General features: G+C 45.1%; 4 protein-coding genes across 5 annotated transcripts; 1 reads left to right on the plus strand and 3 right to left on the minus strand.

The window, feature by feature from the left end:
- Positions 1-596: 596 nt before the first annotated feature.
- Positions 597-5258, minus strand: RPS18 (ribosomal protein S18). The gene is made up of 6 exons (XM_063433290.1): positions 5177-5258; positions 4333-4431; positions 3753-3839; positions 3327-3428; positions 3135-3226; positions 597-718 (listed from the first exon to the last, which is right to left on the minus strand). The coding sequence occupies exons 1-6, from the start codon at positions 5177-5179 to the stop codon at positions 643-645; spliced, it is 459 nt and encodes a 152-aa protein (XP_063289360.1). The 5' UTR covers positions 5180-5258; the 3' UTR covers positions 597-642.
- Positions 5259-5296: 38 nt separating this feature from the next.
- VPS52 (VPS52 subunit of GARP complex) lies at positions 5297-14625 on the plus strand. Its single transcript, XM_063431572.1, has 20 exons — positions 5297-5376; positions 6875-6947; positions 7135-7187; positions 7477-7552; positions 7674-7741; positions 8034-8209; positions 8832-8982; positions 9220-9320; positions 9662-9794; positions 9992-10049; positions 10677-10810; positions 11078-11233; positions 11418-11536; positions 11862-11985; positions 12516-12611; positions 13117-13224; positions 13526-13591; positions 13677-13788; positions 13879-13997; positions 14197-14625. Exons 1-20 carry the CDS (start codon positions 5368-5370, stop codon positions 14341-14343), a joined length of 2079 nt encoding a protein of 692 aa, XP_063287642.1. The 5' UTR covers positions 5297-5367; the 3' UTR covers positions 14344-14625.
- A 2931-nt stretch (positions 14626-17556) lies between these two features.
- Positions 17557-36659, minus strand: RING1 (ring finger protein 1). Of its 2 annotated transcripts, none has more exons than XM_063431575.1 (7): positions 36550-36659; positions 31370-31459; positions 31118-31278; positions 30392-30607; positions 29987-30286; positions 27129-27306; positions 17557-18275 (listed from the first exon to the last, which is right to left on the minus strand). In XM_063431575.1, the coding sequence occupies exons 2-7, from the start codon at positions 31445-31447 to the stop codon at positions 18174-18176; spliced, it is 1035 nt and encodes a 344-aa protein (XP_063287645.1). In that variant the 5' UTR covers positions 31448-31459; positions 36550-36659; the 3' UTR covers positions 17557-18173. The 2 variants fall into 2 exon arrangements, with proteins under 2 accessions (XP_063287645.1, XP_063287643.1); XM_063431573.1 differs by having other exon boundaries at positions 29987-30294; positions 30391-30607.
- A 3550-nt stretch (positions 36660-40209) lies between these two features.
- On the minus strand, positions 40210-46341 carry HSD17B8 (hydroxysteroid 17-beta dehydrogenase 8). The gene is made up of 9 exons (XM_063433291.1): positions 46277-46341; positions 45277-45479; positions 45076-45192; positions 44286-44381; positions 44046-44131; positions 42643-42727; positions 41323-41365; positions 41047-41121; positions 40210-40597 (listed from the first exon to the last, which is right to left on the minus strand). Exons 1-9 carry the CDS (start codon positions 46320-46322, stop codon positions 40581-40583), a joined length of 768 nt encoding a protein of 255 aa, XP_063289361.1. The 5' UTR covers positions 46323-46341; the 3' UTR covers positions 40210-40580.
- Positions 46342-71101: the final 24760 nt, after the last annotated feature.

Raw genomic sequence — 71101 nt, forward strand, 5'->3', positions numbered from 1 at the left:
GCAAAGATTTTCTTTGCTAGAGCATCGCTGGACATCCTCAAGCTGTGTGAGGACCTCCAGTGTCACTCAATTCCCCATAGGAAAGCATTGAAAATCTTTCAATGCTTTCCTATGGGGATCGCTAATGCGCATTCGTGGCATTGCTGCGCATGCATATTAGGTCTCCTCGGCCGGTGGGTGGGATCAGTCTCGCAAACCGGCTGACTGAGTCAGAAGGAGGAGCGGCGCAGGAGGAAGCAGCGACGAGGGACATAGTCGCTGCCTCAGATAAATAACTGAAGGGTTTTAACCCCTCCAGCAACTGGTGATTGGGGTGGGAGGGAGAGGGGACCTGCAGTGGCAGGAAAACGGATTGTTTTCCTGGCACTGGAGTTTTCCTTTAACCCCTTAAGGACCAAACTTCTGGAATAAAAGGGAATCATGACATGTCACACATGTCATGTGTCCTTAAGGGGTTAAGTGACCTGGGACACTGCTCCCAGACCACTTCAATGAGTGGAAGCGGTCTGGGTGCCTATAGTGTACCTTTAAGTTACAAATTACATTTGTGTTTAATAGCCATGCCCCCCAGATTGCACAAGACATTTGAGACAAGCTTTCCTTTATACAGAATTTTATTGACAAATAACTGAGCCAAACAGGTTACTTCTTCTTGGACACACCCACTGTGCGTCCACGACGGCCGGTGGTCTTTGTGTGCTGACCTCTGACACGCAGCCTAAAACAGAAAGACATAAGGTTATTCAAGAGAGATGTCAAAAAGCATGAAAAGGATAAATGTACAAAGTAAATATGGAAATGCAGTGATTGCTTTCAAAACGCCCCAAATAACCTGGCGGTATGGTAAACATTGTTTAGCTTTAAACATTATTCTAAAACTTTTAAAACTGATATTTTCAACCAAATTGATCTACAAGCAACAATTAACCTCCCTGGCAGTCTGATTATGTCAGTAATTTTTAACGCTAAAGCGGTACATTGTTTTTACAGTGTACTGTATGTATTTTTTTTTTCCCCCCACACACCAGGGGCTTGTAGGGACAAGGTAAGTGATACTACAATTAACCCTTAGGATTACCGCCAGGGAGGTTAATAAATCTTCAAGCACCTTGAGTCACAAGCAGTTTCAGGGTTATTCCCTAAACTACTGATTGCAAAGAATTTAAAATCAGATTTACACATCTGATTGAGGCCAAACAACTAGCTATGCTTTGAGAATTTACAGACCAGCATCTGTCTAGGTGCTCCCAAATTTAAATACACTGCAGTTAGTCTAGTTTATCCACAGATGTGATAGACCAACATTTCAAGCGGGGATATTTGAATATACAGGAGTTAATAGTGGCTCAGGGTACTATTACGTTGAGCAGTAACTAGACCCTGGGCAGTATCAAGATCTGAAAAGAATTGGATTACACACAATGTTTGGCATCTTTACAGGTGCAGTTTTCAAATGCAAGGCTATTACCACAAATCATTTCATTTAGATGAAGTGATGTTGGTGCTTAGATTGGCTCTCATCTACACTTAAACACTAATGCCAGGGTTCGCTCCCATACAAGACAGGACAATGGTGCAATTACAAAAGTTACTCCATTAATAGCCATCCAAATAGATCACCAAATCACAATAGTTGTCACTGCAGAACTTTGAGCTACAGTGACCACGAAGCTCCCCCAACCTTTGTAATTGGGGATGTTTATACCATCTATATCTGACAGCATATTAGTATACAGTCTTCCATATGGTGCCCCCGTTCTAGCTGCTCTTGCCATGAAAGTTATATATTAAATGTTCTGGACTTTCTTGGCCTCAGACTCTTGTTTGCAATAAACACAGCAGCATTTCTAGAAACTGATCCTCAAAGTTAAAGGGTTACTCCAACAGCCCGCAGTGGAGTACCATGGCCCATCAATATTTTTACATTGCATCATATTCCCACTGATGAGAATACCATGGAGGCAGCTTAATTATACCCAGTCAAATGCCAATTCTGCCACCCAGTTAATAAGTGACTATTCAAGACTGGCTAATTACTTATGGGCACTGCTAGAGGTGGAGTTACATCTCTATGTGCAGCCATTCAACTGAAACACTGAACATACAGACTTAAATCATAATGACCACTGAAGTGATTATGGTGCCTGGAGACCAAAAGCAATCATGGGCACAAAATTTCTAAAACCAATGTCATTTTAAAGCCTCATCCAATCCAAGATATGCCGAGTAGCAGAAGTTTTCCATTTTTGCCAAGGAGTAACCAAGCTTAACACAACTGGCAGGTACACTGAGAAAGGACCAGCCTGGCCAATATGAAACTCAATGTACAACATTTTACGGATTGTCTGGATCACTCCAGTTTGTATAAAATAGTTTGCGGGGGTAGCCATATTCCATATTTGTCAAGCAAATAAAGTTTACACTGCTTTCAAATGAAGATGTATTTATACAATTCAGAGTTTCTGTATGGTTTTAATTTATTGCTGGATATATAATATTGCCCTCACCAATTCTCCAACCATACCAAGTTCCCACGCTACCTGTTGACAGACTGATTAGAGTTTTATTTGTAAAAATAACCTCGGCAGCAATGTAGAGGATATCCTGCCTAGAGTGTGTGCTGTTCTAGTTTTATGTCAAACACTTTAGGTGCAGTTTGACAAACTATACTCTTCACATCATAGAGGAACCCCATTTACTAATACAGGTAATGCATAACTTAGTCTTCCACCACCAGTGTTCTCAGCTAATCCCTGCTGATTGTATTGGACAAAACACGGATACTGCTAATAAAGTGTTAATTCCACATTATATTAATCTACTGGAGGATAAGGCAGTGTCATGGAAAATACCAGTTTTACCATTCTATTCCTCAAAGTGCTTTTACCGTTCCCTTATTACCCTAGTTTTCACATCGAGACATTTAGACAACCACAATTAAGCAACACTAGAAACGCTTACTGCAGAAACTCAAGCAATTTGTATGTCTGCTGGTGCTTGAAGACTTTTTTTTAAATACCCCAAGTCTGGAATCATGGGGCAGTATTCACAAGGCAATGCATACTCCATTAACACCAGCCTGGTAATTTCAGTTCTAAGCTGCATGTAGGATGCTACCACAAGAGAACACTTACCCCCAGAAGTGACGCAACCCTCTGTGAGCCTTTATCTTTTTGAGCCTCTCAAGATCTTCACGGAGTTTGTTATCGAGACCGTTAGCCAGGACCTATGTCACAAAAATGAAGCAACTGAGTAATCTATTCACAATATTGCCTTCTCCTGGACATTAGCAGCATCCCACACAGCTTCCCTTATCACTTTCATACCTGGCTGTATTTTCCATCCTTAATGTCTTTTTGTCTGTTCAAGAACCAGTCTGGGATTTTGTACTGACGAGGGTTTTGCATAATGGTGACAACACGTTCAACCTGAAGGGGAGAAACAATGTGGGAGAAAAATGAATACACAAAAACACATTAACAGCGTTTATAATAAACATTGCAAAAATCCAGGATGAGAGCTTATACAATGAGCACATAGCATGAGAAAATTAACTTTAAAGTTACCATAATATAAATACTACACTGTATACCTAGTATTTGTAAATTTCATCCCTAAAATGTTTGCAGTACTAGAAAATTCATATTGTAATAACTTTACAATGGCAAACTATTAAGCCACTAATTGTATGATTACCAGATATGAGCAATGTTCAGTGTATTCAATACAAAGTCACTATTTTATGAGCTCACCTCATCCTCTGTCAGTTCTCCTGCACGCTTGGTCAAATCGATATCAGCCTTACGAAGAACCACATGAGCATAACGACGCCCAACACCCTGAAAGATGAAGAAAACCGTTTATTTAAAAGTGGACGAGATTTCACGATATAGAAACTCCTAACTCAGTGTCTGAGTGTTCTTACACTCCCTCTAGAGAAAATGTAGATCTAAGTAAAGAAAAACTTTAATTGAGGTCTTCATATGACATAAGCAACACACTGATGTAGGTTTTTCTGACTACACAACACAAGTTTTAATGATAAAACAAACCCAGAATTATAAACAAATGGTGAAGGTCCTATTCATTTGGTCAGAACCACACTGAGTGAGCCATACATATTCTGGCACATAAGGTCGGTCATGTCTGATGAGAACTGCACTTTAGGACTCAGCCCTCAAATTAATACAAAATAGGTCTATAGAATGGAAACCGTGTGCCCTACCAAGTACTCATGCCGTTAGCTTAAAACATGAATGGAAATTCCCACTCTTAATATGAAGTCACTAAAGAATGGACAGCGGTCAGAAAACGAGTACTATACAAGATTACCTTAATAGCAGTTATTGCAAACGCAATCTTCCTGCGTCCATCGATGTTGGTGTTCAGGACACGCAAAATGTGCTGGAACTTCTCGGGGATTACGAGAGACTAGAAAGAGTAAAATACAAGCGTTATATAAAGGCAATGAATAGATGAAACAAAGCAATAGAGCTGCACACAAGCACCCGAACAGAACACCCCAGACAGTAACTAAAACAGGCTCTACAGTAAAGTAAATATTGCACCCAGCAAGCCCAGGCCAGCCAACCCCTCACATCCCCCAGCAAGCCCAGGCCAGCCAACCCCTCACATCCCCCAGCAAGCCCAGGCCAGCCAACCCCTCACATCCCCCAGCAAGCCCAGGCCAGCCAACCCCTCACATCCCCCAGCAAGCCCAGGCCAGCCAACCCCTCACATCCCCCAGCAAGCCCAGGCCAGCCAACGACCATTAGCCAAAGATGGGTATAGCTATGGTATGCTGCCGGCTGCTGAGAGCCAATGCTGCCATGGATAGAGCCATTTTACCAGCAGTTTCAGAGCCCCTTACTGGGCAGTCCCCATTATAGCGGCCATAGAGAGGAATGGAGCGGTGAGACAGGCCGGTAACACCCCATTAACCCGGTATAATGGGATACATGTTACTAATGGGACCTGAGTCCATGGAGAACCCGAGCCGTCAGAGCACCTGACCCGGCATTACTTTATTCCCAGCCCCATCACAAATATCGCCCTCTATGGCTTCCACAGACCATCCGTGACCCGGGGCAGGCCCTAGCTGGGGTCCGGGGACATTCCCGGGCTCGGATGGAATCGGATTCTAACAAACCCCATCGAACACAACGTAAACCCTCACCATGGCGGCTGCGGCCCTTAGGAGAGAGAGGAAAAAGGAAGTGACGTTCGCAATATTTATAGAATGCCCGCCTATGAGACAACGTCACTTCCTCTGACCCCGTCCGCAGTGGTTGCTGGGAGATGTAGTTCTCCGCTGAACCCGGAAGTGGAGTCGAAGCACAGTCACAGATTGCTCTATCAGCTGGAGAGATGGCTGAGGTGAGACGGCACGGGGGAGGGGGGCACTGCTCCCCCTGTTACCCCATTGACAACCTTCCCCAAACACGCTCTGCATCAGATTAACAGCCGCAGAATGGGCACAGCCTGTATCTAGCAACCATTGTAATGGTCACCTGTTATCACAACATAATACTATGAGCAACCCCACTGCCCACACTGAGTCCCCCCATTGCCCTCACTGAGCCCCTCACTGAGCTCCCCACTGCCCACACTGAACCCCTCACTACCCCCACTGAGCCCCCCCACTGAGCCCCCCCACTGCCCTCACTGCCCCCACTGAGCCCCTCACTGCCCTCACTGAGTCCCCCACTGCCCTAACTGAGCCCCTCACTGCCCACACTGAGCCCCCCACTGCCCTAACTGAGCCCCCCCACTGCTCACACTGAGCCCCCCACTGCCCACACTGAGCCCCCCTCTGCCCTCACGGAGTCCCCCACCGAGCCCCCCCACTGCCCTCACCGAGCCCCCCACTGCCCTCACCGAGCCCCCCCTCTGCCCTCACCGAGCCCTCACTGAGCCCCCCTCTGCCCTCACTGAGCCCCCCTCTGCCCTCACTGAGCCCCCCTCTGCCCTCACTGAGTCCCTCACTGAGCCCCCCTCTGCCCTCACTGAGCCCCTGACAGTCAAACCCCTTGCCCCCACTTTATATACAGTGACAGCCTACCCCCTTGCCCCCACTTTATAAACAGTAACACTCTAATCCCCATGCACCCCTTTATATAGAGCACCAATCTTATTTCCTGTAAGCCCTTAATATAAAGTGACAGGCTAATTCACTACAATTTCTTTTTTTGTTTAGTGTATCACTAATCCCTGCACCAACTTTATATACAGTTATTTTCTAATCTGCTGAAGCCATCTATGTAGATTGAGATTATAAGGCTCTGCACTCTCTTTATAGATTAACATTCTAATCTCACACATTCCCTATATTTAGCTGGCATTTGCATTCACTACACTCTGTTTATACAAGGCCATTCTCATTCTCACTGCTTGCATGCAGGTGATATTTGCAATTTGCATGGCACCAGAGATGCTGAATTCTGTGTAAACCAGCGTGATACATACCGTGCAAACCAAATGATAAAAGGTCTCCTCATTACATCAGGAATCATTAAATGTGATATGAGGCCATACTGCGGTTATTTATAAAATATACGTGTGTATGTATTTTACATAGAACTCACTGTGTCTACTGTGTATTCTATAAATCCATGGGTAAACAGAACTAATGCTATACTGTTCTGGCTCTTGACAAAGCGGAAAGCCTATTGCAACCTATGGAGAAAACAACTTTGATTAGATATTACACCCTGAAATGTGCCTGTGTCCCATATCCAGTGGTTAAGGTAACATCCCCAGTATGTACTTGAAAACCAGAGTAATCTGAATGTACCTTTCCTGGTTAACTACTTTGTTATTATTTGTTCCTGAACTGAATAATGAAGTTGTATAACACATACTGTATTTACTGCAGATGGAGGATATCAACTTGAAACTCGGAGAGCTCGATCTGACCTCTGATGATATCACCATGGACAATGTCAGCAGTTAGTATCTCTCCTTGTCCGTCATATTCCTCCTCCTATTACTTTCTTTTTGGCCTTGATTAAGCTGGATATTTTTAGTTCACTATTTATGGGCAAAAGTATGTAGATTTGTTTGTTTGTTTCTTCTCTTATAGCTCATTTTTTCTTATCTATTTGTTTAATGCATTCTCCCTCTCTCTATATTCAGTTCACATTCAGGAAAATCTAGAAGACGCTCTTGTCCAAGAAGCCCTTAAAGCTGTGAGTAACAGATATTACATTGTGAACATGTGATGTGCACAAATACCAAAATCAATCAAGAAGAACACGGTAGCCAAGACCATGTGAAATGTCAAGCCTAGAACACGCTTGTTGTGATACAGTGTCCGTTCAATGATGGGATAGAGTTTAAAGGCAATAAAGAGAGCTTCATAAATTGTTGGGTTGGACATGGGTGGCTTAGCTCGGTCTTGACTCATCCATTCTTCAAGCTCCTTCTCGAGATCTGTCACTTCTAGTCTAGTACTACTTGTTTTTGTTCCTTTCTTAGGGTGTAGATCTCAGACAGTACTCGAAACAGGTGGAGATGGAGCTAGAGCAGATTGAACACGTCTCGATCAAAGACTGTATCCTTCACAAACCCACTGGTTTGTTTGTTTTCTCCTTTATGTTGGGTATGTTTTAGCTAAGCTGACCACCAAGTCAGATTATCTACCAGAGATCTTTGTTTTCCTCAACCTGTGATAGATATAGAGCAGAGTCAGAACATTGCATCTCTCCATAACCAGATCATAGCATGTGATGCTATTCTTGAGGTGAGATATGTTACATGTGTCTACAATGCTTTACTTTATTGATCTGGGCATCTTAAAATTGCCGGTTCTGTTTCCATCTATTCCTAGAAATGCCCCTTTCCTAGTTTCTTATGGTACTTAGTTTTCTGTGTTATGTTTTATCAGTGTCTTCTCCTGACGTTGCATGCCCTGTGCTGTATATTTTGCCACCTTTCTCGATTTTTCACTAAGGCTGGTCTTCCTATCCACTTGCCCTAAGTAGTATCTTCCTTTCTTTCCTGTTTTGGACACACTATCTCTATTTATTTTACAGAGAATGGGTCTCATGCTTGGTGGGTTTCAGTCGGATCTCAGCTCAATCAGCTCAGAGATTCACACGTTACAGGAAATGTCACTGGCTATGAACATTAAACTGAAGAACAGGCAGACCGTGAGAAGTGAGCTAAGTGAGCTAGTGGATGAGCTCATCATACCGAATACAATGATCAGGTGAAGTGATTTCTAGGATCTTATTAAGATAAGCTTGTTGTTCAGAGTTAAGAATGTCCATATGTTGAGCGAGCCGGCGCTAATGTAACCGAACCTCGCAATGCTGCAGCCCCTGTTAACGGCCAACGGGAACATAGCATAGCAAGGAGACCAGGAGGGGGAACCCAATAGCACAACAAACAGAGGAGACCCGACAGGGGCCCACACCCACTGCGTAAAAGGGGCTAACCCTCAGCAGACCCCAGCAGATACCCAAAACCCCAGAACAGAAACACTCAAACTTCCCGTGAGCATAACACCCAACCACTGAGACAAACGGTTATCTCTAAGTTATACTTGAATGTATTTTTCTGTGTGTATTTACATTTTATTTACGTTTCGCTGTTTATTATGGATTCACTTATGTGCAACCAGACAATACGTAACCAATGCAGCTGTAAAGATGGAACCGGCTAGGCCACATGGCCAATCACAGAACATTGTCAAACATGTTCTATCATACGATAAATGTGTATACCACGGTTGCAAAATATTTCCGTAAAATGAAAAATAAAGAATGTTTAAAAAAAAAAAAAGAATGTCCATATGTCTTGTAACACGCCTCTCACTCTTGGCTTTCTAGTGTAGTTTTGGATGTCCCAGTTACGGATCAGCAGTTTGTGGAGCAACTGCAGGAACTAAACAACAAGATTAATTATGTGAAAGAACAATCATTCAGAGACACAAAGGCATGCGCTGATGTGCAAGAGACACTGCAGAAGCTGAAGATTAAGGTGTGTTAAGCCTCAATGAAGACTACTATTTATTTTCGTGTTTCCTCTAAAAGTTGCATAAACTGAGTTAATGGGCTAACGGTCTTTTATAAACAAGAATTTATAAACTGCTGTTTGAGTCCTTGCTTCTCTCAATTCTCCTCTGCCAAAACTCAAGAGCTGACTTTTTATTAGTTTGTGTATGGATTTATTAAATTTTGTTTGGTTTCACCACCCTCTTCCAAATCTTTATTTTAGGCAGTTTCTAAAGTTCGTGAGTTCATCCTGCAGAAAATCTACTCCTTCCGTAAACCCATGACCAATTATCAGATACCTCAAAATGCACTGCTCAAATACAGGTTAGTTTATTGTATTACCTAGAACCCCCTACTTACAGATACCCCGGGTACGTTCATCAGATCTCTCAGAATTCATTTCACACATAAGGTTTGGGGTTGTTCATTGCGTCTCCCATAAGTCACCTGTCACATACAGGTCATGTATTTTCATCATATCTCCCAGCATGCACCCTCTCTATCACTTACCCATGATGTACTGGTGTGCAGCTGTATATTGCATCCCCATAATGCAGTGCTCACTTACCATTCTGTCTTATCACTTTCACATCTGTTGCATATCATCTCATCCCATAACCCCCTCCACCCACTAACACATTGCTCTTTGATTACTGGGTTTTTAGGTTCTTCTATCAGTTTCTTCTGGCAAATGAGCGGTCGGTAGCACAAGAAATCCAGGATGAATATGTGGAGACCATGAGCAAAGTATACTTGTCTTATTTCAAATCTTACACCAGCCGACTGATGAAAGTACAGGTGAGGAGGCTGTGAGCCGGACACAAGGGATTTCTATATGATGGAGGATGACGTGCATCACACTCTATTAATTACCTGGTATCCCTATCCTCTAGTCTAACCAGATCTCATTTCTGTCTCTGATCTCTCATGTTTTCCTCCTTATCCTTCCCCCTTTTTGTTACCTATTGACTCTCGCTTGTTCTATTTTCATTTAGTATGAGGAAGTTGCAGAGAAAGATGATCTGATGGGCATTGAAGACACAGCCAAAAAGAATATCCTTTACATATAAATATATATTGCTAAACAAATATCTGCTTTGAGAACAAAGGCATTTTAGTTACTGTGGACTGCAGTTTGTGTGATGCACCGTGGTAGATGGAGTTCACCCAGTATCCCACGATCATTCACTAGTGGCTGCTGCTGCATTGAATGCTCACTTTAACCATATCATACGTATGGCAATGTTCGAGTGTACACTTGAATATTAAGGCAAATTTAGGTATATTTTCGCTGTCAGTAGGGTGGTCTTTGCTTTTATTTATTTTCTCAAAAACCTACTAAGGTGACATGTCTGCTTGCATGGTGATATACTTGCCCCCCTCCCCCTTCTTGGCACCATCACCTTCCATTTTGGCGCTTGATAGAAACTGTGCCACTAGTGTACATTAATGCCACAAGAATGGAAGAGACCATGGGATCCTGATAAGATCTTCTCACACATGCACGATAAGATGCTGGCAGCCATTAATGAGGGCTGATTGGAAATGGCAAGATGTGCCATTTGAAAGGTGTTTGAAGCTGTGCCTTTTGCCAAAAGTTACTGAGTCCATAATGTAATATATTCTCCCTTTTTTTTATTATGTTGGAATTTCAGTGACGTTTCTCCTTAACATCCACACGCTTCTTCTCAAAGCCAGCTTTGCGTAGCAAGAACACAGTGTTTACAGTTGGTAACAGAGCTGCTATTATCAGTCCCACTGAACTTGAGGGGCCTATCATTGTGCCTCACACCGCCCAGAGGAGCGACATCAGGGTGAGAATTTCCTGGGACAAGGGAGGGCAACAATAGTTTGAGTTCTATAGCAATGCATAGTTCACAAACTGTGTTCTCAATACAAATGTGATCTGTTTAATAATATGAGTGTGAGCTAGCAGGATGAGGGGCATTATAACTGCAGAAGGTGAATGTGAGGTGCTGTTAAATAGCATTCTTTAAATGGATGACTGCGAACTCCACCCATGCTCACACAATTTCCTGTTTAAACTCTGCATTTGTATTCTTGTCTTTGTATCCCTCTAGTATCCCTTTGAGTCTCTGTTCCGCAGCCAGCACTATGCGCTGCTTGATAACAGCTGCCGCGAGTTCCTCTTCCTGTCAGATTTCTTTCTGGTGAGCGGGTCAGCAGCTCAAGAACTCTTTAACTCCGTCATGGGAAGGAGTCTGACCATGTTCCTGGTGAGTGATCACTGATCAATACAAATATATGAACATTGTCCCAATACACAGCGGTGATCTATATTACACTACTTTAGGGATAGACCCTGATAAATAATGCTGATCATCCAATACACAGACATGGACGGTTGGCTATTTTGTGGAAGAACGTGCCAGTGATTTAGTGTTCCTCTTTCTCCTACAGAAACACATGGACTCCTATGTTTCGGATTGCTATGACAGCATTGCAATATTCTTGTGCATTCACATTGTGCTGCGGTTCAAAGGCATCGCCCAGAGACGGGACATCCCGGCTGTCGACAAGTGAGAGACTGACGTAGATATAATATAGTACACACAATGACACTGTGATACTCTGATTTCTGTTAGATGCTTTTATGGCTGTGTAATATTTCTCCTATTCTGAGACACTGCACGTTGGATACTATTGGCAATCTGCTTCCTTAAAATAATTGACTTTATTTGCCTTTATTTGGTCTTGGGAGCCCCCCATTACTCTATATCTGTCACATGGTCCTGGAAGCCCCCCATTACTCTGTCTGCCATATGGTCCTGGTAGCCCCCCATTACTCTATACCTGTCACATGGTCCTGGGAGTCTCTTATTCCTGCTATTGTCTGTCACACAGGTACTGGGATGCCGTCTTAGACATGCTGTGGCCCAGATTCCAACATATTCTTGAGTTGAATATTCAGAGCATCCGGAACACTGACCCTCAGAAGCTGGGAAATCTTGACACCAGGCCACACTATGTAAAATATATTTCCTCACCTACAAAGTTTTCTTGTGTAAAAAATAAATAAATTATAGATTAAGAAAACATTCTCCTATACAGAAAAAGTACAGTCGTAAAATACAGGCATGAATCTTTTCTGTTTTAATAAGCCACGTTAAAAAAAATAAAATGTAAATTGGCACCATCAAGGTTTTTCTTTAAGTAGGGAATTGTGGAAAACTTACAAGTCAATTGCAAGTGTCAGACAAAAGTAGTCAGATTGGAAAATAACGGATATCTAGCTCTGCTATTTTGGGCTGAAATTTGCCCTTGTCAATTCTAAACAATTCCTGGCTTAGTGAATAACCCTGTAAATGTTATTTAGCTACACTTTTAGATTTGCCTTAATGCATGTATTTGTATATTGCCTCAGAAACACAGTTCGTATTGCAGTAGTATTTACTTAAGTAATTCCAAGGCAGATAGGCTGACTCTGTAATTGCAAAATTTATGTACACCGAGTTCTGGCTTTTACATGCATATGTAACCAATTTCCCTTCCCATTAGATAACCCGGCGTTATGCAGAGTTTTCTTCAGCCATTGTTAGCATAAACCAGACCTTTGCAAACGAAAAGACCAACGTCCTCCTCGGCCAGCTTCAGGTAAGTGGCTTTATGCAGAATATTCATTCAGTTTTGCTTGTGGTTTTATTAATGATCAAGGAATGGGTCATGGAGTCTCCGTATTATATGGAAACCATGGCAGAAACAGACCGTACCTGAGTGTTCAGTGTATTCCCAGGCTGTCTAATAAACCTTTATTTCTGAAGGATTGAAATTGGCAGTAAAATTGTGAGTGGTTCATTTATACACAGTTAAACATTATGTTGTGTTCTCTAGAATCACACCTATATGCTTTATATTTACAATAATCCGAAAAGAAGACATTTTGATTATTACCTTCATTTTCTGTCCAAGCTAGTTCAAAATCCAGCCCTGGAAACAGTGTTATTTCTTCCTTATTCCAATCATTCTAATAAAGGGCAATGTGATGCATACAATGACAGGTGCCCTATGATAATGGTTATTTGCACAAGGAATCTGTACATTTATGCCGTGGTGCCTTTCCCTCACCCCCCTCCCCCCCCCCCCATGTCTTCCCTCACAGGTGGAAGTGGAGAATTTCGTCCTTAGGATGGCTGCAGAGTTTTCGGCTCGTAAGGAGCAGCTCATATTCTTGATTAACAACTATGACATGATGCTTGGTGTCCTAATGGTACGCGCCCTCTGGATAGAAAAAAAAATGATCTATTCATTAAACAGTGCTTAGGCAACAGGGCTGAAATTAACAGCAATATAGCATATTTTTTCCCATTGTAGCATTTTGTAAATCACATTTTAGTGACTAAATCTCTAGCGTTATACTTTAACTTAGATTTATGAAGAATATTAATCCAGAATTATAAAAAGGAATTATATCTTTCTATTTTGACCTACAATTTTCAATTATAGTGAATGAACCTATTAAATTCTCTATACCTGCAATCCACTCATTTACTTGACAATGTTCATTTTAGGAACGAGCGACATCAGACAGTAAGGAAGTGGAGAGTTTTCAGCAGCTGCTAAATGCACGCACCCAGGTCAGTGACTAGTCTAGGCTCCTACACATTTAATCTTTTTTTTTTTTTTTTTTTTAATTAATTGGCCCACTCTTTTTCTTTCAAGGAATTTATTGAAGAACTCCTTTCCCCATCCTTTGGAGGAATGATTGCCTTTGTGAAAGAGTCAGAATCTATTATAGAGAAGGGACAGCAAGAGCGGCTGCGGAGTGAAGAGGGTGAGTTACGCATGCTCCAGGGTAAAGTTTACATCTGTTAATGGCTAGATGTAGCATGAAACTAAGAAATAAATCTTAATTACTTGGCAGGCCGTGTTGCTCAGCTGGTCCGTGGATTCTCAGCCACATGGAAGCAAGCTGTAGAGGCACTAAGCCAGGATGTTATGAGGTCATTTACAAACTTCAAAAACGGGACAAGTATAATACAGGTAAGGAAACCATTCCAGCCCAAGCAGTGCTGATAACCTTGGGAGACTGTGACTCCCATAATGTTTAGTGGCAATCTTTGTTATAAGAGTGGTAGAAATCCACCAGATTCTTTGGGACTGTTAATAAAGCATATCCTTTGTAACAGTGTTGGCCATATGTAGTTGCTTTGCTAACATGGTGATCTTATCTATTTTGCAGGGGGCACTCACACAGCTGATCCAATACTATCACAGATTTCATAAGATTCTCTCACAGCCGCCACTGCGCAATCTACCGGTTTGTTCAGAGCTGATTAACCTCCACCACCTTATGGTTGAGCTCAAGAAACATAAACCAAACTTCTGAGCAGGATGACATATTGCCTGCCTCACTAATACATACTGTGCGTGGGTTATTTTGTGGGTACCACTTCTTCCAGATTTTTGCCAGTAACTATAACACTATGATGTCCTCACCCTGTCCAGCTGTTCTTACTTTTTGCATCTGATTGTCCTTAAACAGCCACAAATTATAACTTATTTATGAGAAAATATATTGACCTGTGTTGTAGCGGTTACTCCAGAGTGAGGCTTTGCTGTATTTTACATGTCTCTTTAATGAAGAAATAAAAGCTGCTTTGTATATAAATATACGATATCAAAGGAAAATTGGATCTTTCATTCACAAACCATCAGGTTAAAAAATAAATTTAAAAAAAAAGGTTGTGAGCTTCAACGTTTGCTATATGACTAGTTGTGAACATTTCAGCTTAGAAATGCATCTCTATTTTCAAACGATCCATTACTACTAATAGTGCACAGGGAATAATGTGCTGAGTGGAACCTCTTATCATGGGAAACGTAGTTCAAACATGCATAACGGGGCTGCCAAGGAAAGTGCTCACACCATAAGTAATATTCTTCTCTTAGTAGTCTAGAGGAAGGGCTATGATGATGCAGAATACACTATAAAACTAATGCTGTAATGCTAGAGAACTAAATATTTTCAGACAGGATAAGGTAATGCAATGAACAGTGTACACAAACAGTCCAGTAAAGCCATGGGATCAAGTTTGAAAGTTAGAGCCAAGATGGCTTATGAGACAATAGTAAAAACTAGAAAAGACCCTGCTATCCCCAAACCCCTCCCTTTATATTCATAGAAATATACATTGTTATAGCATATTGCAAAGAAATCGGTTTATTTTATGTCAGTGCACTAAAAACACAAAGTGAAAATTGCGGTACCTAGTAGTATAAAGTATTGCAGGCCTGCCTGACATGTTCCAAAAGTGTATGTCAAACTTAAGTTAATACAATTAGTGTGGGGGAGGGAAAAAAAAAAAACTGCACAGAAAGACAAAATAAACCAAAACTGTACAAAGATTCTGCTATTGTTTAGGCTGTCAAGAAACAATCACAGGTCTATTCTGTATTAATGATCCTATTCCAACACGGAATGCTCTATTCATTTAATAACAGGGCTGCAGGGCTGCTGATAGTAAATAAGAACATTTAGTGCTGGTACTAGGTCTTTGAGATGAGACTGTGATGACCACAAAGAATACCAATGGTTCTTAAGGTGTTAATCACAACCTCTTAATATTAAGTGCAAATATGGGGCATTATACCATTGGGCCAGAAGCCCCCCATCATCTCACCATTATGCAATCGCTAATAATTAATACTCATCTAGATTGTACCAAGGAGAAGAATAAAAAGCCACTGCTCTATAACTCATTGCAAGATCTGTGGCACAGGCAGAGCAAATGTCAACTTTTAAACCAAAAATGTAAACTCTATTCAGAGTAGGGTAAACATTTTTAAATTAAAGCAAATTTGGCGAGTTAGCAGAAATATTTTTTTGTCTGCTGTTATCACACTGCACTGGGGGTTTAAGGTGTACGCACAGTGCTTCAACTGAAAATGGTGGTATATTGTTTTAAATGCAGACTACAGAAGGTGGTAAATCAACTCCAGAATTGAGTGTCTCTTTAAAAGAGAATTTAACTCTCTTAGGTGACATGGACCGGGTTTATTACTGATCTGCTAATGGTTACAAGAGAGGATGTGTTCACTCTGCTCCCACTATCCCAAAGTATTATAAAACATCAAATGTGGAGACTAGCCTTTTATACCAATCCGAGTCCCCTTACCTCGCAAAAAAAAACAGTACAAATAAAAGGGTGTATATTTTCTTGTGGTTGGAGTCTATGCTGAATCACAGATTTGCAATTGGCAAAAGGATAAAAATCAAAACTCCAATCTGAATTTTAATAAGATCAAATTTGCTTAGGAATTCAAAAAGGCTGCAATATACATAAATGTATATTTTGATTAAGTATTTTTGTGATAATTCCTCGGATATACTTAGCTTGGCTATTAAACTCCTAGCTCAACACTTTGCTGAATATTTATATAAAATCTACAAGCTGGTAGCATGTCATGATAGCTTGTCATGGTAGAGTGTCATGATAGCTTCACACAGTTCCTACAGATTGAATGTAACTTATCAAACTATATGTTATATATATAGTTGAGCTGTTAAAGAGATTTGTGCCACCTACCCCATCACACATTTGAGTGACGAGCTATCAAAGCCACTACGGTGCATACACTGTAGTTGCTGTGATTAACAATAGGAAGGCTGACTGCAGAACAGTTCTCATCCTTTTCCCTGTCACTCAACGGTCAAAACAGATACATATGCAAAAATTTACACTTAAAGAACCACTATAGGCACCCAGACTACTTCAGCTCAATTAAGTGGTCTGGTTCCAGGTCCCCCCCTAGTTTTAACCCTGCAGCTGAAAACATAGTTTTAGAGAAACTGCTATGTTTACACTGCAGGGTTAATCCAGCCTCTAGTGGCTGTCTCTCCTGACAGCCATTAGAGGCCGCTTCAGATTTTCAGTGAGTAAATCGCACTGAAATGACGCTGGATGTCCTCACGGAGTCCAGCGTCAAATAAGATCCCCATAGGAAAGCACTTTAGAGTAACGCTTTCCTATGGGCGGGTTTAAATGCCTGCGTGTGCTTCTGACGGCACATGCGCATTTGGCTCCACTCGGGAACTGACGTTGGCAGGGGGAGGAAAGGTCACCAGCGCTGAGGGAGCCCGGCGCTGGATTAGCGTAAGTGGCTAAAGGGGTTTTAACCCCTTCAACAGGGGGGGGGGGGGACCTATTAACCCTCTAGTGCCAGAAAGAAAAAAAAAACGTTTTCCTGGCACTATAGGATCCCTTTAAAGACTAAAAGGCTTTATGGCAGCATGAAATGTCCAATTTAGTTTTGGGAGCTCAATTGAGCCTTGCATTTGTGAAATAACTGGGTTATCCCATTTTAAAATAGGATATTTAAAGAACAGTTTGTTATGACATTACTGACCGTAATCGGATCTTGAAGGAACCTTATAGGGTCAGGAACACAAACGTATTCCTGACTCTATAGTATTCAGAAACACGGTTTAGCCTCACGCCACCCTTTTATGATGATTTAATGCTAAATTGTATGTTTACCCTCACACATACATTTTAATGATTTCTTTAAAATAAAGAACCTATAATATGACCAAGAAGGGAATATCAGGTTTGCCTTTTTATCTTCAAGATACAAATAAATGAAAACAAACTGGATAAATATTAAGACACTAGAAATAAGAGGATAGTGTGCATTTGAAAGCAGTATTTTTTTTTTTTTTACTCTGTCAATCCACAGTTTGGGGCCACTTTTTGTGCTCCTTGCATTTGGGAAGTTCATATCCCTATTCCTCACCTTGAAAGTGAGATCGATTGGTATGGAATGAGATGGGGTCCTTAGGCCACTTTCCCTGCAATTCCTGCTGCTGTGTAATACACAGCAATAGAAGTTCATTTAATGATGGGATGAATCAATGTTTTAGGAAAATCCTCTTTGGGGTGTTTCTCCTCATTGCTGGTCCTTGTTATATTTACAAAAATCCAAGAATCAAAAACAAAAAAAAACGCGCTTAGAAGGAAAAGCTGAAGATCTCACATCTGGCATTCCGTTCCCCAATTCCAGTGTTGCACTGGTATATATTGCAGGTCATACAGTTCCGGTAACCTCCATGTTCTTTGCTCCCTGGACGGAGCACAGCACTGTTCATGAAATCCAGCCAGTAGGTGCTATGATGGTGGTACATTCCTTCCTTTGTCCTTCTCCCAGCCCCCTTCCGCCCTATTTCTGCTCCTTAGTGGGAGCATAGTACAGCTCCAGGGGTTTGCTCACTTTCCAGTATTTCTCATTAACTAGTTCAAGTGTTAACGAACCATTCAGGGTCTGAGAGAAAGAGACAAGCATGCACCAAGTCAGACAATGAATAATTATGCACAGAAACAAACACAGCATTCTTTCAGTCTTATATTTGGAAATTAACCTTTACAGTCTTCATGGGGGACTGGAGAGAAGTAGACATTCTGCTTTGGCATTAGGTTTTAGTCATAGTGTCAGCTTATTATTGACTGCAGGTCTCTGTTCTGCAATTGGTAATGTTATCGGTCGGCCAATGAACTGTGTAGTTACACTGGCTGTGATGTAGGGCTGTGAATAACAGCCATAGAGTAGCAGGAAGGGGTAGTATAGGCCACTCCGATCATAGCTCCGTATAAGAAAGTCAATGGCCGGTCACCGAAAAGCAGACAGTAATAGGAGGACATGTAAAGAGTTTAAAGTGCCCCTGACACCTCAAGCTTACCTTTCTTCAAATCTGTTTTCTGATCTATTTCTCTTTAAAACACAAAGTAGGGACTATTTTTCCTACACCTAGCAAATCTTGACAACTTGTATTTAAGGCTTGCCTTAAAGGGACACTCCATTACCCAAATGCAAATTTATTTATTTTTTAATCACAGTTTAGTAGATATACCCCAAATTAATTTTTTTTAGTGCGACATATCTAAAAACAACTTGCAAAACCTGCAGTTCTTATCTGCTGCCTTTCCAAGCCCTCACCTTTTAACCCCACCTAGACTTTCTGTTGCTATCAGGCAGGTGCTCTGGGCAATTGCTGGTTCTTATATTCATTGCAAATAAGCTAACCAAACCAGGAAGTGACAGAATCTGTTGTCTGCTTGAAAGCCAAGGGGGTGTACCCAGGTTAATTTATAGATAGAAAAAGAGCACAAACTAAAGCTAAAAGCTAAAGTGCTTTACGGGTCTGGAGTTTCCCCTTTATCAAATTTGGTCAGGTGTAGAGAAAAAATAAAATAAGGACAAAGTAGTCTCTACTTTGTGTTATGTTTTAAAGAGAACTAGATCAGAATTGCGGAAAAGATAAACGATTCTGAAAGATGAAAAGGAGTGGAAACAATAGGAGAGAGGCAAGTTTGAGCTGACAGAGCCATCTATTGGAATAGGAATAGGAAAATTAGAACCCACAAGTTAGGTGACAATTATGGGTTTTTTTTAAATTACTTTTGCTGTACATGGTGTCAAACATAGAGTAGTAGTAGTTATACTATAAAAAGTACCACAGGTGAGGGGCGTGGTTTGGCCGTCGATGGGAATAGACGTGCCTTGCTAGAGCTCCGCTACCCTAGCGCCCAAAAGCAACAAAAAGCGACCAACTGTACAGAATTTCTCCCACCTGGGATAACCAACATGGACAAGAAAGCCCCCAAGAAACAATTGAAGCGGGCCACGGAGTCCGGGGGCACCGTTCTCGACCTCCTCACGTCCCACAGGCCATGCAGGGCCGGGACCCAAGATGGCGACGGAGCCTCCCCACAGGGCTCGCCTCGTGCAGCTACCGGGACACCCCCTACAGACCAGGACCTTGTACTGGCAAAACTCGCCGAAGTCAAGACATACCTGGCGGGGGAGATAGCGAGATCCACAGCTGTCCTCCAAGCCGACATCGGGGCTCTGGGTGAGCGCACGGCGCGCCTGGAGGAGCGCATGGATGACTCATCTCGGGCCCACAATGACCTGATTGACAGGGTGAACCACGTTGTGAGACACATGGTGGATTCTGAAATGACCCTGGAGGATATGGAGAACCGCTCCAGGAGGAACAACCTCCGAATAAGGGGCCTACCGGAGGAGAGGGGCGAAGATCTGCAGGGGCTCCTGCTAACTTTATTAAAGCCGCTTCTACCTACAATACCGGAAGACCACTGGATCCTTGAGCGGGCCCACAGGGCTATGAGAAAGCAGAGGCCTGATTCTAACACCCCAAGAGATGTCGTCGTCCGATTCCTCTATTTCACAACTAAGGAAGCGGTCATTAAGAGAAGCCGGGACGGCCCTATACGCTATAAGAACACTGTATTGTCCCTCTACCAAGACTTGTCGCCCTCCACCTTACAAAGAAGGAGGGACTGGCGGCCTATTACTGGGGCCCTACGTGGAGCAGGCCTCAGGTATGCCTGGGGGTACCCCTTCAAATTAAATGTCTTCCACAGAGACCGAATACACACCCTCATGCCTGGAGGCGATCCTCTTCGTTTTTTTCAAGGGCTGGACGTCCAACCGCCACCGGATCTCCCGACTGTAACCCCTTACCCGGAGGAACTTTCACAGCTGCGCACCGACTGGCAGATAGCGGGATCCGCTGACCGCTGATGACGCACCCGGGAGCCGTAAGTTTTTCACCTCACACGGCTGAGAATCCAGTGGGAGACTGGGTGAGAGGGGATACCGCTTGTGTGCCCTTGGGTGGGGGGGAAGGGAGTGGGGATTCCACCCCTTACGTTTGGTGACGTTCTCTTTTTCAGAGGGTATCTTCTGTTTTTGTCCGACCCGGGTCATCGCCCATTCCCCCGTTCCCCCGCATCATTTGGGTGGGGGGAGAGATTGGGACGGGGAACCGACGACATATCTAAAGGAGTCGACATATCTAAAGGACTTCCCGTACGGAGACACCTTGATTATAATGGACGCTTATATGGGACACCTCGTGCAAGCTACATGTATGGGAGGTATACGGCATACTTATGCATGTTAAGTTGTTTTGTTCCGTTTTTGTTCCTGTGTGATATTATGCAGCCGCTCCTTTTTTACACATGAAGCTGATAAATGACAAACTGCAGAGTTTTTAGAGCTTTCCGCAAGGGATATGTTATCTAAACTGGGGGAGGGAGATAAGATGATAAGGGGAGGTACGGGGTCTGAAGACATGGAGCTCTCGTAATATAACCTACACCCCCCTCCGTTGATCCCTCACGGAGGAGTTTAGTCCCGCTGCAGTACAATCAGGGGGGAGGACTCCCGGAACACATGTGCATTCCCCAGCAGACAGCACTGGACTAATAAAGAGATAACTGGGGGGGACCGGTTTGTAATATAAGAGGAAGTTAGGGATAGTGACCATACCCTCATAGACCCATGCGATCGCACTTGTTACTTACGGGGACCACTGGGGGAGGGGGGCTTTGGGGCCAATTACCTCATTAAACAGCCAAACCTATATGGGATGTAGCATCAGGGGAAGCTCGTAAAATGGTAATTATGAGGATCTCCCTTTTCTCTCTTTCACCGGGGATGCCCACGGCCATATGGAGGGGTCTTCCGGTTTGAAACAGGATGGGGCCTGACCCTACCCACTAAATAGCCCGACAGGGAGGGATGAAGGAGCCACCACACCGCCCCAGGCCCATTTAACATAGTTCACCTAATGTACACTAGATAGCTTCGCAGTATTGTGGGAATGATGCACACATGGTTAACAGTCGGTGATTACTATCGGTATGTTTTTTACTCTGTTTTGAATGTTTCAAATTCTTGTTACTTACTTAAACACGGGGGTGGGGGGGTGGAGGGGATACCGGGCAGCCAGGGATGCGGGGGGGGGCAGCCAGGGATTGGAGAGGCTCGACCTCTGGATCCGGGGCTGACCCCTGAATTTCCCGCTAGGTAGCAGAAATTGGAGAGAATACCCTCAGTTCTTGATATGGGTGGGGGGACTGAAGGGCCTCCCTGGTGCCGGATAACCTCTCTGATCCCGAGATATAAAATGTATGGTCCTTATTGCATTTGATAGGGCGCATGGAAGTCGGAGCCTGGATCCCGCTGCTCCTTCCGACGTTGATCGTGGCTGGGAAGTGGGATCGCGCTCCACACATTATTCTGGCTGATGGTAAGTCCAGAATCCTATGGCAATGGACTCTGTCCATATGCCACTCCTTACATCTCTTCTCTCCTATTCTTCTCTTTACACTTCTTTCTACCTTCTGGTCTTTTGCTCTTTCCTCCTTTCTTCTATTTCACCCTGAGGGGCTGGGGGGGATGGGATGGGGGTCCCACGAGACTATGGGCGTGCGGATGATGGGCTACCGGACGCAACCTCCAATTGACGCGAGTAACTACAACACCTCATGATGGAGATCAAGATAGTTTCCCTGAATGTTAAAGGGCTCAATGCCCCTAAGAAGCGCCGCCTCATGTTTAAGGAATTGAAAAGAATGAAGGCGGATATAGCTTTCATACAGGAGACCCATTTACCAAAACAGGCACAGTTTAAATTGAGAGACCAAACGTACGCTGGAACGTATGAGGCTAGATCTCACCGAAAATGTAATGGGGTGGCCGTTCTGATCAGGCGCAGTTGTCCCTTTCAAGTGACGTCTCATGAGGTTGACCCAGAAGGTCGCTATATTACAGTTTCAGGCACTCTGCACTCCCATACCGTGCACCTTTTGAACATATATGCTCCGAACAGACCTGAGGCAGAGTTCTGGACAGCACTACGGGAAAAGATATCAGGATTACCGCATGGTATGGTGTTCATGGGGGGCGATTTTAACGCTACCCCATGCCCAGCTGTGGATAGGAGTTCAAGAAAAGGGGGGCCACGTTCGCAGGGACGAGGCGGTCAGGACCGCCTTCTCAAGCAATTCATGGATGCGACTGGATTGATGGATGTATGGCGTGCCCACCACCCGGATACTACAGATTACTCTTTCTACTCCGCTCCCCATGGAACTTATTCCCGGATAGATTTCTTTCTGACCAATGGTACCGGAATGGCACGCGTCGTAAAGTCGATAGTGGGTGATATCTCGTGGTCTGACCACGCAGATGTATCCATAGTCCTAGGGAACTTATGCATAGCCTCACCCTGGACGTGGAAACTAAACACGTCCCTCCTGCGGGACCCTCAAATCACGGAGCAGGTTCGGAGGGAGATAACAGAATATTTTGCCACGAATGACACCCAGGAAGTGAGCCCCGGCACGGTGTGGGCGGCACATAAGGCAGTAATAAGAGGAACCTTAATTAAATTGGCCACCAGAAAGAAAAAGCTGAAACACCAACAATTAGAAATCCTGTTGAGCCAACTGCGAACATTGGAACAAAAACACCAATCTGCGCCTGATGGAGATACACTTGCACAGCTCGGCTCAGTGCGAAGGTCTCTTCGAACGCTATTGCTAGATGACGCGGCTAAGTCCATGACCTGGACCAGACGCACTTACTTTGAAACTGCAAACAAACTGGACACATTCCTGGCCAGAACACTACGACCTAGGCACAACAGGCCGCATATCACGACAATCAAACGCCCGGATGGAACGACCACGTCCAAACCCAAGGAGATCGCCAGGGTATTCGAGGACTTTTACAAGCGACTTTATAACCACACACCAGAAACTGAAGCGACCGAGTTAGCTGAAGAACGGAACATCCTCGCTTACCTAAATGGACTAGAGATGCCGGGACTGGACAGGGAGGCCGCATCTAGCTTGGCCATGGACATCACGGAAGAAGAAGTGGACAAGGCCATCTCCAGTTTGAAAGGCAACAAGGCACCGGGTCCTGACGGATTTGATGGTTCCTATTATAAATCCTTTAGGGAAGAGCTAACACCACATTTAGTACGCCTATTTGCAGACCTACGCCAGGGTGGACACCTAAATCCTGACATGACCTTGGCCACCATAATTTTATTGCCCAAACCAAATAAGGACCCCCTATATCCCGAGAATTTTCGACCCATTTCATTGATCAACCACGATCTGAAAATTTTAGCTAGGGTACAAGCAGATAGGTTAAATCCACTCATGAACTCGCTCATTCATGCAGACCAGGTTGGCTTTATACAGGGCAGGCAGCTGTTTGAGAACACCAGGAGGAATATCGACTTAATATGGAAACAAACAACTGTAGCTGCCCCGACATTGGTGGTGTCTATTGACGCCGAAAAGGCCTTCGACAGGGTCCGGTGGCTATTCCTGTTTACGGTCATGAAACACTTGGGATTCCCTGTAGAATATATTGCAATGACGAGAGCGATGTACCAAAATGTGAGGGCCCAAATACAGATAGCAGGTGCCCCATTGTCCCCCTTCAGACTTTTTAATGGGACTAGACAGGGATGCCCCCTATCCCCCTTACTCTTCACATTGGCACTGGAACCTCTTCTGCAGGCCATACGCCGCCATCCGGGGATCTGCGGAGTTAAAGTGGGCGATAAAGAATTTACCGTATCGGCGTACGCAGATGATATCCTCCTGACACTAACGAACCCAGAAGAATCCATAACAGCCTTGCAGACCGTGATAGCGGAGTACGGGAAATCCTCAGGCTACAAAGCCAATATGCAGAAATCAAGCGCCTTGCCGATAGGTATGACAGCGGATGAGACAAGGAAGATACGGGAGACCCACAGGATCCGGATAGAAACAGAGTCCTTGACATACTTAGGGGTTCATCTGACAGCGGACACGAGTCGCCTTTACGCTGCCAATTACACCCCCATGATACGATCATTGATCAACGACATGGAAAATTGGACCGATAAACCTATATCCTGGATAGGTAGGATAAATGCGGTGAAAATGAACATCCTCCCGCGTATACTGTTCTTGTTTCAGGCCCTACCAATCCATGTCGCTAAATCTCAACTAGGCCCGTTACAAAAATCAATAGGAGATTTCATTTGGCACAACAAGCGGCATAGAATATCCAGGCAAGTGCTTTACAGACGCAAAGATAGAGGCGGACTAGGCCTACCAAACTTGTATTTTTATTACCTGTCTGCACAACTGACACAAGTGGCGATGTGGCACTCCCCACCCACTGAGAGGAGGTGGGTTGACATAGAGTCCATGATAGTCGGCTCAGACGTCCCTCAATCCACCATGTGGGCCTCGAAAGAAAGCAGACCAATAATAAGGACGACGTGCCCGGCCGTCCTTAACTCCATTCAAATTTGGGACCGCAGCAGATCCAGATACAGTCTTGCATCATCGCCATCCCCTCTCACCCCAATACTAAGAAACCGTGACTTCCCCCCAGGAATGGCTCCTAGGGATTTCCGGCAAATTGAAAGGACCGGACTACAACGGATCCACCAGTTATACCTGAATGGAAGTATAATCCCATTTACTGATCTTCAACAAGGCACCCACTTGACCCCTGCGGATTTCTTTCGATACCTTCAGATCCGGGATTTCGCCAGACAACCACATATCAAAGAAGCAGCTATGAGACGGCTGACCTTTTATGAGTCTATGTGCTTACACGGTGTAACCCCCAAGGGATCAATAACGCTCTTATACGCCCACCTCAGCGAGAAGAACAAGGAATGGGGAAACTTACCATACACGGATAAATGGGAATCAGACCTGGGAGAAGTACTAGAAGGGATCGAATGGCAGGAGATGTGGGAAGCGAACACCAAAGCTTCCATTTGTACCACATTTCAAGAGCAGTCGTGGAAAACCATGCTACGTTGGTATACTACGCCCGTACAACTCTACCATATGCACAAAACGGATACCGACAATTGCTGGAGGGGCTGTGGATCGCGCGGCACTTATCTACATATGTGGTGGGAATGCCCGAAGGTCCAGGTGTACTGGACATCGGTCAAAGATATTCTGACAAGCATCTTCGGCAGGCCCTTACCTCTGAATCCATGGACATATCTACTTAATAGATCTGTGGAGGGCTGGCCCAGAAGAGAACAGACCTTAATACACAAGGTGACCCTATGTGCTCGCAGAGCAATTGCTACCGCATGGCTGTCGCCGGAAGGCCCCGACATACTAACAGTTGTACCTAAAATAAGGGACTGCAGAATGATGGATGACTTGACGGCAAGGGTGAAAGGATCTGTAGAGAAATTTGTGAAGGTATGGGAACCGTGGGACAACTGTACCCTGGGATCGAACAGAGGCGGAAGTGGACAGACCCATGGCCTGTGACCAGGTGTATCCAGGAGTATCCAGGATGATAACCGAACATTGATCGCTTCTCGGTGGGCCCCCCTCCTCCCTCCTCCCCCCCCCACTCCACCACTCATAGCTTCTTCGCTGCGAGCTGTAGCTTCGCCCCTTATCTCTTTCTTCTCCTCTCTCCCCCCCCTCTTTGACCTCTCTTTTTCACTTGTCCTATGGCTCTCCTTTTTCTTATTCTTTTTCTTTACTCTCTCCTCTCTAGCCTGATTAAAGGGTTTGAAGGAGCAGCGGAGCCTCTAGGCTACCTCACTGGGATGCCATCGTACATTGGCAACCCTGATATTAGGCTCATAAAGTTTAAAGTTAAAAATTTCCTCGATAGGAGGCAACCCATGAGAGGCCCGGGACCGGGTTATAGTGGGGATTACCGTTATGATTGACTAGGTACCAGATTGATAGCCTCATGACGGTAGGCAATGAAGTGACTTCTGCGTCAGCATCACAGTTAAAGTACACTTGCTCCGCCAGACGACCAAAAATCACAAAAACCTTGGTAGGAGGCAGGTTATGTATAAGTTTAACAGTGGTTTGAAATTACTCTGGCTGTCAATTCTTGTGTGTCTAAGTATGATCATTATGTAATCTGGCTTCTGCGCAAGCCTCATACTCGTGATACATCTGCCTTACCTGTCGAGTGCAAAAATAAAGAATTGAAAAAAAAAAAAAAAAGTACCACAGGTGAAAACAAAAATAAAGTCAGAATTCTGGATCTTCCAGAAATACTGCTGTGCACACAGAGCACTTCTCAGCAGTGCTATGAAAGTTAATTGCTTCCTAGTTTAGAGTTCATGGTAGATGCTGAGGTTTGAATGCAGGAACTTCAAAAGTGTGTGTAATATGTATATTATTGTTATTTTAATGCATATTAAAATATGTTAACACCAGCCTCAAGTATCCCTTTAAGCAAAAGAACATATAAACTATACAATATTACTACACTAATTATACTCACAGTGTACTGTCCGCCTGCAGCCCCGGCACAAATGTAAATTGTATATTGCTTCTCGCTGACCTCACCCAGTGTCACCCCATCTGCACCACCACGGAGAGCCTCCACTTCCAGAGCAATGCGTAGAGCCAAGTATTTGGATAAGTGATCAACTGTAGCATTTGCTGTTGTCTTTACAAACCTGGAAATAAAAAGGAAAGTGGTAAAATAAAAACTTGCCAGGAATTTTAATCTTTAATACAATTCTAGGAATCACCTTCACCTTTTCTCTGCAGCAGAGTTCTAACCACGTTTAGTACTTAGAACCTAAGCTCTATTGCACAAGCTATATTCAGTCTACTGCATTTTATGTAATCCACTGATGTTCCAGTACTGCAGAGTGTTGGTGGAGAAAGTCCCGCACCACACCTGACTTTCTACATTACAAAATCATGCTGAGCACCTATACTTCAGCCCTCTCTTTGCCAAGCAAGAGTATTTCACCTCTCTCATTTCCACCTCCTGCCCTGATCCCAAACGCCTTTTACCTTTAACTCTCTTCTTTGCCTTGCTGCAACCAGTGATATTGCATATTACTTTAACCAAATTAGAAATACAATCACCCCCTCTTTCCTCCTACCCTCCAATATCCAGCTCACATTTATGTTCCTTCTTTTTCCCCTGGCTCTGAACAAGAGGTTCATGTCCTCTTTAAAACCCTCCCCTCTACAATCCAACATGCAATCATTTCACCACATTTCTTCTAATTCCTGTTCCATATCGCTTCTCCCCTTCACTTCTAAGCTTCTTCAGTGACCTGTGTTTACCGGTTTAGCCATCTAACTCACTTTCTCAATACTAACTCTTTACTTGACTTTCTTCAATTTAGTTTCCACTCTACAGAGACTGCCCTTACCAAAGTGACTAACGACTTAATCTTGGCTATATCTAAAAGTCATTTCTCGCTCTTAACTCTTATTGACATCTATACTTGATAGTATTGACCATTGATTCTTGATACTGTTGACCACTCTCTTCATCAACAACTCCACAACCTTGGACTCTGTGCCACTGTTCTTTCCTAGTTTTCATCCCATTTTTCTGAACGCTCATTTAGTCTTTACCCTGTGAAATAGCTCTCCATCTATCTTCCTGCATATCATTGGGACACCTTTTACCCCATCTCATCAGGCTGGCATTATTGGAGTTACCTTTGAATCTGGTCTTAACTTTCCTCCTCACATCCAGTCAGCCTCCAAATCCTGTAACTTCCACCTTAAAAATATTGGTAGCGGGGGCGGGGCCTGAGCTTCATGGCGGCTGGACGCGTTTCAAGAGGGCTCCACGCTAAACTGGAGAATTAAGCGACTATACTGCGTCCCAGCAAGCCAAAAAGGCTAAGTATGCAACTAACCTCAGCCAGGAGCCTGCCGGGGCACCCTGACTCACGAGAATCTCTGCCAAATCGTACCTGTAACGGAGGTCCCGGCGAGGCCTGGAGAAATAGCCGGGCGGGCGAGGCGGCCGCTCTCCCGCACGGCATACAGCACCGCACTGACATGCCTCTGCTGACCCGTTCCCCCCCCCCCTCTGGACCGGTGGGGGTTATCCCGGTCCCCACAGGCCAGCTACAAACCACACAGAGAAATGAGGACACTGCACCCGATCCTGCCCGGCATGCAGCTCCCCCTCTCAAGATGGCGGCTGCAATCCCACCTCGTGGCACCGAACCCATACTGCCTGAGAGAAAACGCTATGTCAGCGTCCAGGAGACCCTGAGGAAACTGGACAACTTATTTGCCCACTTCTGGGCCTCTCTGGAGGAGAGGCATGCAATAAGGGCATCTCAGTCACCAGCGACCAAAGAGGTGCCAGAGAGAGTGGAGGAGGGTGGGCCTACCCAGGGCCTCAACCCTAAACACGCACGTGCACCTCCGACAACCAGAACCCCTAGACCACGGGTCAAAAGGAGCAAGACCCTGCAACATCGTTCACGCCACCAGCGAAGAACCCGCAGGCAGCGGCATCACCACACTACATCCTCCTTTCCCCCTCCATGCTGGAAGGACAACCACAGCCAGGTCAGCAACACAGCTAAACGAGCATACTTGCCGACACCAGGCTGGAGAGAAGCTCTACACTGCACCTTCCCCGCTACGGAGTTGCTGGACTCTTACACCCAACACGAGCAGATAGACACCACAGGCATCGGCTGACTTCTGACAGCGTTAATTGCCTCTTATGATTTCACTCTTCTCACAAATAACTCCATGTGACATATCAATATACCGTAATTTCTTTCCCTTGTTTTTTGCCCCTGCCGAAAATGTGTTGTTTACTTCTCGGTTATCTATGTTCAGCTATGCTAGGCACGCTGGTTCTGCTAGTTTAGCGTGTCCAATATATGATATTCTTATCTGTAGTCTAGATACAGGGCATTCCTCTGTCATTAACCCCTGTAATTCCTGCCTGTTGTGCAGCAGTCTTACTTAGGGGCAACCACAGTAGCCCAAGCCCGATTTTATATATCTAGCCTGTTGTGCAGCAATCTATTCATATCACCTGTATGGCAGTCCTGGCAGGTCAGCATAGACTGTGAATTTCTGTTAGCTTACTTAGTATAATATGGGGCAAAGCTATACGGTCCAGAATCAAACCATATGCACAAATAAAATAAAGAATTAAAAAAAAAAAAAATATTGGTAGCATTCACCCTTTTCTAACTCAAGCTACAACTAAGGCACTTGTTCATACACTCATGATTTCCCCACTTGACTATTACAACTTACTGGTGCTATATAAAGAATAAGAATCCATAAATATCAGTATTTGAACATTATATTCTATTCTGCACTTCTGCTCAACTATACAAGTGAACCTACCTGGTCTGGCTATAACCATCCTTTTCCACCAACAAGGGGTGAGCTCTGAACACCAGCTCTATCTCACTCCCAGCCTCTCCGCCCCCTGGAGGATCGGGGCTCCTTCCTCCACCCTCATGTGATAGGTCAGGTTCTGCTCCAGAATCCTCGGAGGCGCGGGATCTCTTGCGACTTGGCCCTGCCTCTTGGTTGCTGTGCACAGATGGATTGCTAACATGAGATCGGCTATCACAGTTGTCCTCCCCACCACTGAACGTGGTGTTGTCGGACTCGTGCTGATGTTTTCGTACCCGTTGTGCCCTGGGAGTCCAGGAAGATGGGAAGAGAAAAGCAAAATTTATAGCATCTTTCACATTGTCACATAGCAGAAAAAAAAACCAGTTGTGTTGCTGCTTTTTCTGTTACCTGTGCAGGGCTTGCATTTTAAGTCCTTCCTCAATGCTGCTACTAAGGGCCTGTTGGTTATGCAAGCGACTCAGCTTTGCAAGCACTCTGTCCTGATGAGCTTCATACTCATCTCGACTTGGATAGATTTTGGAGATAAGTGCATCAAAATTTGGGTCAGGGCGAAGGGAGCGTTTAGAAACCAATTTCTTTCTACAAGTGGGGCATTCCTTGTTCCTACAAGAGAAAAACAAAATGTTGTGCAGAAAAGGTGCATTAGATACGTCAGAGAAAAAACATGTATGGACATACAAATATAACGCAAGACAAACTTTTCTAAGCGGGAAACAAACTGTATTTTGGTATTAGCACTGCTATGTAAAATAATACACTGCATTCCTCTTTAATCAAGGCACAGCCCTTGCACACATTAACTATTGAACAGCACATGATTCAGAGAATTTATAAGTCAGCTGATGGATATTTAAGGAAATATGAACCCATGGCATGATGGAATCGGAATCCAAAGTCTCACACAAACTAATGAAAGTATAATAGCTATCAAGGCCATTGTGTGCACAAGAAAGAAAATTGCTCCTTGATTAATTAGGTGTGTACACTGCAAATACTAAATATTAAATACAAATAGGTGGATTCAGGAAGACTTAAGGAGCTTGCTGGTCACAGAGCATGAAAACATATCCTATTAAGTCTACCTTTGCTATAATCAGGCATACCGATACTGACCCACTGCGCAGCGCTGTTACAATGCAGTCTGAACAGAACCGATGCAGACATTCCTTGGTGGTCATGGTGTTCTTCAACATGTCAAGGCAGATGGGACACATCAGCTCACTGTGCAGACTACGCGGAGACACTGCTATCTCTGTGCCATCCATGATGGCTTCCTAGAACAAGGTTGGTAAGCATGCAGCAATCAATTATCTGACAATAATGTGAATGAATGAAATAAGAGAAGTGTGTCTATGGACTGCTTACCTGAGGGGTGCGGTGCAATTCATACAAGCTGAGCTCCCAAGTCTTGCTGGAGCACTGTGCACTAACTGGGGTGGCCATTTTATCATCAGCCTGTATGAAAACACAATGGAAATATTGTCAACACTGATGAGAGAAACAAACATTCCTAGTATGAGCAAACTTTGTGCACAATTTATGTGCCCTTACACAATCTGCATGTATATTAATCCAAACTGGCCACATATATTATAATGATCATTTATATAGCGCCAACGTATTCGGCAGCGCTTTACAATAATAAAACCTGGGAAATTTAACAATAAATGAGACAGTTTAACAAATTCCTCAGGAACTATAGGTTGATGAGGACACTGGTCAAACAAACTCACATTCAGCATTTCTGTGGCCACACACAGGCCAGAATTTTAGTGGGACATTGGCAGCTTGCAGATGGGCTTATCATGATTGTGGCTTACTCACTGGCATAGTCTCCATTAATATTCAGTATACTTGTAATTAAGTTGATTTAGCATCACTTACTAACCATAACTGAAAATGTTGTTTTTTCAAGTCAGAACGCCTCTATTGTAGAATGTCACTTTATGTGAGTGCACAATACATTTTTGTAGTTAGATTACACGGGTGAGTGCAAGGTGTATTAATGTAGGACATCACTGGGTGTGAATACCAGGGTGTATGTATATATGTAGTGTGTGCATTTGTTAATACAAAGGATCATTTGTCTGGAATTCTAATGTTGTGTGCATGCAAGGTTTTGTATGCAGAGGATCAGTGTATTTGCACAGAAGGTCCAAGTGTGTGAATGCAGGCAGTAAATGCACTGAGCGTCAAGTTCCTGTGTGTATATTCTGGGTGGGTGGGTGGATGTGCTAAATCAACGAGTGTAAATGTAAGGGAGACACCATCCATTTACCCTCTCCCTAGAGCTGGGGAGAGTCCATCTGTGCTGCCAAATGAAGTGTGAGGAACTATGTCAATAAGAGGAGTACAGTCCATTCAATCCCTACATTTATGATATCTAAATTAACAGTACTACTATTCCTGAGAGCACAAATCCTCATTAATAGAGCTACACTGCTCCATACACCAACAGTAACAGATCTACCACTAAATACATGGATTAGCAGCCAGTTCTTTATTATTCATTTCATACTCTCAAGCTCAGCAACTTTTTATTTTCTAATATTAGAAGAGTACTGGATCTTCCCATATTACACATGTAGAGAGAATACTGGCGGCCAGTGTAATGAATACATAGTGTGCAATAAATCGAATATCATGGTACAGAGGAAGGTTTATAGCAATAAGAGGAAATAACAGGACTTCTATGCTGTGATGTTTGAGTACCTAATGAAGTCACTCTCCCTATATACTGTATCAGTTAGCTTATACTTGTACTGATACTGTATCATTATACTAGTTGCATTTATGTGTATTTTGTAGCCATAAATGTATCTCGACACACACAGCATCTGCAACAACTCTCTGCCTCACACAATGATAAATAGCGAGAATTGTCTGAGATTAAAAGAATTCAGAGTTTTGGTGCCAAATATCCGAGCTAGAGAATCTCTCTCCGCTATCGCTCCCGTTTCGGGTTTGTTCTGATAGGTTTACCGCACTATGAATTCTCTTTGCCCAACAGACAATTCGCCCCCGATAATAAAGTAAGAGTTTCCCTATGGCCATGGTTTCAGTGCCCGCTCGCTGGCAATATAAACACAGCCACGCTCAGTGACCCACTGCCAGCACACACAGCTCTGTCTTTACTGAGAGACGCCAACCTATACCGCAGCGCAGACACCCAGACCGACAGACTCTCTCACACACAGAGCTAGCAGTCTCTCTCTCTCACAGAGCTAGCAGTCTCTCTCACACACAGAGCTAGCAGTCTCTCTCACACACAGAGCTAGCAGTCTCTCTCACACACAGAGCTAGCAGTCTCTCTCACACACAGAGCTAGCAGTCTCTCTCACACACAGAGCTAGCAGTCTCTCTCACACACAGAGCTAGCAGTCTCTCTCACACACAGAGCTAGCAGTCTCTCTCACACACAGAGCTAGCAGTCTCTCTCACACACAGAGCTAGCAGTCTCTCTCACACACAGAGCTAGCAGTCTCTCTCACACACAGAGCTAGCAGTCTCTCTCACACACAGAGCTAGCAGTCTCTCTCACACACAGAGCTAGCAGTCTCTCTCACACACAGAGCTAGCAGTCTCTCTCACACACAGAGCTAGCAGTCTCTCTCACACACAGAGCTAGCAGTCTCTCTCACACAGAGCTAGCAGTCTCTCTCTCTCACACACAGAGCTAGCAGTCTCTCTCTCTCACACACAGAGCTAGCAGTCTCTCTCTCTCACACACAGAGCTAGCAGTCTCTCTCTCTCACACACAGAGCTAGCAGTCTCTCTCTCTCACACACAGAGCTAGCAGTCTCTCTCTCTCACACACAGAGCTAGCAGTCTCTCTCTCTCACACACAGAGCTAGCAGTCTCTCTCTCTCACACACAGAGCTAGCAGTCTCTCTCACACACAGAGCTAGCAGTCTCTCTCACACACAGAGCTAGCAGTCTCTCTCACACACAGAGCTAGCAGTCTCTCTCACACACAGAGCTAGCAGTCTCTCTCACACACAGAGCTAGCAGTCTCTCTCTCTCACAGAGCTAGCAGTCTCTCTCTCTCACAGAGCTAGCAGTCTCTCTCTCTCACAGAGCTAGCAGTCTCTCTCTCACAGAGCTAGCAGTCTCTTTCTCACAGAGCTAGCAGTCTCTCTCTCTCACAGAGCTAGCAGTCTCTCTCTCTCACAGAGCTAGCAGTCTCTCTCTCTCACAGAGCTAGCAGTCTCTCTCTCTCACAGAGCTAGCAGTCTCTCTCTCTCTCACAGAGCTAGCAGTCTCTCTCTCTCTCACAGAGCTAGCAGTCTCTCTCTCTCTCACAGAGCTAGCAGTCTCTCTCTCTCTCACAGAGCTAGCAGTCTCTCTCTCACAGCGCTAGCAGTCTCTCTCTCTCACAGCGCTAGCAGTCTCTCTCACAGCGCTAGCAGTCTCTCTCACAGCGCTAGCAGTCTCTCTCACAGCGCTAGCAGTCTCTCTCACAGCGCTAGCAGTCTCTCTCACACAGCGCTAGCAGTCTCTCTCACACAGCGCTAGCAGTCTCTCTCACACAGCGCTAGCAGTCTCTCTCACACAGCGCTAGCAGTCTCTCACACAGCGCTAGCAGTCTCTCACACAGAGCTAGCAGTCTCTCACACAGAGCTAGCAGTCTCTCTCACACACAGAGCTAGCAGTCTCTCTCACACACAGAGCTAGCAGTCTCTCTCACACACAGAGCTAGCAGTCTCTCTCTCACAGAGCTAGCAGTCTCTCTCTCTCACAGAGCTAGCAGTCTCTCTCTCTCACAGAGCTAGCAGTCTCTCTCTCTCACAGAGCTAGCAGTCTCTCTCTCTCACAGAGCTAGCAGTCTCTCTCTCTCACAGAGCTAGCAGTCTCTCTCTCTCACAGAGCTAGCAGTCTCTCTCTCTCACAGAGCTAGCAGTCTCTCTCTCTCACAGAGCTAGCAGTCTCTCTCACAGAGCTAGCAGTCTCTCTCACAGAGCTAGCAGTCTCTTTCTCACAGAGCTAGCAGTCTCTTTCTCACAGAGCTAGCAGTCTCTTTCTCACAGAGCTAGCAGTCTCTTTCTCACAGAGCTAGCAGTCTCTTTCTCACAGAGCTAGCAGTCTCTTTCTCACAGAGCTAGCAGTCTCTTTCTCACAGAGCTAGCAGTCTCTTTCTCACAGAGCTAGCAGTCTCTTTCTCACAGAGCTAGCAGTCTCTTTCTCACAGAGCTAGCAGTCTCTTTCTCACAGAGCTAGCAGTCTCTTTCTCACAGAGCTAGCAGTCTCTCTCTCTCACAGAGCTAGCAGTCTCTCTCACAGAGCTAGCAGTCTCTTTCTCACAGAGCTAGCAGTCTCTTTCTCACAGAGCTAGCAGTCTCTCTCTTTCTCACAGAGCTAGCAGTCTCTCTCTTTCTCACAGAGCTAGCAGTCTCTCTCTTTCTCACAGAGCTAGCAGTCTCTCTCTTTCTCACAGAGCTAGCAGTCTCTCTCTCTCTCACAGAGCTAGCAGTCTCTCTCTCTCACAGAGCTAGCAGTCTCTCTCTCTCACAGAGCTAGCAGTCTCTCTCTCTCACAGAGCTAGCAGTCTCTCTCTCTCACAGAGCTAGCAGTCTCTCTCTCTCACAGAGCTAGCAGTCTCTCTCTCTCACAGAGCTAGCAGTCTCTCTCTCTCACAGAGCTAGCAGTCTCTCTCTCTCACAGAGCTAGCAGTCTCTCTCTCTCACAGAGCTAGCAGTCTCTCTCTCTCACAGAGCTAGCAGTCTCTCTCTCTCACAGAGCTAGCAGTCTCTCTCTCTCACAGAGCTAGCAGTCTCTCTCTCTCACAGAGCTAGCAGTCTCTCTCTCTCACAGAGCTAGCAGTCTCTCTCTCTCACAGAGCTAGCAGTCTCTCTCTCTCACAGAGCTAGCAGTCTCTCTCTCTCTCACAGAGCTAGCAGTCTCTCTCTCTCTCACAGAGCTAGCAGTCTCTCTCTCTCTCTCACAGAGCTAGCAGTCTCTCCCTCACAGAGCTAGCAGTCTCTCCCTCACAGAGCTAGCAGTCTCTCTCACACAGCGCTAGCAGTCTCTCTCACACAGCGCTAGCAATTTCTCACACAGAGCTAGCAGTCTCTCTCTCACACACAGAGCTAGCAGTCTCTCTCTCACACACAGAGCTAGCAGTCTCTCTCTCACACACAGAGCTAGCAGTCTCTCTCTCTCTCTCTCTCACAGAGCTAGCAGTCTCTCACACAGAGCTAGCAGTCTCTCTCTCTCTCTCACAGAGCTAGCAGTCTCTCACACAGAGCTAGCAGTCTCTCTCTCACACACAGAGCTAGCAGTCTCTCTCTCTCTCTCACACACAGAGCTAGCAGTCTCTCTCTCTCTCTCACAGAGCTAGCAGTCTCTCACACAGAGCTAGCAGTCTCTCTCTCTCTCTCTCTCTCACAGAGCTAGCAGTCTCTCTCACAGAGCTGGGGGAGTTCATACACTGCTGGCTGGCAGGCAGTCATGGCGTTCAAAGCTTTATTTATAAACCAAACGGACAGTGAACACGCGGAGCCTGGCCGGCAGCACGTTGACTAAGCCGGACTGTAAAAGGTACTAACCCCCACTTCCCGTCGCCTGCGTCACGTGAGTCCCGTTCCTCGGTGAAGAAACGGAGGAAAACAGGAAATACGTCTCTTTCCGGCGGCGGAGCGTCACTTCCGGCGTCCAGTGCTGGCAACTGGCCTCACACGTTTGGACCAGGGCTCGTAGGCCACGCCCACGGAGCAACCGTAGCCAATCAACGTAGAGCGCCAGACCCGCTTTATCTATCAACCAATCACCTTCACAAACACGTCTGTAGCGCGCGCTGGGGCAATTACCCGCCTTCACGGGGGGGTGGAGAGTCAGTGATAGTGTGTGTGTGTGTGAGGGAGAGTGAATGAATGAGGGTCAGTGATAGTGTGTGTGAGGGAGAGTCAGTGATAGTGTGTGTGAGGGAGAGTGAATGAGAGAGTCAGTGATAGTGTGTGTGAGGGAGAGTCAGTGATAGTGTGTGTGAGGGAGAGTGAATGAGAGAGTCAGTGATAGTGTGTGTGAGGGAGAGTGAATGAGAGTCAGTGATAGTGTGTGTGAGGGAGAGTGAATGAGAGTCAGTGATAGTGTGTGTGTGTGAGGGAGAGTGAATGAGAGTCAGTGATAGTGTGTGTGAGGGAGAGTGAATGAGTCAGTGATAGTGTGTGTGTGAGGGAGAGTGAATGAGAGTCAGTGATAGTGTGTGTGTGTGAGGGAGAGTGAATGAGAGTCAGTGATAGTGTGTGTGTGTGAGGGAGAGTGAATGAGAGAGTCAGTGAGAGTGAGGGAGAGGGAGAGTGAATGAGAGAGTCAGTGATAGTGTGTGTGAGGGAGAGTGAATGATAGTTTGAGAGTCGGTGATAGTGTGTGTGGAGTGAATGAGAGAGTCAGTGATAGTGTGTGTGAATGAGAGTCAGTGATAGTGTGTGTGAATGAGAGTCAGTGATAGTGTGTGTGAATGAGAGTCAGTGATAGTGTGTGTGAATGAGAGAGTCAGTGATAGTGTGTGTGAATGAGAGAGTCAGTGATAGTGTGTGTGAATGAGAGAGTCAGTGATAGTGTGTGTGAATGAGAGAGTCAGTGATAGTGTGTGTGAATGAGAGAGTCAGTGATAGTGTGTGTGAGGAGAGTGAATGAGAGAGTCAGTGATAGTGTGTGTGAGGAGAGTGAATGAGAGAGTCAGTGATAGTGTGTGTGAGGGAGAGTGAATGAGAGAGTCAGTGATAGTGTGTGTGAGGGAGAGTGAATGAGAGAGTCAGTGATAGTGTGTGTGAGGGAGAGTGAATGAGAGTCAGTGATAGTGTGTGTGAGGGAGAGTGAATGAGAGTCAGTGATAGTGTGTGTGAGGGAGAGTGAATGAGAGTCAGTGATAGTGTGTGTGTGAGGGAGAGTGAATGAGAGAGTCAGTGATAGTGTGTGTGAGGGAGAGTGAACGATAGTGTGAGAGTCAGTGATGGTGTGTGTGAAGGAGAGTGAATGAGAGAGTCAGTGATGGTGTGTGTGAAGGAGAGTGAATGAGAGAGTCAGTGATGGTGTGTGTGAAGGAGAGTGAATGAGAGAGTCAGTGATGGTGTGTGTGAAGGAGAGTGAATGAGAGAGTCAGTGATAGTGTGTGTGAGGGAGAGTGAATGATAGTGTGAGAGTCAGTGATAGTGTGTGTGTGAAGGAGAGTGAATGAGAGTCAGTGATAGTGTGTGAAGGAGAGTGAATGAGAGAGTCAGTGATGGTGTGTGTGAAGGAGAGTGAATGAGAGAGTCAGTGATGGTGTGTGTGAAGGAGAGTGAATGAGAGAGTCAGTGATAGTGTGTGTGAGGGAGAGTGAATGATAGTGTGAGAGTCAGTGATAGTGTGTGTGTGAAGGAGAGTGAATGAGAGAGTCAGTGATAGTGTGTGTGAGGGAGAGTGAATGATAGTGTGAGAGTCAGTGATAGTGTGTGTGAAGGAGAGTGAATGAGAGAGTCAGTGATAGTGTGAGGGGGAGTGAATGATGGTGTGTGTGAAGGAGAGAGTCAGTGATAGTGTGTGTGAGGGAGAGTGAATGATAGTGTGTGTGAGGGAGAGTGAATGATAGTGTGAGAGTCAGTGAAGGAGAGTGAAGGAGAGAGTCAGTGATAGTGTGTGTGAGGGAGAGTGAGTGATAGTGTGTGTGTGAAGGAGAGTGAATGAGAGTCAGTGATAGTGTGTGTGAAGGAGAGTGAATGAGAGAGTCAGTGATAGTGTGTGTGAGGGAGAGTGAATGATAGTGTTTGTGAAGTAGAGTGAATGAGAGAGTCAGTGATAGTGTTTGTGAAGTAGAGTGAATGAGAGAGTCAGTGATAGTGTGTGTGAGGGAGAGTGAATGATAGTGAGAGTCAGTGATAGTGTGTGTGAGGGAGAGTGAATGATAGTGTGAGAGTCAGTGATAGTGTGTGTGAGGGAGAGTGAATGAGTCAGTGATAGTGTGTGTGAAGGAGAGTGAATGAGTCAGTGATAGTATGAGAGTCAGTGAGTGACAGATATTGTGTGTGTGTGTGAGTGATTTAGTTTGAGTGACAGAGGTAGATTGTGTGAGAGTGTAATAGTGAGACAGTGTGTGTGAGTGTAATAGTGAGACTGTGTGTGAGAGTGTAATAGTGAGACACTGTGTGTGAGAGTGTAATAGTGAGACTGTGTGTGTGAGAGTGTAATAGTGAGAGTGTAATAGTGAGACTGTGTGTGAGAGTGTAATAGTGAGACTGTGTGTGTGTGTGAGTGTAATAGTGAGACAGTGTGCGTGAGAGTGTAATAGTGAGACAGTGTGCGTGAGAGTGTAATAGTGAGACAGTGTGTGTGTGAGAGAGTGTAATAGTGAGACAGTGTGTGTGAGAGTGTAACAGTGAGACAGTGTGTGTGTGTGAGTGTAACAGTGAGACAGTGTGTGTGAGAGTGTAATAGTGAGACAGTGTGTGAGAGAGTGTAATAGTGAGACAGTGTGTGAGAGAGTGTAATAGTGAGACAGTGTGTGTGAGAGAGTGTAATAGTGAGACTGTGTGTGAGAGAGTGTAATAGTGAGACAGTGTGTGTGAGAGAGTGTAATAGTGAGACAGTGTGTGAGAGAGTGTAATAGTGAGACAGTGTGTGAGAGAGTGTAATAGTGAGACAGTGTGTGTGAGAGTGTAATAGTGAGACAGTGTGAGTGTAATAGTGAGACAGTGTGAGTGTAATAGTGAGACAGTGTGTGTGTGAGAGAGTGTAATAGTGAGACAGTGTGTGTGTGAGAGAGTGTAATAGTGAGACAGTGTGTGTGTGAGAGTGTAATAGTGAGACAGTGTGTGTGAGAGAGTGTAATAGTGAGACAGTGTGTGAGAGAGTGTAATAGTGAGACAGTGTGAGTAATAGTGAGACAGTGTGAGTGTAATAGTGAGACAGTGTGAGTGTAATAGTGAGACAGTGTGAGTGTAATAGTGAGACAGTGAGTGTAATAGTGAGACAGTGTGAGTGTAATAGTGAGACAGTGTGTGTGTGAGTGTAATAGTGAGACAGTGTGTGTGTGAGAGAGTGTAATAGTGAGACAGTGTGTGTGTGTGTGTGTGAGAGTGTAATAGTGAGACAGTGTGTGTGAGAGTGAGACAGTGTGTGTGTGTGTGAGAGTGTAATAATGAGAGTGTGTGTATCAGTGAGTAACAAGTGAGAGTCAGCGATAGCGTGTGTACGAATGGGAATAAATAACAGTGGATATAGACATTACATTTACTTAATTTCACATTTTAATAAAGTGCTTGATTAATTTTATAATATTGTCCATTATTTTCATTGGTATTTCAGTTCAGTCCATGCGGATTTCCTGATAGGACAGCAGCTGGGATCCTCTGTCCATAGATAGTACACGAACCCTAATTAACAGAAATTAATTAGAGATCTCTCGCACAATTTAAAAAAATAATTGGTTATTTTTAACCTAAAAACTCCAATCCCTGACTGTAATGAAGAAACTGGTCGTTTCATCTTCTATTTTGCACAAGTAGCAATAAGGCACTTCAGGGTCCATGAGTGGAGGTATAATGCCCGCACATCGCCATCAGAGTCGCAGCATTTAACGTACTTGAGAGAACAGTTGAGGTTACATAAAAAGCCCACCTGTATATAAAAAAAAAAAACGACAATCTAAGTAAGTAGTATAATGCATTAAGCAAAAACAGCAATAAATAAGGTACAACCTGATCTATAACCTGGTGCTGTGCAGTACACTGCAATATTCTTGTTATTACACTCAGGGATCAGCCTTGTTTGTGGCATAGAATTACACAAATTAGCAGGAATTTCCTGACTTGGACATATCCCAGGACTTCTTCTCACATGGAAATTTATAAAGTGTGTGGCTGCACAAAATGTGGATTTAAGGTGTAAATACCCTTTATTATAAAATGGTAAAATATGCTAAAGAGTTATGAAAAGTGCTAAATACTAATGATTATCATATAAAAAGAAAAAAAAATACTTCTCAAAGAAAATGTGCCACTTCCTATATAAACAAATACCGCCCTAGACCAATAAAAACATTATTATAGGAGGGTTTTTTCTTTTACCGGTCACTTCAATGCTGGCCCCTGTGATATACTTGCTGTCATCTGATGCCAGGAACGCACAAACATCAGCAATATCTGGAAAGTGTGAAATATTTGACAAGATGTATCAAGGCTCAAACTGGCTGTTCCAACTTTACATGTTTATATTTCCAATTTAAAATGGATTTCAACGCAATGATTAGCAAATACACACAGATCTCTCCACAATACTTTAAAAACACACTCAATGAATTGTCCTTTAAAAATACAGCACACAGGGCTAAATAGTAACTTTACCTTCAGGTTTACCAAGTCTGCCCATAGGAATGGATCCCGAAATCTGTAGAGACAGGGGCGTATTAGAAGGAAATATAATGTAACAACTTGTACTTAACACTAGAGAAAAGTAAAACCATCACTTCTCTGCAAATCCCACCACTGAATAAGATTTTATTTTTTTAAAAATCACTTCTAACTTGTGTTAATCTTATTTTCATGTGATGCTGTGTTCTTTTTAATGTATATTAAAGAAACACTCCAAATACCATAACAGCTCACTGTAGTGGTTATGGTGCCTATAATGCCCTGCTCCCTCTCCCATTGTAAGGAGTCTGCTGGACCTGCTCCCTATCTCTGGAGAACTGGAAGTTCCTAAGTAAGAGGATCCTATGTAGGAAATTCCAATGGCTCTTTTGAGCAAAGTTCCTGCTTAGGAATTCAAGCTCTCCAGAGAGTGACACCCAGCAGACCCAGGTAAGAAGTCAAACCATTCAAAAACAGTTTGATTCCTTATAATGATGGAGGCGTGCTTCGAGTGTTCCTTTAAATTCACATCCAGTTCAGTCATGGCACCACTACCACACATTGCATTGGAGGAGAGGAAACAGAAATGTTGATGGTTCCCCTTGAAGAGACTGGATCAGCCAAAGGTTGTATTATGAATGTTATGGGAAGAAAGTAAGCACAATAGGACAAGAAACCTGTTTAATCCATGACTCATAGGGTTAGAGTGGTTTCCGGTTGCAGTCACAGGCAACTAAAACAGTTTTGACTATTTGCAAGGGAATGCAATAAAACAGATTCACAGGCACTCCAATTGTGAAAGCCGCAGGCAGATTTAGTTTCACAAAATGAGCAGCAACGTTTTGACCTAACAATAGGTCTTTGTCAACGTTTCGACCTAATAGGTCTTTGTCAAGCTCAGCTTGACAAAGACCTATTGTTAGGTCGAAACGTTGCTGCTCATTTTGTGACAATAAATCTGCCTGCGGCTTTCACAATTGGAGTGCCTGCGAATCTGTTTTATTGCCTTGTCATATTGGGATTGCTGGTCCTGTTCCAGAGCACCTGTGTCCGCTGGGAGTGATTGCGGTTCCTGCAACCTACTTTTGCTACTTGCAAGGGAATGGCACTATAATGACAGTGGGCTGTAGTGGTTATGGTGCTTGAAAATTAGTAAAAAGTTCAGCTTTTTCTGGAAACTGTTTTGAGTAATGTACCTGGAGAGATATTTTGGAGAAAGTAAAAGAAAATCATGTTGCTCAGGCAAATAGAAGCTATAGCTTGATATAAACCAAGAGAGGACCCAAGGATATAGCACTAGCCAGTATTGGTCACCTTATCTAATACTTTCTGTGGGACTTTATCAGTCATCGGTGTAGAGATGAATCCTGGCAGCACAGTATTACACCGGATCCCATACCTGAGAAAATGAAAAATTAAACGTTTACAGCAGAAAAGACATTGCGTAAAGGAAAAATGAATTAGTTTTAAGAACACTCCAAACACCTAAAGCACTTTAGCTTGCGGAATTGCTTTATCTGTGAAGAGTGTGTCCGCTTTTCTGATTTTAGAATAAGTTCAATTAAAATGGGCAGTTTTATACATTAACCTGGTTACAGCCCCTCGGCTGTCAATCAGACAAGAAGCCCTGTTACTTCCTGGTTTGGCTAGCTCAGTGGAGCTAAACTTAAGAGGTAGCTAATTGACCAGAGCACCTGCCTTGCAAAGATTTCTCATTGAGCTGATGTTTGTTATTTGACAGCCTCAGAACGTCTGGGCTGGGGAAAAGGAATCTGCAGCTTTTGTAAGCGGTTTTAGATATACCCAAAATGAAAAAATGCATTCATAGAAACATAGAATGTGACGGCAGATAAGAACCATTCGGCCCATCTAGTCTGCCCAATTTTCTAAATACTTTCATTAGTCCCTGGCCTTATCTTATAGTTAGGATAGCCTTATGCCTATCCCACACATGCTTAAACTCCTTTACTGTGTTAACCTTTACCACTTCAGCTGGAAGGCTATTCCATGCATCCACTACCCTCTCAGTAAAGTAATACTTCCTGATATTATCCTTAAACCTTTGTCCCTCTAATTTAAGACTATGTCCTCTTGTTGTGGTAGTTTTTCTTCTTTTAAATATAGTCTCCTCCTTTACTGTGTTGATTCCCTTTATGTATTTAAATGTTTCTATCATATCCCCCCTGTCTCGTCTTTCCTCCAAGCTGTACATGTTAAGATCCTTTAACCTTTTCTGGTAAGTTTTATCCTGCAATCCATGAACCAGTTTAGTAGCCCTTCTCTGAACTCTCAATAAGGTATCAATATCCTTCTGAAGATACGGTCTCCAGTACTGCGTACAGTACTCCGTACAGTACTCCAAGTGAGGTCTCACCAGTGTTCTGTACAATGGCATGAGCACTTCCCTCTTTCTACTGCCAATACCTCTCCCAATACAACCAAGCATTCTGCTAGCATTTCCTGCTGCTCTATTACATTGTCATGTTTTCATTGTGGGTTAGGGGTATATCTACTAAATGAGATATAGATGCATGAGATTTGCCTTCCAGCAGTGATGAAGATTTGTTGAGATATAAGCAGTGCTGGCCTGGGCAGTAAACAAAGTAGCAGATAAGGCCTATGCTTTCATGCAGGAAAAAAGAAAGACAATATGGACTAAATCTGCACTGTTAAGGCCATACATCAGTGACAGATGGAGAAAATTAAGCCTGACTTACCTTGCAAGCTCTTTGGCAGCAGTTCTGGTTAGCCCCTCGACACCAGCTTTAGATGCAGCATAATTACACTGCCCAAGGTTTCCCACCTGTAAGAATTAGGGTGATAGAAACAAATGTTTCTATATTTTATGATTTTATTAACAAAAGCTGGAGAGGGATTATTTATACATCAATCTTCTTCAAACATCAAGTATGAATGCATTTTTAAAACACACGACAGAGTCCATTTTTGTGTCCTACCTTCCCAACAATACTTCCAATGTTGATGATGGAGCCTTTGTTTTGTCCGTTGGCTACAAGAGCTCGAGCCACAGCTTGTGTAATAAGGAATGGACCCTAAAATAGAAAAGGGAAAGAGGCAAAGAATAAGAATCATGCAGTTCACATTAAAAGGGAAAGACATCTAAAACACTCCTTTTAACAATGCACCGGTGATAAACAGGAGTTATGATAAAAGACTGATTCCTTAAACAATCAATTTCGAGAAATTACATTTGAATGGCAAAAGTGAGGCTAAAATAGCTGTGTTGTGACTGCGGCTGATTTGGGCGAATTTTTCTAAATCAGGGATTTTAGTCTCCATTTGCCATTTAAATTGAATTCGCTAACACTTAGTGTTTAGTGAATAATCTTGTAGAATGGCAACTTGCCTCTTGGTCAATGCTTACTAAGACTCCAAATATGCTCATTAGCATTAGGAAACCTAATATACATATGACGCCATTCAAAACAATCTGTGGACCAGAAGAAAAGGAAATAAAATATGACATGGATGCTTTAACACAAATGGAGAGGGATGAGACACTAAAGAATACATTGAATGGATTCTATGACACATTTAAAAACATTGCAGCAACAAAGAATTGTGTTTTCGCTTTACAGCTGCTAGGCTATTCAGTACGGTTAATGTTCATGCTGTACACTTAAAAGATATTCAGGCAAGGAATCTTCTTTTGGAATGACACTGCACCAGTAAAAGATAGCACTGCAGCCCATGAGACTGCAGAGTGTAAGGTTATGTTTTAGTCACCTTGAGGTTGACACTCAACACAGAATCAAAGGATTCTTCTGCCAAGTGAAGAATGAATTCATCTCGAGTGATTCCCGCACTGCTGACAGCAATACATGGTGACCGTGAGTATTGAGCCTGAGGAGGATAGAGGGACAATTAGAAAAGTGTAACTTTTGCACTATATAAATTTTTATTTGCGCCCTGTATCTCACACTTAACCTGTATCTGCTCTATTAAAGCACTGACACTCTGTGATTGAGAGACGTCAACTTGAAAGGCTGTGTGTGCCTGTCCCACAAGTCCATGACAGAGACTCTGTAGTGTATCTTTGGCTGAATCAATATTTACATCAACCACAGCCACTGAAGCTCCTTCTAGAGACAACCTTTGAGAGATGGCTCGTCCAATCCCACTACCTCCACCTTGAAAATATTAAGAGTTCAGTTCAGACTTGTTGATTCTTTGGTGAGAACTTTTAATAAACATACAATCTGAATCAATGCTTCATAAATACAGATGCAGGGAAATATGTTTAATTTAACACGCATACAGGTTATGTGACAGTAATTCCAGACTCCTTAGCATGTGTCAGAACAGTAACCTCAAGTGAGTAGGAAACAGTGCAAGATTAATTCATATTACAAACCATGTAAGATCTGATACTGATGAACAAATCTTTGAAGGGAGAATTAGAGTGATCACATTTGCTAAGGAGAAAGGAATCATTATAAAAGATGCACATAATTTGGGGCAACATAGCATTCAAAAAATCAGTTGTTTTTCCACATACTTCACAAACTGTCAAGAGGTAACCCCTAGATTGAGTTTCCTTGAGGGCTGCGCTGATTAAAAAGTCTGAACACTACTTTATGTATACTTAGAAGAGCTATGATCTATGAATATTGATATCAACATCCCCCTTTTACAATGGTATTGCCAGCCCTCCTACCACATTAATACACTGAGTACCCTCACCCCCCTTAATTGTCAGGAACCAGACTAGAGGCTATATCAGTCCCTGTTAATTCCTGATGTTCTATCCAGTTTCTCAATATCACAGGAAACATAGCTTAGAGCAGTTACATTGTCAGCCATTACTGATACATTGAGTAAACTATTCTCAGTTCCATTGTGCCTGTACAAACCCCATCCCCTGCAGCATGTATCTGCCACAGTGTGGTAATGCCATTATTGCTGCTAATTAATATTATTAATTGACCTGTCACCAGAGCCAGCCTGGACTTCAACCTGAAGGTGGCAGCCATGACACCGGATATAGCTGTACCATAGAGAAGAATAAGAAATCGCCAGGTATAAACCATAGAGCGAGGGAGGGAGAGAGAGCGGCAAGCCAGTGATTGGCCTTGTATAGGGGGCTGAGCTGACTTCATTAGCTGTGTTGGTCTGCACTGCAACTACTATAATGCTCTGCCAGACTTTGCTGGACTACAACTCTCATTACTCCCAGCCAGTGTGCAACTCCTTCACATAAACTGACCCCTAGATAGTGTTTGGTACAGGGCTGCCTGCCAAACTACAACTCTCATTACTCCCAGCCAGTGTGCAACTCCTTCACTTAAACTGACCCCTAGATAGTGTTTGGTACAGGGCTGCCTGCCAAACTACAACTCTCATTACTCCCAGCCAGTGTGCAACTCCTTCACATAAACTGACCCCTAGATAGTGTTTGGTACAGGGCTGCCTGCCAAACTACAACTCTCATTACTCCCAGCCAGTGTGCAACTCCTTCACATAAACTGACCCCTAGATAGTGTTTGGTACAGGGCTGCCTGCCAAACTACAACTCTCATTACTCCCAGCCAGTGTGCAACTCCTTCACATAAACTGACCCCTAGATAGTGTTTGGTACAGGGCTGCCTGCCAAACTACAACTCTCATTACTCCCAGCCAGTGTGCAACTCCTTCACTTAAACTGACCCCTAGATAGTGTTTGGTACAGGGCTGCCTGCCAAACTACAACTCTCATTACTCCCAGCCAGTGTGCAACTCCTTCACATAAACTGACCCCTAGATAGTGTTTGGTACAGGGCTGCCTGCCAAACTACAACTCTCATTACTCCCAGCCAGTGTGCAACTCCTTCACTTAAACTGACCCGTAGATAGTGTTTGGTACAGGGCTGCCTGCCAAACTACAACTCTCATTACTCCCAGCCAGTGTGCAACTCCTTCACTTAAACTGACCCCTATATAGTGTTTGGTACAGGGCTGCCTGCCAAACTACTGATACCGGAGAAACTGACGGAAGCCAAGCACAGAGAGATGGACACAGGTTTCTTCAGGAAGGAAGAGATTCTTTATTGGATCACCGATCGGGACTCAGAGGGACTAATGTCACCAAAATGCAGCAAGTTCTGAGCCCCGGACAATAGTGCAGGCTCCTTATATAGGCACATAACTCCTCCCATATTAAGCTCCACCCGCACATTCTCTTGACCAATCAATACAAATAAGAATTAACTTCCTGCTTGACCGCATGGCTTGTCCAGCACAATGGAGGAGGGGGAATACTACATCCTGTATTCTTGCACATGCTCCGTACACTACTGATCGTATCTTGCCTCGTGCAACCAACTGATCGATACGTCAGCATATGCACGTACACATGCCACGTGGTAATCTCGGCCTACTAAATTTATTTTTACCGAGATTCCACCACATTCCCCCCTTTGATGCCTCTTGATATTTCACAATTACTCGAGGCATCACTTAACCTTGGTTTGCATACACCGCAAGTTACCATGAACCAGACCAGACTTATCTTATGATGTGAATCTTTTAACACTCATCTTCCTGCATTGGTTCTCCCTGATCTAGAGCCTTATACTTATAAATCGCCATTATCTGTGCAGCAGCCTTCCTCTCTGCTATATTTTCTATCAGGCTTTGCACAGACCTAACTACTAAGGGTATAAGACACGGCAGGAGTAGACACAACATTAAAATCAGTAGGACTCCACCTACCACTGCCTTAAGCCCTCCAAACCACTCATACCAGCTACCAAACCAACTACTTGGATTATACCCTTTCCATACCTGAGTAGGCACATGCGCTAGTTTAACCATATGGCTAGTAAGCTCAGCTATTGCTTGCCCTTCGTCATCTATTTGAAGACAGCAACTGCTCAGGTTAAACTTCCCACATACACCTCCCTCTACTGCCAAAAGGTAATCCAGGGCTAATCTATTTTGGTAAACTGCCGTCCTCATCCTAGTGTTATGCTTCGCTAGAAGATTGAGCGCTTGTGATGTTTCGTTAGTAATAATCTCAACCACCGCCTGTAATCTTATAATACGGTTGAGCATATAAATAGGGGTTCTGTAACCAAAGGTACCATCCTCTGCCCACGTGGCTGGTCCATAATAATCTATGATACGCTGGGGAGGCCATTCATCATCTTCCCAGGCGCCTATCTCTATGGGTCCCCTTTTCTTCCTATGATTCACATCATACACTTTAACACCTAAAGTCTCACCTGTTTCAATCGGTAACAAGAAGAAGGATGGTTTGAGCATACCCAACACACATGCCCCTTCCCAGTCCTGTGGCAACTCCGAATAGGCTTTCTTACCACAGATCCAGTACAAATTTGCTGGGGCTCTCCAGGTAGATGTGATGGATAGGTCAAACCACACATCCTTTAAATTGGCGTATCTAGCAAACGGGTTAGATGGTTCTGAGACATTTGAAGCCGACCACCAAGTTGTATTCTTTGTATCATCATCATAAGCTTTTTGCCCTAGACAAGTTAATTCTCCTACAGAAGTGTTATACATTATTCCTTTCCTTGCTATGCAAACATAACCTATGATGGAGGTCTTTAATCTCCACTCAGATTTACCTCTAACACTCATATGATAATCGGCTTGTGTAGATATTAATTGGTCAACTGCCTCAGAACCGGACATTACCTCCTTTGCTTCCCAAGGCCATTGGTCTCCCATGTTAGTACCTCCACACACATAGCAGTTGGTAACATTAAGACTACCGGCAATACTTTCGGCTAAATCAATAAACAGGTTTTTAGCATTATGGGGGATCTTATTATCTATACTCATCTCTTCATAAAAGGAATGGTATACTTGATGAGTTTGGGAGGATACCGTATCAGTCTCTATCCCTATAAACAATACTGTCCCAGGATCTAAACCCGTCCCATATATCTGAAACCCAAATAAATTGCCATATTTGTCTAAGAACTTATCGGGGTTATTTATAAGTATATGGATGGGATTACATTCCATAGACTTACAATATGGGCTGGTAGGCAACTTAGTCACTATCATGTCTTTGTCTACTGTCTGTCCCCAAGTCGCCCACCCCACACAAGACCAATATGGGCAAAAGTTATAGTCTTTATTTGGGCATCTAGGACTCACATATTTATTTTTACTACTGGGACAAATATATTTATCATTAGACCCATACGTCCTCTCCCATCTAAGATCCCCACATACATTCCACGGCTTTCTACCACTCGATATCGCTTTACACGCATCAAATAGCAGAACACCCGAAGAATGTACGGATTCTAACACCGTCTTATTAATTAGGGTCCCCTGAGGATCTCCATTCCTGAGAGTCAACCAAATTGTACGGGGTTGATACTCTGGACTGAAGCACTTAGGTTCTCCTACTCCTAAATGGCACACACTATAGTCTATATTTAAGTATCTACATCTCGATACATCTCCTTTACACTCGTATTGTGAATGCCAAATTAGGGTTTGGGAAATATGGTTACCTGTTCTCGTAGTCTTAATGCATACCTCACAGCTAGGAGTGTCGGTACCTCTACCTTCCTGAATATAAAAACACACATAAATAAACACTATCAAAAACACATCTTTCGCCGTCATCCTCAGTCTTCGTCCGTGCAAAGGCACCTCAGCTTCCAGGATGTAAGGGCTGCAAGGAATGGAGTTCTGCTCGTCTTCACAGGAGTCCCTTCGAGACTTTCCCTGGCTTATAAACTATATGTCGGTAAGCGGACAGGCTTTATTATGGCCGTCTAAAAACACTCACTTCACCAAATCCCTGTAACAATAAAATTTGTAATCCACAATAGTTCCTCGTTACTCCGACTGAGTAGTGCGTTTTAACCGGATCTTGCAGGGATTCTCTGGATCTGCTGTAACTTGCCAAGAATCGACTGCTGCTGGTTTATCGCTGTAGGGGTAGACAAAAGAACAACATAAGGACCTCTCCACTTGGGCCCTAACGGTACATTATTCCACTCTTTAATCCACACTTGATCTCCTGGATGATAACTATGAACAGGGGGATAAATATTCACAGGTAATCTATCTTGTACCCATTTCTGTACCTCCTCCATAGTCTTACCCAACTCTACAACCTGCTGCCGGGTAATTCCTTCTCCCAACTGACTCAAATCCCCCCTTAAGTTACCAAGTACGGGAGGTGGTCGCCCATACATGATTTCAAAAGGAGAGAGGCCCATCCTTCTGGTAGGGGTACTGCGGATTCGCAATAGAGCTATGGGTAAGAGAACGTTCCACTTAAGTTGGGTTTCCTGACACATTTTAGCCAACTGGTTCTTAATAGTTCTATTCATTCTCTCTACCTTACCAGAACTCTGGGGTCTATATGCTGTATGAAGCCTCCACTTTATACCAAGCATATGAGTCAGTTGTTGTAGGCACTGATGAACAAAAGCTGGACCATTGTCCGATCCTATAGAACAGGGTAGTCCATATCGGGGTATTATTTCTCGTAGCAGGAATCTCACAACTTCTCCTGCCTTCTCTGTACGAGTAGGACATGCTTCTACCCAGCCTGAATAGGTGCACACAATTACCAGCAGGTAACGATGTCCACCCGATTTAGGCATCACTGTAAAGTCAATTTGTAAATCGGACATGGGGAGTCCCCCCATAAACTGGACTCCTGGTGGCTTTACTGGTCCTTGTCTTGCATTATTTTTAGCACACGTTACACATCTTCGTACAATGGCCTGAGTCAAGTTGGACAATCTTGGTATGTAGAAATGTTTTCTGAGAGATTCTTCAGTACTGTCTCTCCCAGAATGTGTCCCGTTATGATAATTTTGGACAATTTCTACCGCTAGTGATGCTGGTATGACTATTCTTCCATCTTCTAGCTGATACCACTTGTTCTCCAAATACTTTCCTGGTTCAGTCTTTAACCACTCCTCTTCTTGAGCTGTATAAACTGGAGTCCATTGAGACAGTGGAGTTGGTATAAGAGCAGCTATATGCCCCACATACTCCTGTCTTCCTGATTCAGCAGCACGCTTAGCTGCACTATCTGCCATCCGATTTCCCTTGGTTACATCACCATCTCCTCTCAGATGCGCTCGACAATGTATGATACCGACTTCTTTCGGTTCCCACACTGCTTCCAATAGTTGTAAGATTTCAGCTGCGTATTTGATTTCTTTGCCTTCTGAATTCAGTAGTCCTCTTTCTTTATACAAAGCTCCGTGGGCATGAGCAGGGGCGGACTGAGAACCCTCAGGGCCCCAGGGCAAAATAAATCAAGGGCCCCCTTACAGGCCCCACCCATACTCCGCAGCAAGCGCCACCCATGTCCCGCCTCCATGCACCGCCTCCAGCCACACCCTACACAATCTTTAGACACAAGAAACAAAAGTGCAATAATCCCTTCAAGGCCCCAGTAGAGACTACAATTGAGGGCTAATGGGCCATGGAGGGGGGTCTTTCTAGCAGAGGCTATCTCAGTGTCCTTTAGAGAGTGTGTTAGAAAGAATCCCCTCCAGGCCCTATTAGAGACTACAATGGAGTCTAACAGGCTTGGAAGGGGGTCTTTCTAACAGAGGCCATCTCAGTGTCCCTGCTGGAAACAGTCGCCTCCAGGCCCCAGTAGAGACTACAATTGAGGGCTAATGGGCCATGGAGGGGGGAGCATTCTAGCAGAGGCTATCTCAGTGTCCTTTAGAGAGTGTGTTAGAAAGAATTTCCTCCGGGTCCCATTAGAGACTACAATGGAGTCTAATGGGGCCTGGAGGGGGGTCTCTCCAACACTCTGGTTCCTATTCACAATATAGCAACACAACATAGCTGATACCTAGGCCAAGTTGGCTCCTCTTACCTTAATTACTGTTGCTGGCTGGCAGTCTGTGGGCTTGCTGGAAGGCTGTGGGCTTACTGGCTGCGGCTGGCAGGCTGTGGGCTTGCTGGCAGGCTGTGGGCTTGCTGGCTACTGCCGGCAGGCTGTGGGCTTGCTGGCTGCGGCTGGCAGGCTGTGGGCTTGCTGGAAGGCTGTGGGCTTACTGGCTGCGGCTGGCAGGCTGTGGGCTTGCTGGCAGGCTGTGGGCTTACTGGCTACTGCCGGCAGGCTGTGGGCTTGCTGGCTGCGGCTGGCAGGCTGTGGGCTTGCTGGCTGCGGCTGGCAGGCTGTGGCTTGCTGGCTGCGGGGTTGCTGGCTTTAAGCCTAACTGGTGGCCTGTAGACTGGCTGTCTACTGGCCAGCCTGTGGGCTGGCTGGCCTGTGGGTTGGCTGGCTTGCTGGCTACTGGGGCACTCGTAGATTATTTAAAGAAATAATCCATGCACAATAACCACTACTACTCTGTGTAGTCGTTATGGTGCCAGGAGGGCCGGGCCCCCCTCCCAGAGTAAGTAGTCAAACCGTTTAAGAACAGTTTGACAACTTACTTGGGGTCTGCTGGGATATGAGGCTGTAGTAGGGTATAGGAGCAGTGGTGCAATGTGTAAGGGGTGCAGTGTGTGTGAGGGGGTGTAGTGTGTGAATGTGTAGGGTGTGTGGGGCAATGTGTGTACGAGGGGGCTGTGTATGTGTGTGGCAATGTTAGTATGGGGGGCTGTGTGTGTATGGGTGGGCAGTGTATGTGTGTGTGTGTGTGTGTGTGTGTGTGTGTGAGGCAATGTGTGTAAATGTGTATGGTGTGTGTGGGGGCAGTGTGTGAATGTGTATGGTGTGTGGGGGCAGTGTGTTTATGGGGCTAAAGTTCACTCTCACCACTGCGACCACCAGGAATACCTGGTGGTCACAGTGTTGAGAGTGAACTCTAGCCCGTAGCTCCAGGGCTAGAGTTTACTCTTGCAAGAGCCGTAACGTTGCCGTGGTAACCGCGGCAACGATCTGTGCTCGCGCAAGAAGGACCCAGAGGAGCTGCAGGCTGAGCTCCCGGGTCCTCTCTTCCACCCTCCCCTGCCGGCTGCCCGCACGGTGCCTGCGGACAGGGGAGGGGGCAATTGCCCTCCTCTTACTCCCCCCTCCCCCTCTTCTTACCCCCCCTCCCCCTCTTCTTATCCCCTTCTTACTCCCACTCTCTTCTTACCCCCATTCTTACTCTCCCCTCTTCTTACTCCCCCCTACCCCTCTCCTTACTCTCCCCATCTTCTTACTCCCCCTCCCCCTCTTCTTACTCCCACCTCTTCTTACTCCTCCCTCCTCTTACCCCCTCCCCCCTCTTCTTACTCCCCCTTCCTCTTTTTACTCCCCCCTCCCCTCTTCTTACCCCTTTACTCCCCCCTCTCTTCTTAATCTCCCCTCTTCTTACCCCCTCCCCCTTCTTCTTACTCTCCCCTCCCCCTCTTCTTACTCCCCCCTTCCTCTTTTACTCCCCCTCCCCCTCTTCTTACTCCCCCCTCCCTTCTTACCCCCTCTCTCTCTTCTTACCCCCTCCATCTCTCTTCTTACCCCCCTCCCTCTCTCTTCTTACCCCCCTCCCTCTCTCTTTTTACCCCCCCCCACTCCCCTCTCTCTTTTTACCCCCCTACTCCCCTCTCTCTTTTTACCCCCCTCCCTCTCTCTTTTTACCCCCCTCCCTCTCTCTTTTTACCCCCCCCTCCCTCTCTCTTTTAATCCCCCCTCTCTTTTAACCTCCCCTCTCTCTTTTAACCTCCCCTCCCTCTCTCTTTTAACCCCCCTCCCTCTCTCTTTTAACCCCCCTCCCTCTTTTAAACCCCCCTCCCTCTCTCTTTTTACCCCCCCTCCCTCTCTCTTTTAACCCCCCTCTCTCTTTTAACCCCCCTCCCTCTCTCTTTTTACCCCCACTCCCTCTCTCTTTTAATCCCCCCTCCCTCTCTCTCTCTTTTAACCCCCCCTCCCTCTCTCTTTTAACTCCCCCCTCCCTCTCTCTTTTAACCCCCCTCCCTCTCTCTTTTAACCCCCCTCCCTCTTTTAAACCCCCCTCCCTCTCTCTTTTTACCCCCCCTCCCTCTCTCTTTTAACCCCCCCTCTCTCTTTTAACCCCCCTCCCTCTCTCTTTTTACCCCCACTCCCTCTCTCTTTTAATCCCCCCTCCCTCTCTCTCTCTTTTAACCCCCCCTCCCTCTCTCTTTTAACTCCCCCCTCCCTCTCTCTTTTAACCCCCCTCCCTCTCTCTTTTAACCCCCCCTCCCTCTCTCTTTTAATCCCCCCTCCCTCTCTCTTTTAACCCCCCCCTCTCTCTTTTAACCCCCCCTCCCCCTCTCTCTTTTAACCCCCCCCTCCCCCTCCCCCTCTCTCTTTTAACCCCCCCCTCCCCCTCTCTCTTTTAACCCCCCCCTCCCCCTCTCTCTTTTAACCCCCCCTCCCCCTCTCTCTTTTAACCCCCCCTCCCCCTCTCTCTTTTAACCCCCCCTCCCCCTCTCTCTTTTAACCCCCCCTCCCCCTCTCTCTTTTAACTCCCCCCCCTCCTCCCCTCCCTCCCCCCCTCCTCCCCTCCTCCCCCCCTCCTCCCCTCCCTCCCTCCCTCCCTCTCTCTTTTTACCCCCTACCCGTAGCGTGGCCGAGCTGCTCTGCGTCCGCGGTGCCGACCGGATTGATAGGAAGGTGCACACACACTGAGTGTGCACCTTCCTGTCAGTCCGGCCGGGTACAGGAAACAGAAACTCCTGTTCCGCGCGGAACAGGAGTTTCTGTTTCCTGTACCCGGCCGGACTGACAGGAAGGTGCACACTCAGTGTGTGTGCACCTTCCTATCAATCCGGTCGGCACCGCGGACGCAGAGCAGCTCGGCCACGCTACGGGTAGGGGAGGTGAGAAGCTGCAGCCGCCTGAGCGCTCTTAAGAGAGCGCTCAGGCGGCTGCAGCATTTAAAGGGGCGGCCGGGCCCCCTGATGGCGGGCCCCCCTCCCGGCCGGGCCCTCGGACCATGTCCGAAGTGCCCGACCGGTCAGTCCGCCCCTGGGCATGAGTGGTTAAAAACGCATATTTGGAGTCCGTGTAGATGTTCACTCTTAAACCTTCAGCCAATTGTAACGCTCGTGTCAGTGCTATCAATTCTGCCTTTTGTGCTGATGTTCCTTTCGCCAGTGGCCGAGCTTCTATCACCTTGTCTATTGTTGTCACTGCATATCCTGCATAGCGGATCCCTTCTTTCACATAACTACTGCCGTCGGTATAATATTGAACATCGGGGTTCTGGATGGGAAAATCACGAAGATCTGGTCTACTTGAGAATACTTCATCCATTACTTCCAAACAATCATGTTGACTTTCAGTAGGTTGTGGCAAAAGGGTAGCTGGATTTAAGGTGTTTACAGTCTCTAAATGCACTCTGGGGTTTTCACACAACATTGCTTGATACTTGGTCATACGGCTGTTACTAAACCAATGATTTCCTTTGTAATCCAACAACGTCTGTACTGCATGTGGGACTCGTACATAAAGTTCTTGACCCAGAGTGAGTTTATCGGCTTCAGCTACTAGCAGGGCGGCTGCAGCTACGGCTCTTAGACAAGGTGGAAGTCCGCTGGCCACTGCATCCAATTGCTTAGACATGTAGGCAACAGGTCTTTGCCATGATCCCAAGTACTGTGTCAATACTCCCACAGCCATTCTTCTTTGCTCGTGTACATACAGGTAGAATGGTCGTGTGTGATCAGGTAGACCTAATGCTGGGGCACTCATCAAAGCCTTCTTCACATCTTCAAATGCCGTTTGCTGTTCTTGAGTCCATAAGAAGGGGTCGTGCTCTGTACCTTTGATAGCTGCATACAGAGGTTTTGCCAGTATCGCGTAGCTGGGAATCCATATCCTACAGAAGCCTGCTGCCCCCAAGAATTCTCGCACTTGTCTTCTATTCTTGGGTATCGGTATTTGGCAGACAGCTTCTTTTCTCTCTGGCCCCATAATTCTTTGACCTTCAGAGATATGGAATCCCAGATATTTGACAGTCGGCAAACACAACTGAGCCTTCTTTCTAGACACCTTGTATCCTGCCTTCCAGAGAATGTGTAGTAGATCGTGCGTTGCTTGCTGACAGATTTCTTTTGTAACTGCTGCTATCAACAAGTCATCTACATATTGTAACAATACACACTCTCCTGGGATGGACTCGAAATCCAGTAGATCTTGACTTAGGGCTGAACCAAATAGGGTAGGTGAATTTTTAAACCCTTGGGGCAGTCTTGTCCAAGTCATTTGGCGTTTTGAGCCCGTTACAGCGTTCTCCCATTGGAAAGCGAAAATACATTAACTTTCTGCGGCAATTCGGAGGCAAAAGAAGGCATCTTTGAGGTCTAAGACTGTAAAGTAAGTAGCCCCGCCCGGAATTAAAGCAAGCAGGTTATATGGATTGGGTACAACTGGATGTATACTAACAACCGCATCATTGACTGCTCTCAAGTCCTGCACAGGTCGATACTCATCTGTACCGGGCTTTTGAACAGGCAGCAATGGGGTGTTCCAGGGGGAAGTACAGAATTTTAGGATACCATACCGTATGAACTTATCCAGATAGGATTGGATGTTCTTCTTAGCCTTCTGCGGGATGTGGTATTGTCTTAGGCTCACTGGATAAACCCCAAGTTTTAGTTCAATTTTTATAGGTGGAATATTGCGGGCCAGTCCTGGTGGGTTGTTCTCTGCCCAAACTCCTGGTATGTTAAATAATGTCTCATCACTCCTAGGGTTTTGGCTAGTCAACGCTGTATAAAGTCGCCACTCTTCTTCCTTTGGTACAGATAATGTCATGATACCTGAAGGTCCATTAAACTTTAAGGATGTTGTTCCATTTGGTAGGAACGTAATCTGCGCTTGTAATTTTTATAGCATATCACGTCCCAGCAATTGGACTGGACATTCAGGCATATAAAGGAATTGATGTTTTACTACGTGGCCTCCCAATGTACAGAGTCGACTTTTAAGAACCGGTTTTTCAGCACTTCTTCCAGTTGCTCCTATCACAGTAATAGTCCTTCCAGATGGAGGAGCAACTAGATTAGTCACCACTGAATGTTCAGCACCAGTGTCGATCATGAACGCACTCCTTTTTCCCCCTATTGATACATCGACCATAGGCTCCGCTCGACCAAGGGGGATGGAGCCCGGTCGGTATCAATAGTCCTCCATGACCGTGTCAGCCAATCCTACAAAGTCCCTACCTTCTCTATCGCGGGACCTTTGCGCTGCTGGAAAATACCTGTCTTCCCTAACACTTCCTCTGTTCCCATTACTCCCTCTATTACCATTACTCCCTCCGGGGCCTCCTCTACCTCTCGCTCTGCCTCTAAAGTTTCCATAACCTATCCTAGGTCTGTCTTTCTCACACTGTTCTCTTCGAGGACACTCATTTCTCCAATGCCCTTCTTCCCTACAGTATGCGCACTGATTTCTACTTAGAGGTTCCTCATTCCATCTACTATCGCCTCTATCTGGGCCCCGTCTATCTACGCCTGCGATCGCTACCGCTAGCATGTCTGCCTTTCTACGCATCTTGCGCTCTTCCTTTTTCTTACTTTCTGTTTCCCTATTCATGTATACCTTATTCGCTACCTCCATTAGTTGGGTGATGGACATACCTGCAAACCCTTCTAACTTTTGTAGCTTGCGCTTAATATCTCCATAAGCTTGGCTGACAAAGGCGGAGTTCACCATTCGGGAATTGTCTGCGTCTTCCGGATTAAAGGGGGTATACAAGCGGTATGCCTCCAATAATCGGTCATAAAAGACACTGGGCGCTTCATCACTTTTCTGAATCACCTCAACTGTCTTCGACATGTTAATGGCTTTCTTTCCTCCGGCTTTCATGCCAGCAATTATAGCGTCTCTATAGGCTCTGAGTTGAACCATATCAGCACCATTTACATTCCAATCGGGATCGGTGTTGGGATAATGTGTTGCGGCCCATGCTGATGGATTGGCTTGGTTTAAAGTACGGGCTTTATCCTCTAGTGCTTTAATGGCCGCTTGGTTAATCCTTGTCCTTTCCTCATTGTTGAATAAAGTCATTAATAACTGCTGGCAATCAGCCCATGTCGGGTTATGTGTCTGTACTATTGAGGTGAACAGATCAGTCATAGCTTGTGGTTTCTCAGTATACGAGGAATTGTGGGTCTTCCAATTTAAGAGATCGGTTGTCGTGAATGGGACATATACAAAGACTGGGTCAGCATGTGCCATTTGGCCTGCGGCATCGATATAGGCTGACCCAGGATTCAGACGAAGAGGCATCTGATAGTGTTTTAATTGTTGGGCACCGGTCAACTGTCGGGTCTGTATGGGGCTACGTGGAGGGGCGTCAGTCATAGGTTCCAGTCGGGGAGAAATAGGGTATGGGGATGTGGGAGCTTGGTTTTGGGAAAAGGTTGTAAATAAAACACTTCGAGCCGAGCTAGATGAAGCTTGACCGGAAGTCTGAAGTGGCGCCAAATCAGGATATTCGTTTTTAATGGGGGTTCGTTCTGATTCCGGAAGGGGAGATTTAGTACGAGGGGGGGTGGATCCTGTACTGGAGGAGGAAGCGGAAGTGGATGGGGGTAATGAGGGGAGGGTTGCAGGACTTCCTGCATTTGCGTCACTTCCTCTTAACGGAAAGTAAGGGGGCGGCAAAGGGATCTCGGACTCAGGGGGCGTGTCCAAAATGGGCCTAACACCAGTCCTAGTGGACGAACAAGTCCTAGCTACCATGAGGCGACACTGCTCCTCGTGGCATGTCTGGAGCCATTTTGGCGAGTCATTTACGGCCTGTCTCCAACAATCAATATAAGGAAACTGGCCGTAAAGTTCAGGCCTACCCGATACAGCCACGTGTAAGCGCTGTACCAGAGTTGGATCCAAACTGCCACGTGGCTGCCATGCCGCAACCAAAGTAGGCCACTCCCTAGTACACAAAGTGACCAAACGTACAGGAGACATTTTAACCCCAAAATCACATGTCTTGAATCCCTTTTTAAAATTCTTCACCATACAACCTAAGGGATCCGGAATCGTTGACTGCGACGCACCCATACTTAACAATGGAACGTCGTCGACAACGAATACTATACACTCGTACTATTCAACAGTCACACCCGTTTCCTCTGGCAACAGCACCACGTGGTACGGTTACCAAGTGAAACGTACACAATAACAATAAACACTCAGGGAATTCCCGTACACACACAGCTGTTACACCAGTCACTGAATAATCAATATTATGCCCTTTGGCGTAACTATACAGTCACCCACGCTATAATTCTCTATATACGAATTACCCGTCTATAACACACCCCAGTAACATCGTCTTTTACAAATAGCGGTTACAGTACGGTTAGCATAGGTCAAAGCACAAGTTAAGGTCACAATACAATTATTAGTGGTTATGGTGTTAAACATGCAATGGACGACAATGATTAGTACTTATATACAGTGTCAGTAAATATACAGGGTTATGGTACCGTGCACTATGATACAGCAACACACTATTAACACTCGCTAGACGGCTGAGCTTGCGCTATCTAACAAGATATACACTTTACTAAACAATCTTTATCACATTTACAATTCCCAACTAAACTATTGGCCAGTACCTTAAATGGACTACCTAAAAACAATCTACATACGTTTTGGTTAGCCACACTGCCCAATCACCATATATAGCGAGCTAGAGGACCGAATTTACACAGACGCCTCTTAGTCGCACTATCAAAAGTCTAGTGGGTTCCAAATTTACACGCCTTCCCACTTAGCCCAGATAGGTTGAGAGCTAGCGAACCGAATTTACACAGACGCCGCTTAGTCTCCCGGTCCCTCCGACCTAGCGAACAAAATATACACCCTAGAACGCTAGTCTAGACAAGACACCGGTGTCCGGCTAGGGCTATTTACACCAGAGCCCCGCCTGACTAACAGAATCAAACGGTCTGACTAAAGAGCGTTCGATCGAGCGGTGCGCCTTCGCTCCTTCCCTCCGACAGAGGGGGCAGATACACAGATTCAAACCCCTTTGGGCCTACCGCACAATCGGTATACCCCTAGTGGGTTCTGCCGTCTAAAACAGCAGTTGTCTTACCTCCTCGTTCCTGAACCTGAGTTCACACTCATCGACCGGGACACCCCAGCACTTCTCACGTAGAGGCCGATGATCTCCTGGACAACAGACCAGTGGCGCCGAGACGAAGGGAGGTCCACGCAGAAGTTCAGGGGTGCAGCCGTAGAGAACGTGGGCAAAGATAGACCGTCTCACGCCTCTGCCTCTCAGCTACCGTTGAACGATGAGCTTCCCGGCCAATGCACCAAATGATACCGGAGAAACTGACGGAAGCCAAGCACAGAGAGATGGACACAGGTTTCTTCAGGAAGGAAGAGATTCTTTATTGGATCACCGATCGGGACTCAGAAGGACTAATGTCACCAAAATGCAGCAAGTTCTGAGCCCCGGACAATAGTGCAGGCTCCTTATATAGGCACATAACTCCTCCCATATTAAGCTCCACCCGCACATTCTCTTGACCAATCAATACAAATAAGAATTAACTTCCTGCTTGACCGCATGGCTTGTCCAGCACAATGGAGGAGGGGGAATACTACATCCTGTATTCTTGCACATGCTCCGTACACTACTGATCGTATCTTGCCTCGTGCAACCAACTGATCGATACGTCAGCATATGCACGTACACATGCCACGTGGTAATCTCGGCCTACTAAATTTATTTTTACCGAGATTCCACCACACTACAACTCTCATTACTCCCTGCCAGTGTGCAACTCCTTCACTTAAACTGACCCCTATATAGTGTTTGGTACAGGGCTGCCTGCCAAACTACAACTCTCATTACTCCCAGCCAGTGTGCAACTCCTTCACTTAAACTGACCCCTAGATAGTGTTTGGTACAGGGCTGCAGCATGGATGCAATAATTCAAATATATTTATAATGCTCCACACCCTATAGGTTGCCACATCACTAGCCCGGTGTAGAAATTACTCTCCTTCAGCCCCCACATGGATTTACAGGGTGGGGATTATATTTAACCCCTTAAGGACCGGACTGTTTTTGCGATGTTGTACATTTGCGACCAGGCATCTTTTTACACTTTTGTGGTGTTTGTGTTTAGCTGTAATTTTCCGCTCTCTCATTTACTGTTCCCATACAAATTATATATTGTTTTTTTCAGGACAAAAGGGGCTTTCTTTACATACCATTATTTATATAATCTCATGTAATTTAATTTTTTAAAAATGAAAAAATATGATGAAAAATTGAAAAAAATACATGTTTTTTGACTTTTATGTGAAAAATCCTTTACTCATCTACAAAAGCGAATGAAAAAAACTGCTAAATAGATTCAAAATGTTGTCCTGAGTTTAAAAATACCCAGTGTTTACATGCTTTTTGCTATTTTTTTGCATGTTATATGGCTATAAGTACAAGTAGGATATTGCGGTTTCAAAACATACATTTTTAAAATGTATCAATAGTGACATTGTAGGGGGCGGGGCCGGGCCGCCGAGCTGAGCGGTCGCAAGACATCTCGGCTCCTGCAAATGGAGAAACAAATAGCCTGTAAATCGTGATTTTTGGGAACATTTGCCGACTAATAACTGAGACCCTCGACAGAACCGGGCTGCCTGAGCTGGGGAGAGGCTTGCTCTCAAAGTTTTAGCCCCTCGGAGGATGGGGCCCGCTGCAACAGGCGGGACCTATGCTGGCGGTGAGTGAAGCGGACGGCCGCCGCAACACTATCCCGCCCGACGGAGCCCGACAGGCGTGGAATCTTTGCGGACCCGGTCCTGTTCCCCCCCCTCTGGACCGGGGGGGTGATCCCGGTCCGTACCAAATCAAACCAAGCTAAGCCAAACTACGCTAAGCACTTCACTGAGTGCACGAAGATATGCAGGCCCGAAATCTGTGCACAAGATGGCGGAGACCATGTGCACAGGACTCGCAGCCGTGAACACAGGGCGACCGGCAGCCTCTGTCCGACCTTGCACACGGGAAAACATTAAGCGCAGGTCTTCACGCCCGGAGCAACCCCTGACAACTGGCGCCCGTCCACCACCACACACGGGGATATCACTGCCGAGAGGTCCACTCGCTCTTCATCTGAGCTGGGCGCTCACTGAGAGGGTTGTCCCCTCCACAGCCTGCCATACACCCAGGGAGAAGCTCTGGATCCGGCGGAACCCTGGGCCCACGGTCCTGGTGATGGGTCCAATGGCAAAAGGGCACGAGCACCTATTAAGGCCTCAGGCCGAAGTTCAGCGGCCCTCAAACGCAGAGAAGCCTGAGCAGGGACTCCGACGCTACAACCTACATTCGCAGAGTCCGTTAGGGGAACCGAGCGTGGTGATGGCCTGAGGTGACCTAACCCTACACAACTGTTATGCCTGTGCGTGTTGGGCCTGGAGTGGAAGCCAAACAGCAGAGCTACCGGTACATCAATAATGAACTGCACCCTTATGAACACACAACTTGCCAGCACTGGGTATGGCCTAAACGACAAGCGAGTCCATTGGCACGCAGTCCAACCTGAACAACGGGACCTTGGAAAATTTTTAACTAAAGGATGACCCATGCACTGTCCGGTACAATTATGCTACACCTGGTTAACTTACAGTCAACATTACCGACTTGCCGCTTTCTCAACGTACCCATACATCATTAGCGGACATTAACTTGCTTTATAGACGCTGGCAGGTTTAGATTGGTGGGCTTACTGTCTGTACATAAGTTATCTTTAATGGGCCATTCCTAGTGGTCTCAACCAGCTACGTTAGTAATGTGATGCCTACTAAACACTGTTGTCCAGCACTTAGCACCCAGCTACTGAACCACCAGGAGTCTACCTACACGTAGGTACTGTCTGTTACCATGTCTAACTGGCCAATACTGTATTGTCCTAGGACGTACTTAGTGAGACAGTGTAACTTCTCCATGGGTAACTCACTAAGGCGATAGGCCGTACCCAAATATGCCACATCTCAGGGTCCTAGATAAACCGCCCAACCCTACGTTCCGGGCTTGCTCCCTCCATGCCAGGCTCCACATGCCGCTCATGCATACGGGACTCCTTAACTGACCGGTCTGGTAGACAGGCTCTTACAGATGCTCACACCATGTCCCACACCACGCTACTGTTCGCTTTTCTTACAATTAACAAAGCAGACGTTCATCACTTAATTTCACACAAAGTTATATCTAGCCTGTATATCCCAACATGAATATCAACCAATAGCACTCATATCTGCTTATCTAGCTTGTCAACTATGTGTTTCTCGAAACATAAAAAGCCTGTGTATTAATTGCTTGTTTTATCTATGCATGTCGACCTCCGATAGGCACCTCTTGTTTTAGCAATCTGACCTAGACATGTTTGTTTATCTTGTTCACTGTATACTTTTAATTTGTACAGGATTATCGTTTGCCACTTATAGATTCCACTGTTGGTATTACTGCGCTTAACGCTATGGCCGTGGCACTGCAAACTACACCGTATTCACATAATTATAAAATGAGGCATTGTCACTCTGGAAATGTAATTTCTCTACAATATTGATGTACTAACCCCTTATTGTGAACCGTTTTTGCATTTCCCTCTCTTTACTTTTGTACCCCATATGATATGCTTCAATAAAAGAAAGATTGACAAAAAAAAAAAAAATAGTGACATTGTAACACTATTATCTGTCATAAATCGCTGAATAACACCCCACATGTACATATTTTTTTTTAAAGTAGACAACCCAGGGTATTCAATATGGGGTATGTCCAGACTTTTTTAGTAGCCAGTTAGTCGCCAAACACTGGCCAAAGTTAGCGTTCATATTTGTTTGTGTGTGAAAAAAGTTAAAAAATAAATTGAACGCTAATTTTGGCCAGTGTTTGTGACTAAGTGGTTACTAAAAAAGACTGGACATACCCCATTTGCAATACCTTGGGTTGTCTTCTTTTGCAAATGGTATGCCATCATGGGGGTAATTATCATTCCTGGGCTACCATACGCTCGCAAAGGCAATGTAACCAACCTGGCCATTTTCAATGTAAAAATATTTGACCCATATATTTGACCCTGTAACTTTCAAAAACGCTATAAAACCTGTACATGGGGGGTACTGTTATACTCAGGAGACTTTGCTGAACACAAATATTAGTGTTTCAAAACTGGAAAATGTATCACAACAATTATATCATCAGTAAAAGTGCTGTTTGTGCAGGCAGGTCCCTTAAATTGCAATCAATAAAATAACTTAATTATGTAAAAATATTACATAAATACGCACGTAGAATTTAAATATATATGCATATTTATATATTTGAAGTCTACGTGTATATTTATATAATTATTTATGTAATTTTGTATATGGACATATGAATAGTTCGTATTCTTTTTATTTATTTATATATACATAGATATATATACAATTTCATTCTAAGTGTATTTTGATATAAATATATATATTAATATCAAAATACAGTTAGAATAAAATTTCGTATAGATATATAATTTTTGTACAAAAATTTATTATTATTTTTACATGTTTAATTTAATTTAAATTACTTATTATTTGTATTTTATTATAATATATATATATATATATACAATATATATAGTTATTATATATATTATATATATACGTGTGTAATTTAATTATAAGTGTATTTTTATATTAATATATTAATATAAAAATACACTTAGCATGACATTATATATATATGATATATAGACATATATTATATAGGTATAATATATGTCTATATATCATATATATATATATATATACACATATATAATAATAATTTTTTTTATTAACTATAACTTTATTTTTTTTTTATTTTACACTGGCAGGGAGACTGCCTGTCAGCACAGGCAGTCCCCCTGCAGGCAGACACATGGACACCTATTGTGACCATGTGGTCGCCCTGTTGGACGATCACATGGCCCCAGGGGTCCTAATTCGCCATGGGGAGACTGTCTGGGCTGCAGGCAGTCTCCCCACAACGGGAGCACCGCCGATCGCCGCCGGGGGGACGACGGCGATCGGGTAAGTACATTTTAAATTTAGGACGGTTCAGGACCGTCGTCGGTCGGCAATGAAAAAATGCCGATGACGGTCCTGAACCGTCCTACGTCCTTAAGGGGTTAAAAAGTGTTGACATTTACAATGAAAGATATCCATCACATTGATTAATTCATACATCTCCAAAGGTGCCCAAAAGGTAGATCCCCCGTGTTTTAAAACTACAGATTCCATGATGCTTTGCCATTATAAAGGCATTCAAAGTATCATGGGAGTTGTAGTTCCCTCCCTTCGGTCCAACTGCTGTGTAATCTGTGGGTCTCTCCCCTCCCCTATTCTGGGCACAACCACTTCTAGGCTAGGCCCCGTCTGGCCACCAGGTAGACAGTGTTCAGTAATTTCTGTTCGTGTCTGGGAAAGCCCTTGGTGGTTCTAGAAAGGAGGCATGCCCAGGGGTCCCTCCCGAGGGGTCTCTGAAGGATCCGGGAGCTTAGCTCCACCACTTTCCCCCAGAACTCCCCAACCTGGGGCAGTTCCACCACATGTGGATGTAAACCCACCTCTCCCCACACGACCTCCAGCACATGTCCGTGGGGCTTATCTTCATATGATATTGTTTGACGGTGTGGTGTACCACCTGAGGAGGGTCTTATAGGCCTGTTCCTGGAGTGTTACACAAACGGAGGACCGTGCATTTGCCTCCCAAATATCCTCCCACTCCCTCCAGCTGTTCCCCCAGGTCGGCCTCCCACCGGTCAGTATAGCGCGGCGCCCTTCATTAAAGGAATTCTGCGCCGATCTGTCCGTATTGCAGCGATATCAGACCCTGTGGTGCCCTTTCCTGGAAACACATCTTCTCAAAGAATGTCAGAGGGGTATTGGCCGCCTTCCTCACCTCCAGGCGTGCGGCAAAGTCGCGTACCTGGAGGTATCGAAAGTAGTCTTTCATCTGCAGGGTGGCTAGTTCATTGAGTCAGTCATACATGACAATTTTGTTGTCCACGTAGAGGTGATAATTTTTATATCTAAAGAGGATGGGTTATACGTAAAATACATTAATCTTATCTGGCTGCTCACAATGAAGAGGAAGTGAGAAAAGAGTGCAATGTTTTGGCAAAAATGAGAGATATTCCAGTTGAGGTAAACTGTTGTACAGCTCTACAGAATATGTTGGTGCTTTATCAATATGGAAACTGAGGTGTATTCAGCAAAAAAGTGAAATTAACTTATTAGAAAACTGATTTTAAAAAAATTCAAAAAAGGCCACAATGGCTAAGTTGGAGAAATATACTTCTCTGTACTGAATAGAAACCGCAATATATATATATATAGGATGGAAACTCACGGTTATTCACTAAATCTGCCATTTCCTGGCTAATCATGGCAGCATCACTTATGGGTAGCTCCTCCCTTAGCAGTCACAGGACAGGAATTAATTAGACTGATAGGTATAAAGAGTCCCTCCTCCCCTTACACCTCAGTCTTTTTTCCTGTCCTTGGCAAGTTATACAGGACTTTTTACGTTTTATTTTATGGCCACCTTCCTGCGTTTGTCGTGGGTTCGTTCCAAATGAAGTTCAGCCTCTCTTCATTTGAAGGACCCAGTAAACAGCTTGCATGAGCAGGACTAACTGGGTCAGGTTCAGCGTAAGTACTGAGCTGCAGCGTGGGATAAATGTCAGGTGTTCTGAGGGAGACACTGTTCCTAATTATCATGGGGTTGGTTATCCTTAAAAATTCCCTTAGTTATTGGAGTGCCCCTAGTAATTGGGGTCTAAAATCCCCCCTTACCTTGTTCGCAGTGCTTTGGAATCCATACTGCAGGGGGTCATACTGAGGGATGGCTGTGTGTAATCCGGTGGTGTTTGGTTATATACTCTTGCAGTGTTTTTCCTATCAATCTTCCCTGGGTTGCCTCCTGGGTGCTTGCTGAGAGTGGCTGTGCCTGCGGAGGCTGTACGCTGACTTTGTTGGCTGTTCTTGGGGTCCAGCGTTGTTAGCTGGAACGCGATATGCGTTCCAGCCGTCTGTTCGTTGATGCGGACGGATATGGCGTAACCCGAAGTACCTCGTGCCGGCCGTGAGGTTTGGAACGCATGGTGTGCGTTACAGTGGTCTGCGCATGCGCGGACCGGACGCGGCTATATTTAAACTGGGTGATGCTGACACTTGCCTGTGCGCTGTGTCAGCTGTTCAGGACGTCTGGATTTCGGTCTGAGTTCTTTGCCGTTCCTCCTGTACTGTTGTGTCTTGGCTGCCTGGAGTGTTTCCTGTCACCATAAGGTAGGATTGCCTGTTTCTATGTTGTTTTGCTGGGGGTTTGGTTTTGCTTGCCAGTTTGCCTCTGATTTCTTATTGGAATTGTGTTTTGAATTTTCCTTTATTCCTCTTTAGAGTATGGATTCTCCCTCTGCCTCTGCTAGATCCCTCTCTAGAAAACATAGGTGAGCCATTTATTTTTTAAAGGGGGGTTGTTAAAAAGAGTGCCATACTGAGCCTGTAATATATGTTATATATGGCTTTATTTCAGCCCCAGCAAACAATTGGATTCTCCAGCAAGAAAATCAAGCGAAAAGACCAATAAATGCATTAATTGTTCATCACAGGCTCCGCATGGAAGGAACCTTTGCAGGGAATGCTTGTCGGAAGCGGCTAATGTCCCCAGTAGGGGTTCCCCGCAGGACGACCTTAAACTTTGGATTTCCCAAGCTATTGCTGAGGGCTTTAAGTCTACCACGGGGTCTGGTGGTCCGAGTAAGAGACGCAGAACGGAACCTCAGTCTTCCAGCTCTGGAGAAGACCCTGACCTGTGGGAGGTCTCGGATGATGGGGAGGAGGAAGTTGAATATGCCTCCAGGTCTCTTGACTCGAAGTCTATCGATAGACTTATTACCCTCCTCAGAGAATTGAGAGAGGCTGGCAGTTTTTTTGAGGACTTAAAACCTAATAGACCAACTTTCCCGGTACATTCCTCAATTAGGGACATGATCCTTCAAGAATGGAATAAACCAGAAAGGAAATCCACCTTGAAAAATAAATTCACTAAGATTTATCCTTATTCTGCCATGGACTGCTGCCTATGAAATTCGGTTCCTAAGGTTGATGCTGCAGTGATCCATATGGCTAAGAAGACTACGTTTCCTATTGACTCCATGACATACCTCAGGGAGCCTATGGAAAAGCATATGGATGGAGATTTGATTAAAGCCTACTTGGCGCTGGGCTCCGCCCTTCATCCGGCAGTAGCGCTGACCACTCTCTCCAGGGCCTTAAGAGTATGGTTTGCTAATTTGGAGGAGGACATTGGTCAAGGTGTCCGTAGAGAACATCTCTTGGAGAGTCTCAAGGACTTGAGCCTTGCCACTGAATTTTGTTCGGAGGCCTCCCTGGACATCACTCGCATGATTGCCAAAAGTATGGCCCTGTCCGTGGCCTCCAGAAGGGCTTTATGGCTTCATTCCTGGGGGGCGGACTATGCCTCTAAGGCGTCCTTATGTGGTCTTCCATTCCAGGGGGATCTCCTGTTTGGTAAGATTCTGGAAGATGCTATTCAAAAAGCTGCTGTTTTTACCACAAGTGAGCAGAAAGAGCTTTTCCTCCTCCTGGAAAACTAAGCGATTCAAAGATCGGTCCTTTCGGGACAGCAGAAGCTACAAACCCAGAAGGGAGTATTCCAGAAACTCTTCGTGGAAATCCTTCTCTCACTCTTCATCCAATAAGGCTTCCAGAGGCAGAGGTGCCAGAACCTCCGGGAAGACGTTCTGAAGGTCCTCAGGCCCATCCGGGAACGGTGGGAGGAAGACTGAAGTTCTTTTACCCGGTGTGGGCCGCAAATATCACAGACGTGTGGGTCACATCTATCATAAAAGAGGGTTACAGGATGGAATTTTCTTCTCGCCCAAGAACTGCTCTCGTCAAAAAATCAAGGGTGTCGGCAGGTGTCAAACGAAGGGCCATGAGGACATGCATTTCCACTCTTCTGGAACAGAAGGTGTTAGAGGAAGTCCCAAAACACGAAAGGTTCCGGGAGATTTATTCCACAGTGTTTTTGGCTCCAAAACCCCATGGAAAGTGGCGTCTCATCGTGAACTTGAAAGGAGTGAATTCCATGCTCGATGTGAGGACTTTCAAAATGGAATCCTTACAGACCATCCTAAAAAGCGTCAAAAAGGGAGATTGGATGACCTCAATAGACTTAAGGGACGCCTAGTACCAAATCCCTATAAACCACAATCATATGCAGTTCCTTCGTTTCTGGGCTTTGGGAAGACACTTTCAGTTCCGAGGACTACCGTTTGGCCTCAGCTTGGCGCTGAGAACATTTTCAAAGGTCCTTGTCTCTTTGATTGCTGTCATAAGGATGAGAGGTATTGAGATCTTCCATTACTTGGACAACATCCTCATCATGGTCCATCGCGAAGGATAGTGGCTAATCATACATTGGTGGCAATGACCATCCTTCAAGACCACGGGTGGCTTCTGAACATAGATAAAAGCTCCCTAATTCCTTCTCAGACTATCGTGTTTCTCGGAGCAGTAATAAACACCATCTCTGCTCATGTGTTCCTGTCTCCGGAAAGGGTAGTAAAGATCAGAAACAAAATCGAGAAGCTTCAACGTCTCGAAATGGCCTCGGCAAGGGAAGTCATGAGTCTCCTGGGTTCTTTAACATCTACGATAGGTTTAGTAAAGTGGGCCCAATGTGTCACGATTCCGGGGAACCCAACACGCTAATACACACAGACACACACACAGAAAGTGTGCAGTACCGGACCTTAGAGTGGCCGGGCTAAGCATACACAGAATAGTCAGGAGATAAGCCGAGTAAGGGGAACCAGAAAACAGAATAACGATAAACAAGCCGAGGTCAAAGGGTAGGAGAAAGTCACAAAGTCAGTATAACAAGCCAGAGAGTACGTAACCAGAAAGCACACGTTCAGTATCAATACATAAAGCAAAGACCACAACAGGGCACAGATAGACAGGAAAGGTAAGTATTTAAATCCTAGCCTGAATCCTGATTGGCTAACCACCAATCAGTATTAACAAACACACGTGGGGGATATCTATACCCCCCACTGTGTTTGTTGCACTGTAGCTTTAACGCCGGGTCACGTGAGTGACCCCGGCGCTTAGATAATAGTGCCGGCTCCCAGCGTGCAGCGTTAGACATGCTGCCGCTGGGAGGAGGAGAGCAGGACGCGAGCGGTGTGTCAAGAGGAGAGGACGCCGCTCGCTTATCGGTAAGGGGAGAGGGGACCGCGGGCGGCGACGGACCGAGGGTGAGTGCTGCGAGAGGATTGCAGCCTCCCCTCACCGCTGCCCGCGGAGCCCTGACACAATGGAAGTTTCGCCCTGTCCAGAGTTGTTTCCTTCTCCAGTTCGACAGAGGGGAAACAGATTGAGAACAGAAGATATCTCTGCCCCTGCCAGTGAAGAACGAGTTGGACTGGTGGAAGAACAGGAAGAATTTAGCAAAACGCTTCCCGTTGGAAGAGCCTCCATGGAACATTATTACAACAGATACCAGTTCTTCTGGATGGGGTGCCCATTTCAATTCCTCGTGGACTCAGGGGAAGTGGACCCGAGAAGAGAGTCAGCTACACTCAAATCTAAAAGAACTGAGAGCTATTTCCAAGGCTGTCTTGGTATTCCTACCAAGGATCAGAGATGCCTGGGTGTTGATCAAAACGGACAACCGAGCGGTTGCTTCATATGTAAACAAACAGGGAGGCATGAGAAGCAGACTGCTCCTGAAGGAACTAGCTCCTTTAATGACGATGGCCATGACCTATCTCCAAGGACTGAAGGCAATCTATCTTCCAGGTTCAGAGAACGTGACAGCGGACT

The sequence above is a fragment of the Pelobates fuscus genome, chromosome 9, assembly GCF_036172605.1.
Source record: "Pelobates fuscus isolate aPelFus1 chromosome 9, aPelFus1.pri, whole genome shotgun sequence".
Classification (NCBI taxonomy): domain Eukaryota; kingdom Metazoa; phylum Chordata; class Amphibia; order Anura; family Pelobatidae; genus Pelobates; species Pelobates fuscus.

Bases quoted from the DNA above. Each gene is read 5' to 3' on its own strand.
- RPS18 (XM_063433290.1), bottom strand. The intron at 3,840-4,332 runs GTAATCTTGTAT...TTCATCTTTCAG, and splicing joins TTGCAATAACTGCTATTAAG to GGTGTTGGGCGTCGTTATGC. The intron at 3,429-3,752 runs GTGAGCTCATAA...TCTCCCCTTCAG, and splicing joins GAGAACTGACAGAGGATGAG to GTTGAACGTGTTGTCACCAT.
- VPS52 (XM_063431572.1), top strand. The intron at 11,986-12,515 runs GTAAAATATATT...CCTTCCCATTAG, and splicing joins TTGACACCAGGCCACACTAT to ATAACCCGGCGTTATGCAGA. The intron at 13,225-13,525 runs GTACGCGCCCTC...TGTTCATTTTAG, and splicing joins TGATGCTTGGTGTCCTAATG to GAACGAGCGACATCAGACAG.
- RING1 (XM_063431573.1), bottom strand. From the start codon at position 31,447: ATGGCCACCCCAGTTAGTGCACAGTGCTCCAGCAAGACTTGGGAGCTC. The intron at 27,307-29,986 runs GTAGGTTCACTT...TTTTATTTCCAG, and splicing joins GATGGTTATAGCCAGACCAG to GTTTGTAAAGACAACAGCAA. The intron at 18,276-27,128 runs GTGAGTATAATT...TCTTTCTCTCAG, and splicing joins CTGCAGGCGGACAGTACACT to ACCCTGAATGGTTCGTTAAC.
- HSD17B8 (XM_063433291.1), bottom strand. From the start codon at position 46,322: ATGGCTGCCACCTTCAGGTTGAAGTCCAGGCTGGCTCTGGTGACAG. The intron at 45,193-45,276 runs GTTAAGTGTGAG...TATCCTCCTCAG, and splicing joins CTTTAATAGAGCAGATACAG to GCTCAATACTCACGGTCACC. The intron at 44,382-45,075 runs GTGACTAAAACA...TTTCTATTTTAG, and splicing joins TGTTGAGTGTCAACCTCAAG to GGTCCATTCCTTATTACACA.